The sequence below is a fragment of the Canis aureus genome, chromosome 15, assembly GCF_053574225.1.
Source record: "Canis aureus isolate CA01 chromosome 15, VMU_Caureus_v.1.0, whole genome shotgun sequence".
Taxonomy (NCBI): Eukaryota; Metazoa; Chordata; class Mammalia; order Carnivora; family Canidae; genus Canis; species Canis aureus.
The window spans coordinates 48,399,015-48,469,753 of NC_135625.1; the positions used below are offsets into that span (position 1 = coordinate 48,399,015).

The 70,739-nt window shown below is 55.2% G+C and overlaps 1 long non-coding RNA gene across 1 annotated transcript; it reads right to left on the reverse strand.

Annotated features, from left to right (window-relative positions):
* Nucleotides 1-41,780: 41,780 nt before the first annotated feature.
* On the reverse strand, nt 41,781-48,345 carry LOC144284033 (uncharacterized). The gene is made up of 3 exons (XR_013352509.1): nt 48,008-48,345; nt 47,419-47,608; nt 41,781-42,940 (listed from the first exon to the last, which is right to left on the reverse strand). It is a non-coding gene; the product is annotated as an uncharacterized LOC144284033 (long non-coding RNA).
* Between the last annotated feature and the right edge of the window lie 22,394 nt (nt 48,346-70,739).

Here is a 70,739-nt window from a genome sequence, read left to right on the forward strand (position 1 = left end):
CATCCCCGATCCCGGGATACAGACAGCCCAGAATGAGGCCATGTGTCTAAAACAGCGTCGGATCCAGTCATGTGGTCTTCCTGGCACTTAGGGCTACGTGTTGGGCCGTTCTGGGACACACACTTCAGGCAGGTGGGGCCCTGTCTCCTGCAGCTTCAGCTCCTTCCAGCCAGAGGAGCTGGCACGCAGCAACACCCAGCCAGGGCTCTCGAGCTTTCATCTCAGAGCCCCTTTATAGTCTTAAAAATTACTGAGGGCCCCAAAGAGCTTTCTTTGTTTGGATCATACCCGCTGATATTTATCCTACTAGAAATGGAAACAACTGTGTTTAACATATTTGTTGATTCACTGACAATGACAACAAAAACCCTCTTGATGTTTACTTAAATAATATATTTCATTGAATATTTCCTGTGTATCCCCAAACAAAACAAAATTAGTCAGAAGGGTAGTGTTTTACATTTTTACACACTTTAATGTCTGACTAATGGAAGATAGCTGGGTTCCCATTTCTGCTGTGCAATCCATTACTTTGGTTCAAGTCTATGGAGAAAATTCAACCTTTCACAGGCAGGTGGTTGGAAGAGGGAAGAATGTTTTATTAGTGTGTTTGGGGTTTTTATTTTTGGTCAGATAATTGTGGACATCCTTCCTTAATACTACACCAAAATTCAATGAGTGGTAGTTTCTGACAGGTTAGTTACAGCATGGAATCTGAAACCACATCGATGAACATTTCATACTCCATGACGTCCAAATCTATGGGACCATCTTGAATTTGAGAGGATCTTTTACCCATGAAAGATTTTGTGCCATCGTTCACTGGTCATTTGGAAAATACTCATTCTCTGGGTTAGGCAGTTCTTCTGAATGTTGCCACTTTTTTTTTTTAAGATTTTATTTATTTATTCATGAGAGACAGAGAGAGAGAGAGAGAGAGAGAGAGAGAGAGAGAGAGGCAGAGACACAGGCAGAGGGAGAAGCAGGCTCCATGCAGGGAGCCTGACGTGGGACTGGATCCGGGGACTCCAGGATCACACCCTGGGCTGAAGGCAGGCGCCAAACGGGTGAGCCACCCAGGGATCCCGAATGTTGCCACTCTCCTCACACAATACCACAGAATCCCACCTGTCATTTCACCACTGAGCTCATTGGAGACCTCTTTCTATAAGTCATGGGAAGTTGTCTGGCTTGTGGTATTGGATACAAGTTTTCCAAGATTTTGTCTTTCATTTGAAAACTCAAATCTTATTATTGGCAACCACTCCTGTTTTCTTGGACACGACAGTCTCAGTTCATTTATTTTTGAGAAAATATCTGTCAAATATCTAAGTCTGAATAACCACGGTCTGTCTGTCAGATGCTGTTTCATATAAAATGGAGTTCCACGAAAAGTGGTTCATGTGGCTCACAACTCAGTCAACAAGAGCTCGTCCTCTGGACAGCCACCGCACCGGTGAATGCCAGCCACCCCTGTTTTCACCCAGAATGGGAAAAAAGAGACGTACTCAAGAGCCTAGGTTTAATGAAACCACTTTTTACTGTTTCTTCAAGGACATCCTTCAGTGAAACTGGCTTTTTCTTTTTTCCTTTACAAAACTGAGAGCGCGTGGCCGTGAAAGGCACCGTGCCCATGGGTGCCCTCCAGAGAGGACCCGTCTCCTCTTTGCTGGGTTGCTCGCATGTCTGTGCCCACGTCTGCAGGTGTCGAGGTAGATTGTGGCTCAGTATCAGTGTACAAACAGCCATATGTGGACCTCCCAAAAGGGCCGGGGGTCCCCTGGGGATCTGCAGATCATATTTTGAGACTTGCTGTGCTGTATGTGTATTTGAATGATGAATGAATTCTACTCCAGTCTCCTGAGGGGGATACTTAGAGGTCCATAGTTCCTGACCCAGAGCTTTGGGCATCAGATGTGTTTCAGATCAGAACTTACTTGATTTTGGGGACACCTGGGTGGCTCAGCGGTTGAGCGTCTGCCTTCGGCTCAGGTTGTGATCTCAGGGACCTGGGATTGAGTCACGCATCACGTTCCCTGCAGGGAGCCTGCTTCTCCCTCTACCTGTGTCTCTGCCTCTCTCTGTGTCTCTCATGAATAGATAAATAAAATCTTTAAAAAAAAAAGAAAAAACTTATTTGGTTTTGGAAAGGTAGCACGGTTCATGTACTCTGCGTGGCCGTGGATGCCGACAGCGCCCCATAAGGAAACGTGTTGCTACTTTTGTGGCAAGGGAAAGCCATGTTCTGTGGGATCCAATGAGAAGAAGCCTCACCTCCATTCAGATCAGGTTTTGCCACGAGTGACTCGCAGGTTTGCAAGTGTTTGGATACACCTTGAGACATCTCCCTCGATGTCTACGCCATGAGGGTGCAGCTGCGGAGGGAAGGTTGGCCACTGGCTGGCCTGAGGCCCACTGTGGATGCAGGGGTGGATGCAGGGGTGGAAACAGAAGGCGTGCCCATGCCCAGGGCCCGCCGTGCTGGGGCTGCCCGCACCCCAGGCCCCCACTGCTACGCAGTGGCCCTCCCAACGCCCAGCTAGGGGCCTGGTGGAACCCTGGCAGCAAGGTCAGCTTGAGAGGCATTAAGGGCCCTGACCCCATCTCCTCTGAGCATGTCCTCTGCACCCAGAGCCGCAGCCGCTCAGGTTTGCTGGATTGCTGGGCTCCCCGACTTTTCCCTTTCTGTGTGACTTGTGAGAACCCAAGGTTCACCAGGGCTCTGCTGTACCAAAAATGGTAAAATCTAAGACTGAAAAGGAAGTTTTTGCATTTGGCAAATTTGAGTTCTGGGTGGCTAATATTGCTCAGAAAATGGCTGTTCTTTTCAAATCCTTAAGGAGTATCCATGCTCTCTAACAGCGCTCTGAGGGAAAACGTTACACAGTGAATCGCCCATCTGATCTGAACTCTGACTTCATGTGCTATTAAAATGAGGCTCACTTTTTTTATTGTGGAAAAAATAACAAGACTTACGATCTTGACCTTTTTAAAAGGACATTGAGGAACCAGGCACATTCAAACCGTGTGCAGTCCTCAGCGCCATCATCCCCAGGACCTTTGCATCTCCTCATACTGGAGCCTCATCCCCATGAAACCCCAGCCCCATGACCCAGCCCCAGTGCTCCCACCTGCTCTGTGTCTGTGGGTCTGACAGTTGTGGGCGCCCATGTGGGTGGGGTCCTACAGCATTTCCACACGGCAGCTGGCTTATTCCACTGTGCGCCATGTCATCCAGGTTCACCGGAGCTGTATCTTACAGCAGCACTGCCTTCGTTTCCAAGGTTGTGTGATATCCTACAACGTGACTACACCACGTTTTGCGTCTCTACTCATCCACCAATGGGTACTCAACTTGTCTCCCCCTCCGGGCTCTGTCAGTGATGCTGCGTGGACACAGGTGGGCACCTACCTCCTCCAGACCTTGCCTTCCATTCCCTTGGGTGTGCCCCTAGCAGTAGGGTCACTGGGTCAGGGGGTGCTCTACTTTGAAGTTTTGGGAGGAATTGTCACACTGTTCTCCATGGCAGCTGTCACACCAGCCCTGCACAGGTTCCATTCCTCCTTATCCACGCCAATGCCTGTGATCTCCTGGTGTGAGGGAGAGCTGTGGTCCCAGCCTCAGGTATCCTCTAGGGTAGCCCCAGAGGAGCCGGGTGGCAGCAGGTAGTGTGTCCATCCTCCGTCCACCTCCCTTTGTTGGTGGAAGAGTGTGAAAGGATAGGGTGGGGACATCCCACTTGGGTCTGGAAGTATCGTCCTTGGTGGTGGCAGTGGCTGGGACTCAGAGCAGGCATAAGAGGCAGTTAGAGGAGCTGAGAACATGGCAGGAGGGCACGTGACCAGAGGAGGGGTGACCCCAGTTGAGGTGAATTGGGGATGCAGGGGCACAGGAGGCAGGGGAAGGGTTGGGGGGAGAGCTGGGGGGTGAGCTGGGGGCAGCCTGGGGGTCAATCCCTGTCCTCACCTTCTCCCTGAGTCTCCTGGCCCTGTGTCCCAGCTCACTGGGGCCTCTTACCCCTCACCTGCACCCCTTTTCCTGCTTTCCCCCATCCCTGGCTCATGCTCATGTACACTCACCTTCCTGGAGCCTCTGGAGAGAGGGCATAGGGCACATGAGGCAGAGTCCCCAAAGACAGGGAACACGATGTCTTGTCCCTGGCACATAGAAATAATGACAGGTCACATCTGTTGAATGGTTGCTGTGTCCAGGGCATTGTTCTAGAAACTTCACGCAGAACGATCCATCCAAATGCACAATAGCCCCGTGGGCTCTTGTGCCAGCCAGGGCTCTCCAGTGGATCCAAGGAGTTTGGCTTTATAGAATTGGCTCTGGAGACTGTAGGGTGGCAAATCTAAAACCCTTCTGGCAGGCTAGCCAGTGGAAGCTCAGGCAGGAGCTAATGCTGGTCTTGAGGCAGGATTCCTTTTATAGAAACTTCCATTTTTGATCCCAAGGCCTTCAGTTGATTGAATGAGGTCCGCGTAATTGTGGAGAGGTATCTCCTTTACTTAAAGCTGACCGGTTATAGACAGTAATCACCCTACAAGATACCTCCAGAGTGGCCCCTCAATCAGCATTTCCAGACGGGGTACTGGAACCTCATCAAGTGATCCAGAATCCCAACCATTTAGGCTCAATGTGTGATTGGATCTAGAGGAAGGGAATTGAAGTGCAGGTGCCTGCGCCCTGCCCCAGATCTGCTGAGCCCAACATTCCAGGCAAGAGACCTGGAAACCCTCATTTTGGCCAAACCCCCAACAACGGGAGCTCCCCAGGGTCTGAAGCCTCCAAGAGCAGAGTCAAGGCTCTGGGACATTTCCTCTGTCAAATGCACCTGCTGTCATCAATCACAGACACTTCTCAAGTGGTGACGCTGGGGCTGCTTAGGGTGTGGGCCCTGGGTCAGGAAGACAATAAACACCAGGCGTTGCTGCACTGTCATCCTCCAGGGGTGGCGGGGAACCCTAAGGTCCTTGTGAGATTAGGAAAGCTTGACCCCTGGTCTTTACATGGAAGCAGGACGTGACCAGGCAGCAGGTGTTTGTCACTGCCGCTACCCGACAAGCTGCGACGGGTGATCAGGAGCTGAGGTGATCAGGAGCTGAGGCTTGTTTTTGCAGGGCCCTTGTCACAAGTGCACGTATCCTGGTTGGAGACTGGGTTTGCCTGCCCGGGAACGGTGTCCTAGGGGGATTGCACACTCCTTTCCCTGTCCGGGGGGTCGGGGGAGGAGGCGGTGCGGGGCTGGTAAGGCAGGCTTGCCCTCTTGAAAGCCAGCCAAGTTCTCAGAGACAGATGAGGCAGGGTGAGAGCTCAGGTTGGAGCCGGCTGGCTGATGGACCATTCCATTTGGAATTACTCACTGGCAGGTGTACGCATTTCCTCTTGCCGTTGTAACAAACTGATGTTTAAAAAATAAAATGACTGTGAGCCCTGGGCTTCAGACAACACAGGTTTATTATCCTACAGTTCTGAACATCGGAACCAACGTGGGTCTCACTGGGTTAAAATTGGGGTATCGGCCGGGCTGATCCCGTCGGAGGCTTCAGGGGATAGTCTGTGTCCTGGACTCTTCAGGCTTCCAGCTGCACCTGCACCCTTGGCTCGGGCCCCCTCCGTGCCCAGGGCCAGTGCTTTATCTGACAGCTCCTTCTTCCCGCTTTGACCTCTCGCTTCCCTCTTGTGAAGACCCTTGTGAGGACACTGGACCCGCCCACGGAATCCAGGATGATCTCTCCATGTCAAGGCTGGCGTCACATCTGCTGGGTCCCTTTTGCCGTGTAAGCTCAGCTGGGCAGCTACAACAGGACACCACACATGGGGCAGCGGAAATGACATGGGCAGGCCTCACCCCACCAGAGGCTGGAAGTGCAAGGCGAAGGCACCAGCAGATTTGGTGTCTGGTGGGGACCTACTTCCTGGCTGAGAGAAGGCAGCTTCTCTCTGCATCCTCACATGGCTGGAATGGAGAAGGAGCTCTGTGGCATCTCTCTTCTAAGGGCCCCGAGCCCATCCTGGGGAACCCCCATGAGCTTGTCACCCCACAAAGGCCCCACCTTTGGGACACCATCATACCAACATGCGGGGAGTTCAAACATTCATGCTATACCAGTAACTCATGCCCAGGCTCCGGGCACTGGAACGTGGACATCGCTGAGGGGGGCCGTTGGTCTAACACAGCAGGTCTGCGGCCAGACCGCCACACGGTCCATGGCAACAATGACAAGTTTGTACTGAGAGCCCATCTCTGGACAGAAGGCCGGATTCGCCCCAGATTGGTGTTTCTCACATTGCAGGGATCATCCTGTAGGATCTTGGCCCAGCGACATCTCCTAAGCCAGAAGCTCCACCTCGAGTCTAGGGTGTGACTTGGAAACCTGTGTTTCTAACAAGCCCCTTGGGTCACTTTCACACATGCTAAGATTTGATCATCTCTCTTCTAGACAAAATGGGTCTTTGGTGACTAACAAACTAGAGGGGTATGGGGAGGGTCTCGGCTTTGCCAGTTCCTAGTTTGTTAGTCAACGAGGTGGAGCTTCTGACATGGAAGGGTCATCCTGTGTGGCATGCTGCTCCAACACCTGGCAAGGACTTCGTGAAGGAGACCCCCAGCCCCCTGGCCGCCTCCTATAATTTTGGCCAGCCCCGGGGCAGACACAACACCCCTCTTGCCTACCTGAAGGGATTCGGGAAACAGACGCCGACTATGATTTGTATTCAGAACCCCCTCAAGATTGGGATTCAGAGTTAAAAACCTACCCATTTTTTTCCAGCTGCACTTACAGATATTAAATGTTCTGCACACCAGCCCTTCAAATCTGCCTCCTCGGGGACGGAGGTGCAGCGAACAGGGCACTGGGCTGGAGACGGAAGAGAATTCTAGCTCCGACCATCATTAAGTAGCTGAGCCCCTCTGGGCGAATCCCCATACCTCTGTGGACTTCCGAGATGAAGGTTTGGGAAGAGCCCCTCTGACACTGTGATTCCACCTGGGATGGCTTCCTTCCACAGGTGGCCAGGCAAGGGGATATTTTCCAGGCTAATTGAGCATTGCCCCCAATTCTACCCTATTCAAAAGAGGAAAAAAAAAAAGCCTCTTGATTATTCACGTATGAGAACATGGCTTTAAATAGCACCTCAATCTGCTTCCTCACCCACCGAGCCGGGGTCTCTGTGGAGAAGCAGTTGCCCACGGGAACCTTCTCTCGTCTACATCCAAGAACAGTCTGGCAGGTGGGAGCCACGTCCCCCACCAGGGAGGGGACCTGCTTTCATCCCATTTCCATGTGCTGGTGATTCTCATGCTATGACAATTAAAAAGATGGAGAAACCATTTGCATTTTTCCTGGGTGTTAATGACCTTCCAAACCAATGTTCAATTGTCTGGTTTAAAACAGTGCAGCGCACATTGCATGAATAATTCAACTGACACTCAGTTCTCCCACGCACAGGGTAAAAACCTCATTTGTGACCTAGTTCCTAAAGTTGAATCCGTTCGCGTAATCTCTGCATACACTTGGTTTCCGTTTCTCGAGGTATGTGTTATTTCACTGAGAGATATCACATCCTAAGTAAACTTACTGCCAAGGTTTGGGGACTTAAATTGATGAAACAGAGACCTAATTTATTTTACATCACCTGGAGCCTTAAATTTAATTAATTTTCTGTCTTGGGCACAGACGCACCTACTGGCTCCCTGTGATCTGGCTCAAGTAGGCGTGTAAACACACAGACAAAAGGAGGCCCAGAGAGACCTGGGCCTTCGGGATGACCTCGGGGGAGTGGAGGGTACTGGGGGCCAAGGGCTGTGGACCCTGGGCTGCGGGGTGCCAGAGCTGAGAGAGGATGCTGCAGGCTGGCAGTGCTGTGCAGGATGGGCCGTGGCTCCTGTCAGGGGCTGAGCTTCTTCCCAGGAGCCTCCAGTCTGTACACGGAAGCTAATCCTCACCGAGCACAGGGCTGGGACACTTCCGTTCCATCACACCGGGCCCTTCTGCTACCCAATCGCAGAAACGAAGGCCCCACCCTGAAGGTATTGGAGCTGAATTTCCTGGCTGAGTGTTGGGTGTCTTTATGGTAAAGTGGCGCTGGGTGTTCTTCATCAGCTTACTGTCTGATGGCTGCATTTCGAGAACCACAATCTTGGAGATTTGCAACAATGGAAATGTTCTGGATGCCAGAGTATGGAAGCAAGATGTCTGCAGGAATGTTTTGGATGCTAGGGTCTGGAAGTAAGATGCCAGGGATCTGGAAGCAAGGTGCTGGTGGAATATTCTGGATGCCAGAGGTCTGGAAGCAAGGTGTCTGCAGGAATATTCTGGATGCCGGGTTCTGGAAACAAGATGCCAGGGGTCTGGAAGCAAGGTGACTGTAGGAATGTTCTGGGTGCCAGAGTCTGGAAGCAAGGTGTCTGCAGGATTTTTCTGGGTGCCAGAGTCTGGAAGCAAGGTGTCTGCAGGAATGGTCTTGCCCCCCTCTTGCAGCTTCTGGAGGGTGCAGAGGGTCCTTGGCGCTCCAGGGCTACCAGCTGCCTCCTGCCTCTGCCTCTGTCACCAGCACAGCAACGTGTCTTTTGGAGGATACAGTTCCTCCGGGAACAGCCCTGGAAGCAGCAGAGATACTCATCCACTTAGTCCTTGTAAGGGATGTAGGAGCTTAGAGACGTTTGCTGCACAGGAACTGCTTAGTTGGGTCCTGCAATTATTAGTACCAGGTCTCCGGAGCTGAGAGACCCTGTGGTATCGAATGCTCCCAGGTGTCCTCACCAGTCCCCTGGGCTTTGGGGGCATATTTGATAAATGTCCAACCCAGCATTGGGATTGCTGGAGAGGGAGGGGCTATTTTCAGCAAAGATCCATCTTCTTTTTTTTTTTTAAAGACTTTATTTATTCATTCATGAGAGAGAGAGAGAGAGATATGCAGAGACACGGGCAGAGGGAGAAGCAGGTTCCATGCGAGGAGCCCAATGTGGGACTCCATCCCAGGACCCCAGGATCATGCCATGAGTCATGACACTCAAAGGCAGACACTCAACCACTGAGCCACCCAGGTGTCCCAAGATTCATCATCTTTTTTTTTTTTTTTTTTCCAAGATTCATCATCTTAAGAAAACTTGGTGTATGAATTTGTTCACCCCTGTCTCAAAATCATAGCTAATACTGAACAGGAGCTAGCGTGCCCAGACCTGCTGTCCCTTGGTTGTGCCATGTCATCTCTCAGAAGGACCTGATCTCTCTAACCACCTCCTCCCCCACAAGAGCATGATGCCTTACATGATTCATAATGGCATTTCTAGTCTTCGGACAGTTTGATCAGGTGAGAGTGCTTTTGCCTGCAGGTAATGGGAATCCTAACTCACAATGGCTGAAACCGACCCTTTGTCCCCCACCCATGAAGACGTGGCATAGCTTTGGCAGCCCGACCATGTCCAGGCCACATCCTGTGGTTCCCTTGGCCTATCATCTTCCCTCTGTGACCTCAAGCCGTTGTAGTATCTGAGGTTGAAGCAAAGGAAGGAGGGGACCTCACTGGTGCATTGCCTGGCATGTCCCTCCCCTTTCCACAGGAAATCCATAGCTCTCCTGGAACGCCTGGGGGTTTCCACTGTCTCATCAGCCACACCATGTCACATGGGCACCCTTAGCTGCAAGGGAAGCTGGGAAAGTGAAACATTTTCGTTTTCTAGGCTTTATAATAAAAGCAAGCAAAGGAGGAAGGGGTTGGGTCATCTAACCTCTAATGTCTGCCACGAATAACACCCTGACATTCTATTAACGATTTCTAAGTTGAATTTTACAATGAAGAGCTGAACACCCACCATTGGGATTCTACCATTGATGTCTTACTGAACGTGCTTAGTCATGTCTGTCCTCCTCCAAGTAGGCCTTGTAGGGAAATATCTAGCTAATTCAGAATTAACTCTTCCATCAGCTATTTCTCCAACTACCCTACCTGCTCTGGAGGCCAGGGAGTCCTCGTGATGACAGGTATGGGTCCGTGTGTTAGCCTCCTGGGGTGCTGTGACAAAGCACCACAACAGAAGTGGGTTTCACCATCTGGAGGCCCCAGAACCAAAGGGCTGGTTTCCTCTGGGGTCCCTGTTGGAGAATCTGGTCCAGGCCTCATTTCCAGCTTCTGGAGATTGCCAGCGATGCTTGCCGATCCTGGGCTTGGCCGCATCCCTCTGGTGGGTGTCTCTCCATTGAGAATATTCCGGAGGAGGAGGGCCCCTCACTGTACCCCCAGGAACTTCTCATCAGCTGCTCACCTCAGGCAGACCATGGGAAGCCAGGGGTCAGCTCAGGCTGGGATGCTGGCCATCCCTCCACCTTGGCTGCCCTATTGCCGTGTTGGACATGAATGTCCACAGGCCTCCTGGAGCCTAGAAGCTTCCACCCAACGCCAGATGCACCTGGGCCAGGTTCTTGGGCTTCTCCACACCTATCTTCCTGTTTCTACAGGTGCCTACCTGCACACTTCCTGGGCCCGGAGAGGCCAGGTTCCCATGACCTCAGAAGGGACTTCTCATTGGATCTCCCCAGACATAGTAAGGCTCTTATTTTATTTTATTTTTTATTTATTTTATTTATTTTTTTAATTTTATTTATTTATTCATGAGAGATACAGAGAGAGAGAGAGAGAGAGGCAGAGACACAGGCAGAGGGAGAAGCAGGCTCCATGCAGGAAGCTGGATGTGGGACTCGATCCCCGGTCTCCAGGATCATGCCCTGGGTTGAAGGCAGGTGCTAAACCCCTGAGCCACCCAGGGATCCCCTTAGTCTATTTTTTAAAGATTTTATTTATTTATTCATGAGAGACACAGAGAGAGAGGGAGAGATACAGGCAGAGGGAGAAGCAGGCTCCCTGCAGGGAGCCCGATGTGGGATTCAATCCCAGGACCCCGGGTCACTTCCTGAGCTGAGGCAGATGTTCAACCACTGAGCCACCCAGGCATCCCAACACTTCTATTTTGGTCAGATGTTTTCTCTACCCAGTAGGAGTAACACCGCTTGATCCCAGATGTGGCTCATGATAAGAGAATCATGAGGTGCTGAGTTCAGGGACACCTGAGGGTGAGGGTGACGCTTGTCGTTTCACTGTCCCAAAGTGTCACTGCTGTCCTCATAATATGTTCAGAACGATCCCTGCCTGATGTCGCCTAGCAGCCCCATGTTTCCTCACTCAGCTTAAGTCTGAGGTACAGCCTATAATCATCCCTGTCTTAGGAAAGGGGAGCCCGATGTGCTGACAGGCCAAGTAACTCATTCAGGCACACGCACTTAGGGGTGTTGATTTTACCCCACATGGCTTCTGATCCCAGGGCTCCGAGGCTTGATCACTGATAACAACACCATGCATGTGGTGACCCAGGTGAGAGGGTACACGGCAGGTGCGTTGACATGGGTTTGTGGTGGTATCAGCCTTTGGGTGCAGGGCAGATGGTCTCTGAAGCATGTCACATGTTGGAAAGATTCATCCTCTGGCCACAGGCATCCATGGAGGACGGTGTGATCAGGCCCAGGCCCAGGCAGCTCTTCCTCATCTGGAACCAGAGACTCGGGACAAGGCCACCATCAGGTCTTGTACCCAGTGGCAAGGCTGTCCAGGTAACAGCCTTGTAGTTTTGTACTTTTTGGTTGGTTTAACATCATTGATGGGACAATACCATGCTGGATCTGAATGGACCCCAGGATGGCAGACCGAACCAGAGCCCCCGGATGGCGGGAGAAGGTGTTGGAGATAACTGGGTCTGACCTGCCCACTTTATGTATATGTGCTGCCGAAGCGAGCACCTGCCCACTTTATGAATGAGGACCTGGGGCACAGAGCTGTGAATTGTCTGCCTCTCCTGGCCTTTCTCTCATTTTCCACCACGTGATTAGAAGATTTGAGGAGGATGGGGCTGGACTCCAAGAATACAGGTCTCCGTTCAGAGGCCCTGCCCCATATATGCTGCACACTCAGTGGATCTGGAGCAGCTGTCTGGGGGTGGATGGCCATCTCGAACCCGCACACGCTGAACCCCAGCTCAGAAGCTCCCTCCCAGGAGGAAGTTGAATGGAGTCTGGCCTGTCCACAGCGACCCTCAAGCAGACCAGAGGTCAAGAAGTGTTTCAGGGCCTTTCCAGCAGAGGCCAGGGGGCAGGGGTTGCTGGGGAGCAGGGGTCTAGGGCTCTGCCCTACCTGGGCCGCCCAGCCCTGGGTCCAGGCTGAATTGAGGGCTGTGGCTCCCAACGGAGTGGAGCAAGCGGCTTTAGCATCCAAACGGCTGCCAGAACCGCAACCGAGGGTTGACTGTATCTCACGATGGATGAGCAGCCACAGGAGTCACCAGACGGGCCAATGCACCATCAGAAGGCACAGATGCCCACCTGCTGGGCCAGGGCCCCACGTGCCCCAGGTCTGCTTACCAGGTGCAAACAGATTGAAATGGAAGAGAGCACCCTGGAGGAGACAGAAGCAATGGAGGTGGGACAGGTGGTCACTAGACCCACCCTGGGTGCGCTGCTCTGGCCTGGTCCCTCACCTGTCCTCGCCGGCGGGCACGGTCCCCCACATAGCAAGCAGCATCACGCTCTTCCACCTGTCATCTGCCTTCCAGCTGGTTTGTGGGCTCCCCACTGCCTCCATGTACTTTCCTTTCTAACACACAGCACAGGGACGAAAGTTCCTTGGAGCCACTGACCTGCAGCCACCAAATGGTGGTTTGCCTGGTAACCGACTCCCCTCTTCTGTATGCAGGGACCTCCGACCCCTGACAGCCTGGTGTGAACGCCCATCCCCTCTGCTCTGAAGCTTCAGCCCCGTGGGGTCCCCCTGCCTGGCCTGCCCCCTCCTTGCTCTGCTTCCCCCTCCCTCTGGCCGATCATCTCAGGGGTCACCTCTTTTTTTTTAAGATTTTATTTATTTATTTGACAGAGAGACAGAGCACAAGCCAGGGAAGAGACAGAGGCAGAGGGAGAAGCAGACTCCCCACTGAGGAGGAGCCAACGCCAGGCTCGATCCCAGGACCCTGAGATCATGACCTGAGCTGAAGGCAAGATGCTTAACCCATTGAGCCATCCACGTGCCCTTCCTTCTCCTCCACCTCCTCCTCCTCCTTCTTCTTCCTTTTTATTTTTGCATATTTTTAATTGGAGTTCGATTTGCCAACGTATAGCATGACACCCAGGGCTCATCCCATCAAGTGCCCCCCTCAGTGCCCATCACCCAGTCACCCCATCCCCCCGCCCACCTCCCCTTCCACTACCCCTTGTTCATTTCCCAGAGTTAGGAGTCTCTCATATGCTGTCACCCTCTCTGATATTTCCCAATCATTTTCTCTCCTTTCCCTTTTAATCCCTTTCACTATTTTTCATATTCCCCAAATGAATGAAACCATATAATGTTTGTCCTCCTCCGATTGACTTACTTCACTCAGTCTTCTTCTTCTTTTTTTTAAAGATTTTATTTATTTATTCATGAGAGAGAGAGAGAGAGAGAGAGAGAGAGGCAGAGACACAGGCAGAGGGAGAAGCAGGCTCCATTCTATGCAAGGATCCTGATGCGGGAGTCGATTCCGGGTCTCCAGGACCACACCCTGGGCTGAAGGCGGCGCCAAACCGCTGAGCCACTCGGGCTTCCCCCTTTTTTTTTAAGATTTTATTTTTTAAGTCATCTCTACACCCAACATGGGGCTTGAACTCATAACCTCCAGATCAAGAGTCACTGGCTTCACCAGCTGAGCCAGCTGGGCACCCCATGAGGTCACTTCCTGATCACATCACCTGCTTCTGCAGGTCCCTGCAGACCCCTGTTACAGACAAGGCAAACGCAGAATGAAGAAGTGGGAGGTCTCGGGCTTAGAGCCAGAGCCGAGGTGAGGCTGGAGCTTGGGTCTGCACCAGGCTGGCTCCCATCCCTTGCCTCTACCCCACAGAGTGGGCCAAAGCATCAGGTCCTTGAACTGGTCACCTTCTGGAAGACAGCAAAGTTGCTGTGAGAGTTCAGGAAGGTGGTCACACACCTGAGGAGCACAAGTCGGCTGGGCCCTTCTGCCCCAGAGCTGAAGATCTGACCTCTGTGTCCTCTCTATCCACCCCAAAGCCTCTCAAAGCCTGAACATGGAGCTGACTTCCTTGCACCAAAGAAGAATAAAACTGCTTGAGTTTGTGCCCTTCCCTTCCCACGAGGGTGCCAGTTGATGCTCCAGGGCCCGTGTGGGCAAGACGGCGGCAGGTCTGCTGCAGACATGCGGGCAAGCGATGCTGGTGGTCTCTTCATCAGCTCCAGCTGCTGTGGCGAAATATCACCGGCTGGGTGGCTTGTACACAGCGTTTGTGCCTCTGTTCTGCAATCGGGGTGCCAGCACAGATTCATGGTGGCGACGCTCCTCTGGGTTGCAGATGGCCCACCTCTCGCCGTGTCCTCACATAATGGACGAGGCAGGGCTATTCCCGGGGTCCTGTTCCATGCATGAAGGCTCCACACTGTGGCCTTGTCTCCTCCCAAAGGCCTCACCTGGGATGCCATGATGGTAAGGATTTCAACATATGGACATTGAGTGTTGAGGGGCAGAGCAGATGGATTGAAGGCCGGGGGGAAGAGGGATCAAGAATACCATGGTTTCACCCCAAAAGAATGGGTTGCCAGGGCTATTGGCAGGAGGGTGAGTCTGTTGGATGGGAAGAGAAGATGATGAGCAGAGGGCGGGGTCATGGGGGCTGCCCTGGTCACAAGGAGCGCCGGAGGCTGGGCGCTGCGTCATGGCCCCTTGGTGCTCTTGCTATGCACTGTCGTCAGCGTTGGTCTGGGATGCATGCCCCGGAAAGTGAATAGAGCTGTGCTTGCTTAGTGGGGATGAGGGGCCCGCGTGGCCACACCCATGCAGTGTGCTTGGGGGGTCAGAGGCACTGCTCTGTGCTCTGGGGGTGCTTTCCTGAGGGGCCCTGCATCTGGAATGCACCTTGATATTCCTTGCAGCAGGTGTGAGGCCAGGGGCAGGGTGTCCACACCCACATCCACACGCCTTCTGGGCTGTGCAGCCGGACCCAGGGGAGCGGAGCACTGGCTTTGTGCGTCTCCCTGTAACTAGACCTGCTGTCCGTTCCGAAGATTTCATCTCTAAACCCATGCGTGGCCCATTTTCGGGCAGGGCGGTTGCTGTCTCTACAGCTAATTCTCCCAAACCTCTCCTGTGTCTTCTGCTGGCCCCTCAGCCTTCCCCTCCTGCCTAGGAGCCAAGGAGAGCAGCTTTGATAAATCTATCAGCTCTAACAGCTGGGATTCAGGCCACTTCTCAGATGAGTGGCAAATCTGTCATAAAGTCCTTAGTGCTGAGCCCCTGTGAATTTAAGGGTAAGCCCTGGATACTTATTAAACTGGAGGCCTTACAGAAAAAGGTATCTTTTTTTTTTTAAATGCAATAAAGTTCTTTTAAAAATATCTCCTGTCCCGGTTTGCTGAGTTTCTAGAGACCCAGCTAAGGCACCCTGAGACTGTCAGTCCCACCCTTGGCTGCCATCTCCCTGCCCATGGAGGCTTAACTGCTGAGAGCATCTAGTCTCTCAGAAATGTGCCTTGCACTTTTTGTTGATTTATTTTGCTTGTGTGGAGCTTGGAGCTTTGTGTGTGTGTGTGTGTGTGTGTGTGTGTGTGCACGAGTGCATGTGTGTGTGCATGGGTACACGTGTGTACATGGGTACATGGGTGTGCATGGATGTGCATGGGTGTGCACGGTTGCATTGAGTGTGTGCCATTATTGCCTGTGTGGGTGGGTGTGCATGTGTGTGAGTATGTGTTGAGCACACACCCATGAGCACGGGAGCAAGGCTGTCTGGTCACTGGGCACAGCTCCACTTATGCAGGCAGGACGAGCACTAAAGGTATCGAGAGGAACGTGGCCATGTGGGAACAGACGCAACCAGCTGGTCCCGCTGCACACAGAGCCCGTGACCAGCCTTCCACTGTGATCAGCAGGGATTCCACATGTGGGACCTGGAGCCCTATCTCAGTCTGGGTTCCGCTTGTGATGCCCCAGGGTACTAGTGGAGGGGCAGCCACAACCCTCATCAGACCTCCCTCACCTGCCCCACCAGGCAGGGGCGAGGAGAGATCTGAGACGATCTGATTGGTGACTCAGGGTTTTGGAGGCTAAGTGCTCCCTTCTCTTCGGTGGACGGACTGGAGCATCAGTGAGTCTCCAGGCAACTGAAATGTCCTCCCCACCTCCCCACCTCCCCGCCCCACCTCCACCCCCATTCAGAGGGAAATCCAAACCAAGATAAGTCAAAGGACTTGCCCAGGCAACTCAGAGGCAGAGTTTGGAGAGGAACAAAGCCTCCAGCCCTTAGTCATCTGTTTGTTTAAAATATTTTACTTATTTATTCATGAGAAACACACAGAGAGAGGCAGAGGCACAGGCAGAGGGAGAAGCAGGCTCCATGCAGGGAGCCCGATGTGGGACTCGATCCCAGGACCCCAGGGTCACGACCTGCGCCAAAGGCAAGTGCTAAACCTCTGAGCCACCCAGGTGCCCTGAGATTTTCCTCAATACGAGTTTACAAATGAAACGAGAATAGTGTCCACATCTGGTGAGAATATGGGGGCTGGATTCCCTCAGATGGCATGGTACCCATGACTCATAGTTTTGAGAGAGCCATCTAGCAATTTTAACAACATAGGTAAAAACACAGGTTTGCTTCAAGACAGACTCCCACTAGAGGCAGCGTGTCCTGTAGAAGGACAGGTGTTGGTGCCTGAGGCCACGGGAGGGCTAGACGGTGGCCTGGGCGAAGATGGGAGGGTTGTGTTTTGTGCGGCTCAGTCAGATGGTGCGCCTTGATGCCAATACTGTGTCTGCAGACCTATAGTTAGAGTCCTGACCCTCAGCACCTCGGAATGGGACTGCATGGGGAAGTAGGGCCTTTAAAGACATAAGTAAGCCATGGTGAGGTCTTTAAGGTGGACCCTAATCCCCAGATTTGTGTCTTCATGCAAAGAGATCAGGACACAGACCCGCAGGAAGGAAGACCAGGTGAGAACCCACAGGGAAGATGGCCATCCACTGGGCAGGGAGCGTGGCCCGGGAAAAACCAGCCCTGCGCACACCTGGCTCTCGGACTCCTGGCCTCCAGGACATGGGCAAGCACATGTCTGCAGTTCATGTCTTCCAAGCCCTGGGACTCTGTCACAGCAGTTGCAGCGAATGGATACACTCACCCCCGTTTTTATAGAAATAAATAGCAGCAAAAATCCCCCTCACATGTGTGCAGACATTCGAGTGTGCTGGTGGAAGCATGTGGTGGGTTCAGATCACACTCCTAGCATCTCCTGCTGGGCAGAGGTGGGGGCTTGCAGGTAAGAGCATCCACTTACTCTATATCTTGTGCCTTGCCTCACACCAAGCACAGAAAAGGGGCAGCAATTGTCTGAATGTCACAAGGAAAGAGAATGAGAGAGAGACACAAGTGAAAGAAAAAGATGCTGGACCATGTATTAGGAGACTGGGTTCAACGGGGGTTGTAAAAGTCCAGAAATTTCCAGAAATTCTACGTAAAACTGCCTTCAAAAAAAAAAAAAACAGTAAGTATAGGAAGTGGAAATTTAGGAAAGAAGTTGAATGTTCTACCTCTGTAGCTGAGGTTTCTTTCAGATATAAAGCGAGTCTATGCCCGTTGTCTAGGACCAGGACTCTGCACTATTTGTGTTTTCCCCACAGAATTATCATATTTTGTCTTTCAATAGAAAAGGACATTTTCTGGTACTTCCCCAGAGCATCTCAAGGTCACAGACCTTAGGGGGATGGAGCTCTAGCCTCAGACCCAGGGACGGATCTTATTCCCCCCGAGGCCCCGTGCACCAACTGAGCTTGGAAGCCTGTCGCCCCCTCTCCTGCAGGAATGATCCTCACACCATGCTCCGGCCTCATCCAGAAGCGGCCCCCAGGCCGAGGAGGGCTCACTTGCTCCCTTCCTGGGGCGGGAGGGAGGGGCATCACAGGAACCAGAAGTGGTCCGGAACTGTTCTGCGAGGTGATCTCCAACCCCCGCCTCCCCTCTTTGCTCATGCACCATAATAAGATGCCGTGATTTTCATTACAGCGTCCTCCCAGGGCATAATTTTTTGACATCGTTCTAGGAGAATAAAGACCCAGACACAACACAGAACCACCACGTGCTAAACAATAAAATCAAAATTTTATAATTCCAAATATTTCAGTGTCTTTAGAAACACAAAAAATTTTAAGTGGGCGAGGGGTAGAGTGGGGAGAAGATGCAATAGTTTCATTTATATCTAAACATTTATATCTGGTTTTAGACTCAACTTCGCCCATGGTTGGTTGGTTACACTTCAGCAGCAATTAGGCAATTAATTTGGTCTCAGTGTTTCTATTTCGAAGTCAGGGATGGATTACTACCTGTGGTTGCCATGAAAAAGAGATACCAGGAGAATGCCGGTTATTCTTACTCAGTGTGATCAATCGCTAGGGCAGATTTTTACCCGCCTATGTCCCTGATGTACTTGCCGTGCCCTGATAGAGGTCCCCAGGAAACACTTGTACGAATGAGTGAATGAATGAGTGAGTGGGCAAATGAGGACACCAACAAGACTGAGTTCTCTAAAAGGTATACAATGGCATGTTGTTTATCCATGCACCTGCCCACTAGTGAGGGGAGACTCCGCACCCCTAGCACCTACCACAGGGCTGGCACATGGGGGGCACTCACTAAATACCCGCTGAATGGGTGGACATCATGAATATAAGTTGTGATTCTTGACCTCAGCCAGCTCCTACTCCAGGTGGGTGTCCCTGATGTCCGGAAGAAGACACAGAGGTACAAGCACACTAGGGCCACACCTGGGGCTTCCTTAAAAAAAAAAAAAAAAGCTTTTTTTTTTTTGTTATTTGTTAGTTTATTGATTTACTTGTTTTGTTATTGAAGCCTAGTTGACACACAATGTGACATTAGTTGTAGGTGTGCAATGCAGTGACTGGACAAGTCTATATACAACATGCCCTGCTCACCCCATGGTAGCTCCCATCTGTCACCACACAACACGCTGTTCCGACACCATTGACAGTATTCCCTTATGCTATGCCTTTCATCCCCCTGACCCATTTGTCCATGACTAGAAGCCTGTCCCTCCCACAACCCTTCGCCCACTTTGCCCATTTCTTCCACCCCCTTCTCTTTGGCACTCATTACTGTCTTCTCTGTATTTATAGGTCTGTCTCTACTTCGTATTTGTGCATTTGTTCGATTTTTTTTAGGTTCATATATAAGTAAAATCATGTGGTATTTCTTTCTCTGTCTGACTAATGGCACTTGACATAATAGCCTCTGGGTTCATCTGCGTGACTGCAAATGAAGAAACCTCAGTTCACCTGGGTGGCTCAGCGGTTAAGCGTCTGCCTTTGGCTCAGGGTGTGATCCCAGGGTCCTGGGATCGAGTCCTGCATCGGGCTCCCCTCAGGGAGCCTGCTTCTCCCTCTGCCTGTGTCTCTGCGCCTCTCTCTCTGTATCTCTCATGAATAAAGTATTTTTTAAAAAATGAAGAAATCTCACTCTTTTTATGGTTGAGTAGTAGTCCATCGTGGATATGAGCCACACATCTTCTTTATCCATTTAATTATCGATAGGCCCTTGGGCTGCTTCTGTATCTTGGCTACTGTAAATGATGCTGCAGAAACGGGGGGCGGGGGTACCCGGGCTCCTCTCTTATAACCCCACCCAGAGAAGAGGCTTCTTTGGGAGGCGGATAAGCTCCTGAGCACCCATGGCCCCTCACCCTCTGGGACTTTGCATGGGGACCACCCTTTGCCCCCCAGTGCCCTGTCTCACTTTCTCTGACTTGACTCAGATGCCACTCCTCTGGTGCCAGTGGCACAGGGCCAGCCCTCATAGCACGTTCATGCACAGGATGGAGCCTATTTCTTCTGAGCCGGGACCCTCCGCAGACCGGGGCCTCTTCTCCGGACAAGGTATGGGTGCAGTGAGGACTGAATCTAGCACGGACGCCTGGCTCTCTGCTGGCAGCTGCTGATCTGGGGCACGCACTCTGCCCCACTGCACCTCTGTCTCCCCAGGGCCATGTGATGAGCTATTCAGAGTCCACGGAGAGGATGCACAGAGAGCTTGCAGGTGTAAATGCCTCCATCTGCCTTTGCTCGATGCCCTATGCTGTGCCAGGAAGTGCTCACATCCACGCACTGGCAATGCCCTGCTCTGGCAGCTTTTCAAACCCTGGCTGGGGCCTCAGTGTGTCTGCTTCTCGCCCTACTCCTGTGGCGCGGATGACAGTCATTAACCAATGTGATGGGTGAGGAGGGTCCAGAAGGGACAAGCGACTTGGCCACGCTCCACAACTTGGTGGTGGCAGATCGAATTTGGACCCAAAGCTCCACATCCTCCTTTGGGCGCCTTTGCTTTCTGTATGGATCCCTCGCAGTGCTCATCTGCATCCTTGTAGCAATGCTCATGACAAGGACGATGATGACGGTGGCCAACTTGTATTGAGCCCTTGTAGTTACACCTGGTACTCACGGGTTCCATTTCCTCTGGCGGGCAGCCTGGTGGGATGGTACCCTTACCACCCCCGAGTCACAGACGGGCCAACTGAGTTTCAGCGGGATTGAGCGGCTCCCTGTGTCACACTGTCTGCACGAGGCAGGGCCAGCCCTGGCAGCTCCGTGCTGTGGCAGCGTGGTTTAGATGGGCAAGGTGATCCTGGGAACCAATGGCTGGGTTTTAGGGCCCTCATTGAATACTGTCTGTTACAGGCAAGGGACCAAAGCACCCCAACATCTCCAGCGTGGTCCCTGTGGTGGGGCAGCACTGAGCGCTCTCAGCAGCAACGGGCAGACCCCACTTTGGGGTGGAATGCTGTGTAGGCTCTCTGAAGTCCTCCTTCACTGGCCTCTGGGGAATGACAAGGTCATCCAAGGAGCTGTGGGGATCAGGGTCACCGCAGAGCCCAGGGGGGATGAACAGCACAATGGGTGGCCTGAATCAGTGTTGGTGGAGGGCAAGTGCAGATCCAGGATGCCAGGCTGACCTCGTGCTCATGATTGAAGAAGCTGAGAGCTCATGAGGACTCCAGGCTGGAGACACGGGAGATGACTGGGGTGCGGGGCCTCTGGGTTCTCCATGATTTGGAGATGAGCCCCCCTCCGAGATGTCCATGGTCAGATCCCCAATATCTGCGGATATGGTACCTTATGGGGCAAAGGGGACTTTGCAGATGTGATTAGAATCTTGGATGGGAGAGTGCCCCCTGTCATCCAGGTGGGCCCCAGGTGGTCCTAAAAGGTATGGCGGCTGCCCCAGCTATAGTCAGAGGAGACGTGACCATGGAAGAATGTCTGATGGATGCAATGGTGCTGGCTTTGAAGAACGAGGGAGGGCCAGCAGAGTGCAGGGTACCTCTAGGAGCCAGAGAAGGGAAGGAAATGGGTTATCCCCTGGAGCTTCCAGGAGGAACCAGCCCTGCGAACACTTGGCTTTAGCCCAGCGAGACCCATGTCCACCTTCTCACCCACAGACTATGAGACAACAAATCTGTGTGGTTTCAAGCCACTGCAAGAAACTAGCATAATAAAGAACAGAACCCAAGGCCCAGAACTGGTCCCTGGGTTCCTACCCCCCCAGGCAGCCAGAGTCTGGAGAACGTTTGCATTACTGTTCGCCCTGAGTACAGAGGAGGGGAGTCAGTGAGGAAGTTGATCTCTCCTAAGGTGGTGTAACTTAGGACAGTTACTAGCCTTCCTCCAGAACAGAAGAGCACAGGTGGGCAGACAATCCCTCTGGTCTCTCCAGCCCATAGTTCCTGGAGTCGGCCCATGGAGAGATGCCCTCCGAGCCACTTCCTTTGTACACACAGCTCTGTGACTCCCTGGCTGTGGGGACTGGGGGGCTGGGGGGCCAGGGGCCAGGGGGCTAGGGGGCTGGGGTGGGGAACCTCTGTGCTCTGTGACTCCTGCCCCGTACCAACCTCACAAGGAGGAAGGAAGCCCAAGCACAGGCCAAGTGCCCCTGCTGGGGTCCCTGGGGCGCCCAGAGGGTGGTGTGTGGAATCCAGATGTCAGAGCCATGTCTCTGTGTCTAGATAAGACTGACGAGAGGTAGGTGAGGGACATCTGAGAATGTGGCCAAACCAAATGAGCCTGAGGTGCCTCAGCTGGTTCCGAGATTTGGAGAGATTTGGGGCACCAGAGACCAGCAGAGCAGAGCAAATCTCAGTGGCTGTGAGAACCCACGTAGCTCTCAGTTTCTCCAAAAGACCAGCTCCCAGGAACACTGGCTAATAGGGTGCTACGGAGGGGGGGATGCTTGTTGGAGGAGGCTGCTTGCAGACAAGGAGTCACCCACACGCACGCGCGCACACACACACACACTTACACACACAGACACGCTCACGCGTTCCCCCATCCAGAAACCCTGAGCTGCCAAGACCGTCGCACAGGAGCTACAGCCCCAAGGCTGCAAGTAGCAGAGTCCACCTGGGTTTCTTTCCTCATCTTTTCAAACTAAGCACCTGCAGCTCTCAGGAGCCTGATTCCGCTTGGAATTTGCACTCGCTGAGCGCAGCACAGTCAGGTCAGGCTCCGGGTGAGGCAGCCAGCCAGGCTCTCCCAGAGGATGGACAAGGCACAATAACCCAAGCAAAAACCCCACATGGACTCCTGTGGGGTGGCCACGTAACCCCCATGCACACAGGTGTGGTTGTTCTCTGCCATCCTCAGGCTGCCTCTGCGCTGACCACAGACCATTTGCGGGTGAGGCTGTCCTCATACTCAGGTAGGCAGGGCCGGGGGAAGGGGGTCCTTCCCCCATCCCAAATACCTTCCTATCACTGTGCCTTTGGGCATAGATTTTTCCCTGTTCAAGGCTCCTTCCTTTACTCTGCGGAGCTTGAGCAGATCAACAGCATCCACACAAGATGTTGACGGGTGCAGGGCCCTGAGGAGAGCGGGTCCATGCAGGGAGTGCGGGGGTGAGGCTGGAAGAGGCAGGAGAGACCCTGAGAGGAGAGGGACGTGAACCCGGCTATGGCCAGACTGACCGCCTCCTCCCCGCCTCCCTGGTGGTGAGCAGGGTCCCCATGTGGGCTGCAGGGCCAGAGCTCTTCAGAAAAGGAGACGTTGTGGCAACATGTTACTATGTGGGTGCTTACAGTTAGAAAATTCCTTTAAAAACTGAAGAATCGGGTTCCTGGGTGGCTCAGTTGGTGAAGCGTCTGCCTTCGACTCAGGGATCCCAACAAAATCTTTTAAAAATGAAGAATTATCCCTGTAACAAAAAGTGCTTCAAGTTACAGATTCTTGTTGCAGACCGCTTGGGTTTTAATTAGCCTCTTCCACTTATTAGCTGTGTGACCTTGAGTGAGGAACTTCACCTCTCTGAGCCTCACTTCCTTGTCCTTCAAATGGGGATAATAAAAGATCTCCTCTGATTATTTCTTCTATTTGTGCAATTGGGGTGGGGTGGGGGGCAGGAACCCACAGCTCTGAGCAGCTCAGCACCTGCCGAGGACCGGGAAGCACTGGTGGTGTCTGATGACACATGAGTGGATGAAGGATGGGGGAGGGGACACACAGGGACACCGGTGCATGATGACTCCTCGCAGGACGCAGCCCGCCTGGGTGCTGAGGGGGACATGCACTCAGTTGCCCAGGTACATGTGCACCTACCTCTACCTGAGCAATCCCACTGGGTGCACCAATTGACCCTCAATGGATGGGATACTGCCCCCTTCCCCACCTCTCCTGCTCCCAGCTGTGGCTCTGGTCACCTCCTCCTGGATGGCCTCTAGGCCTGTCTGCTCAGCTGCCCCATGGAAGAAGGAGCCGCCTTCTCGGAACTGCACTGGGGAGGTTGGGAGAGGCTCAGGGTGCAGGGGCTCCCAGGGAAGAGTGTACAGGGGTGATGCATTGCCCCTGCCCAGTGATCCTGTACCCCCCAGCTCCTCCCTGCCGCCCCGGCCTCGGATCCGCCACGGGCCCTGCAGCAGGGATCGCCGGGACTGTATGAAGTTATGTGCTTGAGGAGCTGACAGCAGCCTCGGGGCTCGACTTTTGATCCGCCTGTATGCTGACATCTTCAAAACAGAACAGGTTTCCAATCTCCTGTTCCCTTAGTTGGCGGTGGCAGCTCTCCTGCAGGGGTGTGGCCGGGCCACAAACGCTGGGATGTAGGCACATGAAGAAGCGGGTTGGCCACTGAGGGTCATATCCCAGCGGCTCTCCGCCAGAAATGGAGGCTTGGGGTGGGGGGCGGCCTCCGCTCTGCTCTCGGCCTCTGTGTCCCTTTGATTCTCCTTCCCCAAGGTCCCTTTCTGGATGCCAGCCACTTGGGCTTGGGAAGGGGGTGCCTGGTGGGCACGAGAGCAGGTCGAGGGCTCCTTCAGGACCCGCTCAGACGAGCCTCCAGGGGCGGCCTCTGGGCAGGTGGAGGCCGGAGCGGGCGGGGGCCCCGGACCTCAGGGCATCACTGTGTCCTTGAAAGTACAGAGGGCAAGGACGGCATCCAAGGGGCGGGAGACACTCTGTTGCACGTGGTGGTGGTGGGAGCGAGGAGTAAAGATGGATGGGGCTGGAGGGCCGCTGGGATTTCTAGAACAGGGTGTCACAGGGCTGGCTGCCCCCACGTGTGGATGGCCGTCCTCTCCCCAGGTCCTCACCAGTCATCCCCCTGTGTGTCTGTGTCCTGACTCCCTCTTATAAGGACACCTGTCAGACTGAACCAGGACCCACTATCCCGATCTCACTTTACCTTTACCGCATCTTCAAAAACCCTGACTCCATATACAGTCACGTTCTGAGGTCCTGGGGTTAGGGTTCAACAGATGGATTTGGGGAGGGAGATACAATTCAGCCCCTAACATCCTTCTTATGTACCTCTTCCAACCCACCAAGTCTATGAGATCCTGTCCACAGCATCGGGCAGGCGACACAGAGATGACTGCCGCTCACCCTTTCTCTTTTGGGTACTTCCGGCTGTTCCACGGTAGCCTGGGTGTCCCGAGCCCGGACAGGAAGCCTGGGGGATCGGGAGCCGGGTGGTAAACTGGCTTTTGCAGCTGCAGGAGCAAGAAGTCTGCTCAGAAGAGGAGGCATCTGTTGGGGACCTCGAGGTGAGCAGGGTTGTGCAGGGAGGGGTAAAGGGGAGGATATTTTGATTGAAGGCTATTTCTTGAGCCAAGATGCATGGCCTGAAGAAGTTCTGGGGTCCGGGGAGCTGGGGGCAAGGGGGCGGGGGGGGTGCTCTGATGGCTGTGGGCAGCAGCAGACCAGGGCAGTGTTCCCTAGGCCAGGGGGTGCAAGCAGAGTTGTTTCTGACTTAGCTGGCCACCATGCTGGGGCCCCCGTAGCAGATCTGGGGAGAAGGAAGCCCGAGCAGCCCCTGCCTCAGTGGCCAGTGCATAGTTCTCCAGCAACACTGGTCAGCAGGGCCTGGGGTGCAGGCTGCTGCCCCTCCCGAGGGAGGTGCCCCAGCTGAAGCTGCCGGCCCTGAGCCCAGTGTCCGTCCTGGGGCAAAAGGAGCATGGGACCCGGGGCTGGAGCCTGTGGCCGGACAACACAACCATCACTCTCCGTTTAAAAAATGTTGTTCTTCTGAGGAGAAGAATGAAGAATCAAGCTACGGTGTTTGGACTTTATTCCTCAGGCAACGTGGAGGCGGAAGGCGGTAGCAGTTGAAGGTTTCGGATCAGGAGTTACATGAACATCTGGGGGTGTGATTCTGTTGGGACTTTGGAGGCTAAATTGGACACTCGAAGGAGGGAAACTGAGGCAGAAAAATCCAATTGCAGATTTTTATTATTTCTCTCAAGTTCAGTTGCCCCCGTGTCTTCCCAGAGCCTCCCCTTTGGTTTCAGGGCTGTTTTTGACTCACAGGTGGATACCTTCCCTCCTCAAAGCTGTCCTGGCCATCCTGTGAGGCCTGGGGGTGAGGAGGGGTCCTTGGCCCACAGGTGGGAGGGCGAGGCTTCTACCCCTGACTTGGACTGCATCTAAGACCTCACGTGCTTCCTCCAGCTGCGGGGAGAGTGGCACCTGCCGTAGACTTCTGCAGTCATGCAAAGAATTTCTGAATGCGGGAGGCTACTCCAGGCTGGATTAAAAACCCACTTTCATGCCAGCTGGGTTTCTGGCAGACCTGCCACAAGCTGGCACCTGGCAGTGTTACTAAGCTGGCGGAGTCAGAGAACTTTGATTTTTCACAGCTCACACAGTGGAGCCTCCAGCATTTTACAGATGTTCCCGTGTGACTTGCATTTTTGCAAGGGGCTTCTGTGGAAAGCCACATTAGATCACCTCAAGGGCGATCAGGGGCGAACGGTGCTGTTGGAAGCTCTAGGAGTATCGGTAGTGAGGGCCACCAGCCCCCTCCGGAGCTCTGCACTCAAGTCCAGCTGAGTCTGCTCACCCCATACATCAGGCAGTCGTGTCTGTGCTGATTCGTATGCACAAAGCAGACTTAAGGGAGGTGGGGGGCCAAGGACGACCCCCGGGGCCCAGCATGCAGAGCCACAAGACAGAGGGGCTGGACCCATGTAAACTCTGGGGCACAGTGCTGCCCCTGGGGACCACCTGTGGGGCACCTCCCCCGTGATGGACACATGTCATCAGGGAGTCTTACTCATACATTCATTGATCTCCTTAATGCGGGGAGTTACAGTGCACTTTGCAAATATTCATCCTTTCCCTCTCAGGGCAACTTTCCGAGGTCAGGGCTGCCATTAGCCCCCACACATGAGGACACAAGTAATGAGGGGCAGAAGCAGGACTGAGCCCCCGGCAAGCTGGCTCTAACCACTTGGCTAACCTTCGCTAAGCCAGATGCTGCACAAAGCTGTCAGGATACAGAGGAGAAGCCCTGCAGCCCTCAGTGTGCAGAAAGGGAGCGACTCGGGCCTTGCCGAAGGCAGGAGGTGGCCAGTGTGGGAGAAGCCTTCAGAGCTCTCACCTTGGATGTGCCTCCCCCCACCTCCACCTCTGCGGGGAGCTGCCCAGGCTACTGCTCTGAGGGAAATTGTCAGAGGTTAGTGGAAAATCGGGACTTCTTCCCTGGTGCAAAGACAATCGAGCACAGAGAGTTAAATCAAGAAAGGAGGAAGAATTATGTGTATCTCTTGTGGAAAACTCTAGGGTCCTCAGGCACCACCTGCAAGGAGCCAACAGGCTCCAGAGACGTGCTGGGGTCCGGGGGCAGGGCGAGCGAGGCAGACGCAGACACAGGGCCAGGCAGCAGGAGGGGCTGTTGCAGAGGCACAGTCCACCATCCCAGGAGGGTGGCCAGGGCTTGGGGCAGAGCAACTGCCAGGGGTTTGGTGAGCAGAGCACTGCAGGGAGAGTCTGGAGCCTTAAGCTGCGGCCCCAGCCCCAGCCATGGGACACTCGATGGGCCCCCTTCTGCCTCTGGGCCTGAAGGGGTTGGACCATCTGCTCCTGGCAGTTCCCGGAGCTGTCACACTTTGTGGTTCCATCTCCTGGGGCGTGTGTGAGCATGAGGTCTGCCCGTCCTGCCCTCTGGATGGCTCCATGGTCTCCTGCCTTCCCTACGGCTCCGTGTGAACTGTTCGCAGGGCTGTGGTACCGAGGCACCACGCACCAGGTGGCTTAAAACGGCGGACATTAATTCCCTCATGTCTGGAGGTCAAAAGCCCAAGACCAAGGTCCGCAGGGCTGGTTCCTTTTGGGGCTGTGAGGGAGCGTCTTTCCTGGCCTCTCCTCAGCTCTGCCGTGGCCAGCAGGGGCACTCCGGGGCCCAAAAGCACCACTGTGGCCTCTGCCTCATGCTCAGGGCTCTGCCCAGATTCCCCTCTTTTTAACAGGGTTAAAAGATCCTAACACCCTAGGACGGCTTCTGAACTAATTCTATTTGCAAGGGCCCCGTTGTGACTGAACGGCGAGTTCCGAGGCTCTGGTGGGGAGGACCGCAGCAGGTTTTTGCAGGATACGACTGAACTCACAATACTCCGGTTTCTCAAATTTAAAGCACGGAAACCGTTATCTGCCTCATAGGCTTTTGGAGAGAATTAAATGGTTAATGCACATGACGTCCTTTGCACCTGGGCCTGGCACATACTAAGTGCTAAATAAACAGTACCTGTTAGTGTGGTCCCCTTGTGAAACGCTTTATGATTCTGCTCTGAATTAACTAGAGGTCAGAGTGAGGCGAGGGGCCCGTATCTGGCCATGGAGGTCAGTGTGGCTGGCTTAAATCTGGACTCAGGCCTGGCCGGTGTCCATTCTCATTTCCAAGGTGGCTTGGCGACTGCTCGGGGACGTATGTGGCGGGGAGACAGCTCTCTGCAGGGATGTGTCTGCCAGTTTGCTTGGGGGTCACCCCGATTGGTGCCCGCCTATTGGTTTCCCAGCATTTCCGTGGTAGAAATGCTCCCACCATGGCCAAAGTCAAGGCTCAAAACTGAAGACTCTCCGCAAGGAGTCACCGAGCGATGTCAACAGAAGACCCCTAATGACTGCCCATCCGCAGGGAGCATTCCCACCCCCCCCCCATTATCTGGATCCCAGCTTCATGCCCAGTGACCAGCCCACTGTGTTGTGCACCGGGGGTCTACCCTCCACACCCACCCACGTCTTCAGCTTGTGTATGCAGCCTGAGGGTGGTTGGCATAAGGAAGTTGCCCAGGTGACCCTGAACCCCATCGCCCCACCTCCTCCCCCTCAGGTGAAACCCATTCTTGCAGGTACGGGGCTGCCGGTGACAGGTGTGTGGCACTGTGGGAACACAGGAAGAAGACATAGCAATGGATAACACAAGGTCATGCCAGGAAAACTAGGCTTCTGCTCAGTGGCACCCCAGCTACATGTGGGGGACCCTGGCTAAGCGCCGAAATGTGGGTCTCAGGTCGTGAAATGGGAAGAGCCCAGAAGAGCAGGGAAGGAGACACTATGGGGCGTGGGCGACTAGGGCCGGATTCAGGAAGGGAACGGAGACTCAGGGACGGTTGTTCTCCATCCTTGAGATACCAGACCTCCTTTAAACATGTTCCGCAAGCTGGTTTCCAGGGTCAAAGCAGGCGATCTGGGCCGCCTGGGTGGTGCACGCGGTTGAGCGTCGGACTCAATTTCGGCTCAGGTCATGATCTCAAGGGCGTGAGATCAAGCCCTGCGTTGGGCTTTTTTCCTCCAATGCTCATGGGGGCATCTGCTTGAGACCTCATTCTCTCTCTCTCTCCCCCCCGCCCCTCCCCACTCTCTCTCTTTTTCTTTAAGATTTTATTTATTTATTCATGAGAGACACAGAGAGAGAGGCAGAGACACAGGCAGAGGGAGAAGCAGGCTCCATGCAGGGAGCCTGATGCAGGACTCGATCCCAGGACTCCAGGATCACGCTCTGGGCCGAAGACAGATGCTCAACCACTGAGCCACCCAGGTACCCCTCATTCTCTTTTTCTCTGAAATAAATAAATGAATCTTTAAAAAAAAGAAAGAAATAGTCTGTCTAACCGAGAGACTGCATCGTTTCAGCAGACGTTACTTCTCCCGTTTGCAGCAGCAGCACCAGTCCAGGCTCTGGGCGGGCCGAGAAGACCCGTGTCACTGCAGTGAGCTGACATCGAGTTAGCCCACGGCTGTGTGGGGCAGGGGAGCGAATGTGTGCGGATGGGCCTGCGAGGAGGAGTGCCCTGCTGACCGGCAGATCCTGACAGAGGCCGTGCTTGGTGCCCTTGGCATCCAGTAGACAGAGGACAGTGGCCCCAGGGGGGCTGCAAGGGGACTCATTCCCCGCATCACTTGTTCTGGACTCACTGGGGTCTGAGGAGGCAGATGTTGAGTTCTCCAAACTCCAAGGGCTGGACTTGGAGGCGGAAGCCTGTGGTGGTTTCATCGCTTGCTCGCTCGCCCCGCGGTCTTGGGCAGAGCGCTGCGTTTGTCCAAGCCTCAGGCGCCACATTGTAAAATAGGTAAGTGACAGCTGACCCGCGGCCCCCAGGGCTGCTGTGAGGAGAGTCCTTGGGAAGCACTGCAGTTGTGTGGAGGCGCTGGCCCCAGGTGTCTCCCGGTCCCCAGGCACCGTCACTGTCCCCTGCTCATGCCCGTACTATGGTGTCCCTGTGACCTCACCGCCCCCTCCACACCACACTCCTCTGGCTTTTTTCCATAGTTGCTCCATTGGGCTGTCTGCACCTCCTCCCGGGCAAGCATTCTTGGCTGAGTTACCTTCCTAAAGCAAGATGCTGATGGCATCATTTCCCTCATCATCAGAAACCTCCCTGGTGTCCTCTTGCTCATGGGATAAGACCCCAGCCCGGGCGTCTCGTCCACAAACGAGCTCTGAGCTCGTCCTCCGCCAAGCCCTGCCCACCCTCTGACCCCCAGCAGCTCCGTGAACGCGGCAGGGTGGTCTATCCTGGGCCTCTGTGCTGTGACTGCTATTAGTCCTTCTGACCAAACGCCCTTCCTCACCTTAGCCATCTCTCCAAGCTCTAGCTCACCCCCACCACCTGGCCTAGCGGGGCGGCTCCTCCACACACACACCCCCAACCCCACCTCAGGCACCGCATCCTCTCCAGCCTTGTGACCGGCTCATCCTCACACCTGTGTGGGCTGCGGGGTCTTCGGGGGCAGCGCTATGCATGGCTCCTCTCCACACTGCCGGCAGCACTTGGCGCTCACACGTAGTAGGTGCTCAGCAAATGGGCTGCGCCGTGAGAGAGCCTGAGCTGAAACGTGACACAGAAATGACCCAGGGCAGGCAATAGGTACCTGCTACTTTGTGAGCACCTGAGATCCATCTCCTGGTCTGACAATCTCAGCCCCACCATGTTTACCCGTATTTTATGGAGAAGGTAATGAAGGTTCCCGAGAGTGAGTTGCCTGACTCACAGTGAGGAAGTGGCAGGATTGAAACTCAGTTTGTTGACTCCAAGACTCAGGAATGTTCATGTCTCCTGGGCTGATGCGCCGTGCCCTGGGCTCTCTTAGAAAATTGCTGATTCCCTTTATAGGCAGATTACTTGGCTCCAAGAAAATTTAAGGATGAGGTACATAAGAACTCCCAACCACAGCTCGATGCCCCGGCCCCTGTGCAATGGGGTGCAGTGGGGCATCAGAAGGGACAGGCCAGAGGTCTGTTTCTCCCCTAGCTCTGCACCTGACTCACGGTGGTAGAAGGAGGAGGCTATGACATTATGACAATGTCCTGCTGGCCTTTGGGTACCCGGGTGGCCTGCGGCTATGCATAAACACAGGGAAGCTAACGTCACCCTTACCTAATGCTCTTCCATGGGGTAAGACGTATATTAAAAGTCTAGCTGAGTGGGGAAGGCTTCCAGGAGGTTCTCATCAGCTCATGCCAGCCCTGAGGCAGCAAGGGACCCTCCGTGGTTGCCCCTGGCCTCTGTCTGACCAGGGAGTCCCCAGGGCGCCCCTTGCCACTTGGTGCCCGCCAGCCCTATGGTGTGCCATCGTGGGAACACACAGAAGCAGGGATCTTCTAGTTATTTTCATCAAGCTAAAATCAAACACTAAATTCAGAGCAGCAGTGGGGGGAACAAAGTGGTCCAATGCAGCATTTGGGGAGGAAGGGGAGCTGGAGGGAGTCTCCGCGTCCTTGGGCGAGGCTGCTGCATGCTCTCCTCTTCGTCCACACCTATGGATGAGTGCTCTCCTGAGCTTCCCGAGGGGGGAGTGGCCAGCACTCATGCCCCTGACAGGAGCCCAGACACTGTCTGTGGAAAACAGCCCTTGCAGAGGATCAAGCCTGCTCCTGGAACCTGCCCGAACCTCCCCGACAGGCGGTGCCATTCCCAGCATGTGGGCAGGAAAGCCTGTGCCATCGTTTCTGGAAGGACCATCTCGGGCGCCTGTGTCCCCAGCGGCCTGCACCCAGGCTCACAGTCTCAGCTGCCTGGCTGCCGGCTCCTTCTTGGGGCTTCGCAACCCCTGCAGGGTCTCCCTGAGTCCTCTCTGTGGTCCTGGAGCAGCAGAGTGCTGGCAGGTGGAAGGCCGGGCTCCACGGAGGGGAAGGAGGACCAGATGGCCCTGCCTCCTGGTGCCTGGGACCTCTGCCCTTCCTGCAGAAACCACCAGGGATCCCTCCGGGGGTGGTGACCTGGAGACCACCTGGGCAGAGCAGGGGTCCAACGTGGGCCAGGACCAGGGCCTCTCAGGATGTGCAGGCTGGGAGGCAGGATTAATAATGCATCGGAGGCAGCACTGTGCCTTTCAGGGAGTGAGTCAGGAAAAGGCACTTCAAGCCCCGTCTGTACAGAAATCGCGTCTCCCTCGTTGTTTCCAATCGTTCCCGAGCGGGGCACCAGCTCCCCCATCACTGGTGAGATCCCTCCTGGGCGACTGCGGGGCTTCTCAGCAGAGCAATTACTTTGGTATCTAAGGAAGTGTGGTCTGTGCTTTTGGGCAATGGGCACAAAATGGAGATCGCAAGAAAGCCTCATTCATTCAAAATCCAATTTTAAATGATTTCTTTCCCTGGCATTCAAAGCCCGGCCTGATTCCTGCAGCACCACCGAGCTGTGTGTTCACACTTCCTACGGAAAACACGGGCCGGCGTTTACCACCTCCCCCCGCCCCCATCCTGCAAGCAGTGGAGCCCGGTTCCCTCCTCCGTATTCTTTGAGTGTGTTTATTCTTTGAACACATTTGCAGGTTTATGCTTCTTCCCGGTGGTCAGAACAGAAGCCGCCCCCCCCCACACCTGACAGCACCGTATAGCGTCCTGTTCCTGACTCTGAGGACGAACTGTAAGCCACGTCCAGCACTCTGTCTCTGCTCTTCTGTTGCCCGTGGGAACCCCCAGGCGCTCCGGCCTAATCTTCCCTCTGGGGGGCGGGGGGCACCCTGCAGCACCATAGAGAGGGCATCCCCCCACCACACCCCAGAGATGGGTTCCGGTGGCCCTGCTACAGCCACTAGCCAGGGATAGGTTTGGGGTGGGGCCTCCAGGGCTCCTTAGATCTCAACCCGTGAGCCAATGTCTGGGTCCGACGTGAAAGCCCCAACCTTCTTCAATCACCTCCACCTGACCCCGGGTCTGACACTTGGGTCTCCAGACGACCTGCTCCCCTGCACCGCCTCCCTCCTGCCAGGGCCAGCAAGTGTGTGATGGCAGGCTGCAGGCATGCGGGGCTCTGCGGCTGCACTGGCGGGCCTCCGTCTGCAGCGTTAGAACTCGTGGCCCGGAGGGAGGATGCATTATTAATCCTGCCTCCCAGGCTGCGCATCCTGAGAGGCCCTGGCCTACGTTGTAGACCCCGGCAGTCCAGGGCCCACGGCGGAGGCCAGACTGCAAGCAGCAGGTGGGGGGGGGTGATCCCTGGGCCCAGCTGCTGGGGTCCCCACGTGCCCCTCCCACACGGCACCGACATGGGGTCACACTCCTGTTCTCAGGAAATCGGAAAATACATTGCTTTATGCTTTTCCCTCCGCGGTATTTTTCAAGAGGTGTCCGACTGTGAGTCCTGATGTTGCCTGATTTCCCACTCATGCACCTGCGATTTGTGACATTGCTCTCACTGTTCTCCAGAAATAAGGTGGAATAATGTCTCCTTTGAGTGTCACTGCCATTTACGCCCATTCATCGATTAGGCTCCCTGCCCACACCCCCCTCCCTCGCTGTCCTTGGTGCTCTGCGCGAGAGGTGTGCTGTGTCTGCCCATCCCTCGGGCTCCGCACGACCGCGTGGGGTGTGAAGCTGGTTGGCGCTGAGGCCTGTGAGCACCTGGGGCCCCAGGCCTTCAGCCATGGCATTTCTGTGGAGGTTCCCCCTCCCATTTCCATAGCGAGAATGCGACAGAGGGCTTCCCAGAGGGCAGCTGGGGTGGCTACACGAGTCACTAGTTGCTCACGTGGGACGATCCCAGGATACTCGTGCTGCCCTCTCCTCAAGCATCTGGCACCTCTACTGTGAGTGCAGCAACCCCTCTGGGTGCTGAAGAAGAGGGGAGCCTGGTGCTTCACCCCAGCCCTTCCAGAAGCAGCGTGGGGCAGTCGGGGGGAGCCAATGCAGTTCCAGGCGAAAGGCCCCCGAAGGCTGGGCCCCCACATCCTGCATGGCGGGCCTGTGATGGGGGCGATGAGGGCAGTGACCTGCCCAGTGGAAGCCCAAGGGCACGGTGTAGGTGGACAGAGGCTGTCCCCGCCCCCCCCCCCCCCCCCCCCCGCCGGCCTGGGCAGGAGCTCCTGCTCACTGGTTTTATCGGAAGAAGTCATGGAAGGGCCATTCATGCAGGGCGGCCATGTGCATGGCCAGAGTGGCCTCCAGGACTTAACTGCCATCTATGAATCTACACATCGGGGACCCAGGACTGGTGAGGTGCAGGGGCTTCCCCATCATGGGACAGGGGACCTGGTCCTCAGCCTCAGGGGCCCTGCCCCTCCCCACGGGCTCTGGGCCCTGGAGGACCGACCCACACCCACCCAGCAGGCTCCCATGGCCTTTGGCTCTAGCTGGGTTTGGGTGGCAGGGGGACCAGCCGTCAATCTGTGGTGGGGTGAGTGGGGTGTGCATCGCCCCTCCTTGCCCATCCTCTGTCCTGTACGTACAGGTGCCCGCCCCCTTGCCATGGGGTGGGAACTGCTTGCTGCCCCACCCGCGTGGCCACACTTCCACCCACAGCCGCTAGCCACCTCTCTCCCCTTGGGAACTCGGCTGACTCTTCTTACAAGGTGATGATGAACTAAGGTCGTTCGCGGGCAGCTCACTGTGTTTAGGGTGAAGCCCCAGCTCGTTCACTGGGCCTCCTCCTGCTTCTCCAGCCCTCATGGCCCACCAGCCCCTTGGCCTTAACCCTGAAGGGTGTTCTGGAGGAGGCGCCCACAGTCCAGGCCCTGTCTGCTCCCGCCCATCCCACTGCTCCTCTGCTGAACAGCTCCTGTCCCCTGGGTCACCAGGCAGCTCCTTCAGGGGCCAGAGTCTCAGCTCCCTGGCCTTCTGGCCCGATCCTTCCCTGATCTTGGACCAGGCAGATGTGTGTGGAGCATCCAGGCTCCCGGTAGGTCTGAGGTCCACACTCTTGGAAGCAGGCCCCTCGGGCCCCACACATGCCCGGCAGCCTCACCCTCCTGCTTCTGGAGACCCCGTTGCAGAGGGGACCGGCTTGTGTACTAAGAAGAAAGGGTGTCACGGAGGCCCCCACGCCGGGGACTGCACCCAGGTGGGAGGCTGGCACAGCCTAGGCATGGAGCATTGGCATCAAGACCCCGGATCTAAATTCTGGCTCCGTGCCTTACTGGCTGGTGACCTACAACCAATGATCTGACCTCTTGGGCCTCAGTTTCCTTGCTGTGAAACGGGGAAAGAGTTACCCCGTAGTGCAGTAAGGGCACCCTGCAGGCACTGCCCACCCCCACCGGGCCCTACCCTGCCCAATGAGGAGGCCATGTGGTCTCAGGTCCCAGGGTGCAGCTCACTGCCTGTCATCCCAACCCCAGGCCAGTTCCTCATCATCCGGGTTAATGCCTCCTCTAACCACAGGAGGAAGGGGGTGCCGCAGCTCCTGCAAAGTGGTGCAGGCAATCTGTAACCAGGAAACGAGGGGAGCTGTACACCATGGGGGGTGATCTTCCACCAAGATGGGAGCAACCAAGTGCCTGGTTCGGGGGAACCACCCAGACAGCTGCACAGGGGACCATGTGACAGATGAGGGCACAGGCTGGGAGGGAGGGGCATGGAGGGGGCCTGGCTGCGTCCCATGAGGGCAAGCTGGACTGTCCAGAGCAGAGGGATGGGGCACACACACAGAGAGGAGCAGTTCCCCTGGTCAAGGCCAGTCTTCTTCTGCAAGCCCTCGGAGGAGGCCTGACTCCCTGAGCTCGTCCTGCAGCAGCGTTGACCACAGGACTCCCAGCCAAGTGCAGGCCCTAGTCTTCTCTGTTTCTCCCAAGTTGCTTTTGTTTTCCTAAGGAGATTGCCAAATTTGGGGGCAGGATCATTAGCACAATCGGATGGGTTGGTAAAATCAGTAAGAGTGGGAGAGACAGGGGATTCCCTGGGTGGCTCAGCAGTTTAGCGCCTGCCATTGGCCCAGAGTGTGATCCTAGAGTCCCGGGATCAAGTCCTGCTTCTGGCTCTCTTGCATGGAGCCTACTCCTCCCTCTGCCTCTGTCTCTGTCTCTGTCTCTCTGTTTATCATGAATAAATAAATAAAATCTTAAAAAAAAGAGTGGGAGAGACAGATAGGAAATATCAGTCCCAGGTATCTGGTAACTCACTGGACCACTGAGAACTCCAGTTTCTTCTTTGACGGACCATGGGGTTTGGTTGGAGGAGAATCTGATTTTTCATCCAGGGGCAATGAGGGGCACACCCCTGGTGCTGGGGTGTTTGTACCCCCTCTTGACCAGAGTTTTCCCTCACGAGGGCTAGTCATCCTTTTCTATGTGGTCCTGTCTCTTGGACAGGCTCCCCCATCACCCCTCATCCAGCAGCCACATGTCCCAGGATCCTCAGACCAAAGGCCTCCCTGGACCACAGTGGCACCCCAAGAAGGAGGCACTATTCCTCCCCCTGTACTCAGGTATGGGGGCTGCACCGTGAGCAGAGGAGTAGGCAGCAAGCAGACCACCTCCAGTACAGTGATCCCATAGGACTCACTCTCACCAAGGGACAGCCCCCGCTTTCCAATGAAATATAAAATATTTCGAGCTAAATGGAACTTAAAATAAGCTAATTTAAAACACCCTTCAACAAAGCAGAACACTTAACAGGCTTGGACAGACTAACGTTCAAGGGGTCTGACCCCTGGCTGCTTCTCTCTTTTCCGTGCCCGGATGAAAGGCTGTGTCCCCATCTAGGCAACCAGAACCTGCTAGCCCAGGTTGACTCTTTTTGTGACTACACCCTGGCAGGCGGCTCACTTGAATGACAAACAAATGCCTTTGTATACTGCTGCACACTTTTCAAGGGGCCTTCTGGTGGCCCGGTGTGGACAGTCTCAACAGCCCCATGGAGCTGGCGTCTGGAGGCCTCCTTCTACAGATGAGAGGACAGCCTGACTTAGAGATGGTGTTGACAGGGATGAATTGCCCCAAGCCTTGCACACCTAGGTATTGGCACAGTCAGGACTCCAACCAGATGCCCCTTGCCCAGTCCTGGATGGATGCAGCACCCTGAATTCTGCGGGATGGCCCCTGTGGCAATGGTGTTGGATGTGCCTTGATCTGCACTACATGCAGACTGCCCCCCAGATGACCTACGGAGCACTGTTGCGGAGAGTGGAGGGTGGGCAGAGGTTCACAGACAGTCGGGCTGAGCCATCCAGTGAGGTAAAAGCCGGCCTTGGATGGTGACAGTCCCTCATCCCTGCCAGCAGCACTGACCCTTCCATAGACAAGGCCTTGACGTTACCTACCCCCTCAGACATCTGTCTCTTCCTCCGGAGAGTGGGGTGATGAAAGTGCTACCCTCATGGGGCCGTCATGAGGATGAGCTGAGCGAACATGTGATGTGCATAGAAGCATATCTGGCCCACAGTACCTACTGCCCAAGGGCTTCAATGACGATGGCATTGCATCATTTCTTCAGACAGGCATTCGCTCTGCATCTATGCTGTGCCCATCCCAGCCTCATCATTCCTACGATTAAATTGGTGCAGGGACTCCTGGATATCTCAGCAGTTTAGTGCCACCTTAAGCCCAGGGTGTGATCCTGGAGTCCTGGGATTGAGTCCCACGTCAGGCTCCCTGCATGGAGCCTGCTTCTCCCTCTGCCTGTGTCTCTGCCTGTCTTTCTCTGTGTCTCTCATGAATAAATAAATAAAATCTTAAAAAAAAAAACAAATAAATTGGTGCAAATGTTGAGGAAACCATGGGCATTGTGTTGGCAGGGAAGGAGAGGCACAACCTATCTGGGAGGCCAAGACACCCGATCTGAGGTTGGAGCATCATCACAGCCTGAGGCATCAGCCTGTGGTTTGGGGCTCTCTCACAGGGTAACCCCAGCCACTGGCCCCACTGATCATCCATGGGGGCCACAGGGGTGCAGTGCCCCACAGAGATGCCTCAGCCAGCTGGTGTACCTGCTTCCCATCTGTGACTCCATACCTCCCGTGGCAGGTTGTGAACCTCAGCGCTCACAGGCTGGAATCCCAAGTTTTCTGGGTTGGGAGGGGTCACTCGTCCAAGTTTTACTCGGAGTATCTTCCTCCTCTTTCTCCTGTACACGAAGCTGAGGTAGAAAAAGATATTCGGGTCGATGCTACCATAAATCGTGTCTTCTTGGAACACAACTTCCAGGTGCAGGCGTTTAAATCAGCACAGTGTTTCCTTTATCCCCAACAAGGGAGAGGTGGCCAGATATGCCTTCAGTTGCATTAATTAAGTGCCTACTGCACCCAGGCCTGTGAAAGTCCCTGTCAGCCTAGGGATACAGAAACAGAGGCATAATAACATCAGGATTTTATATCTGCAAGGACAGCACAGTGCAATCCGTGTTGCGACAGGCCTCGGCCCTGGGGGGTATGGGACTCCAGAGGAGGAACACCTTTTCTAGCCTGGAATTAGGGAGAGGTTGGGGGAACAGTGTGGGGAAAGCCATCCTGGGAGAGGAGGCTTTGCTTTATAATAGATTCTGAGAACTGAAGACCAGCAAGGGCTCAGGGATTTTTTTTTTTTTTTTTATGATAGTCACACACAGAGAGAGAGAGAGAGAGAGGCAGAGACATAGGCAGAGGGAGAAGCAGGCTCCATGCACCAGGAGCCCGACGTGGGATTCAATCCCGGGTCTCCAGGATCGCGCCCTGGGCCAAAGGCAGGCGCAAAACCGCTGCGCCACCCAGGGATCCCAGGATTTTTGATATTTAAAAAAATAGGAACAAGAATAGGGACTCTGGAAGAAGTGGGGGAAGGAAGCCACAGGTGGCTCTTCTCGGCCTGGTCCCCAGGTGCCCGGGCCCCCCAGGGCTGCTCCTGTCCCTGCAGCTTTGAGGGAGTCAGGCACTGGGTCCTCCTAGCAAGAACTACCCAGGAGGAGCAGGTTTCAGGTGGCAGAGACTCAAAGCTAAGCCAGAGGCGGGTCTGCACCTTGATGCTGGTTAGAACCTCCCAAACAGCTTCAGAATGTCCCCCGGTGGCTCTCATGGGCAGCCAGGGCTGAGGGCCGCTAAGCTTGGTTCAGGAACTGTATAGCCTGGATCTCATCTGATCTGCAGCCCTGCTGGCTGCCTGGGGTGGAGGATGGGTTTCCCCATTTTGCAGAGGAGGAAGCAGATTTTCGGAGGCCGAGTCGGGTGCCAAACATCGTAGATGTGGCTCGGGGGGCATGGAGGCGAGTTTGCAAGCATGGCACCTGCTCCTTCACTGGCCCAAGGTCCTGCCATGTGCTGATCCATCACAGCCAGAGTCTCAGTGGAGCTGCTGCCAAGCGCATGGTTTTTGGGTGCCCCGGAACCCCTGACTTTGGAGGTGCCACAGAACCCCACGTCTCCTGGGGATGTGTTGCTTTGTCACAAACCCCTCAGGGGAACTACAAATGCCAGCCACCATGCTTAGTCCAGGCTCCATGTGGACGCTAGCTCAGAGCAAATGAGAGATGGAGTGAGCCTAAGAGGGGCAAGGACCCCGAGAGCATCCCTGGGCTCCACAGGGATCTGCTGGGGAAGAAAGAGAGCTGGAGGACATCCCCACCTGGCTCCTCAGGAGCAGAGAGAGGACATGCCTGACTCCCTGGGCGGTGTTGCCACAGCTTCTGCTGTCCCGTCGGCCTCATGGGCTGCTGAGACCCATGGTCATCGCTCAGGGTCCCCCGAAGCCATCTTAAAGCCTGAGTGGAGCAAAGGCTGGAGCACGTACGAAGGGACAACCATGCAAGGAGGCCATGTGACCACGCTGGCAGACCTTGGAATGCTGCATCCATGAGCCAAGGAGAGTGGAGAGTCAGTGGCTACCACCAGAAGCTAGGAAGAGGCAAGAAAGGCCCTGCCCACACCTCCAGATGTTACTGGAAGATTTCAGACTTCCAGCCTCCAGGATTGGAGGATCATAAATTTCTATTGTCCTAAGCCCCTCGGTTTGCCAGACCTTGTGATGGGGCCCCAGGACCCCGAGGACACAGACAGGGTGGTGAAGTGACCATTGGAGAGTGCGCTGAGTGGCAGGGCAGGGCGCCAGAGGTGGGGGAAGCCTGTCCAGGCCATGTCTTCAGGCAACCTCATGGCCTGCAGACACTCCAGGGCCTGTCTGGGATGCGCCTGGGATGTGTACCACCCAGGGCCGAGGCCTGTCGCAACACTGACAGGGACTTTCATAGGCCCCCCAAGCCCCGCCCGGCCAGTCCCAGCATCACGCCTGCCTCTTCAGGGTCTGGGGCCACCTGGCTGCTTGGGGCAGGCATCCATCCTCCAAGGCCTGGCTGCAGGGGTGTGTGGGAGGGTATCTCTAGCTCTCCACCTCTCCCACCCCCCTCTAGCCACCTCCTGGCTGTGCACAAACTCAGTTCCATGGTGGAAGAGGGATGAAGAAGACCAAATCCCCAAGGACACTGGCCTCTGAAGGCCAGAGGGTGCTTCCCGCAGCTCCCTGAGGCTCTCGGCAGGCTCCCTGGGCACACTCCAAGCCCCCCTCCCCATCTCCCACCCCGTGCCCCCTGCCCCACCCGCACACTCAGCCAGGCCGCCCTTGACCATGAACCCAGCCGCCAGGGCTCTCAGCAACCAGGAACTTGCTTCCCCCTAGGCTGGTGGGTGGAGCGGGGCACCGGGGCACCGGGGGAGGGAGGCTGGGGGGCTCCAGGCAGGGCCGGGGGTGGGCCACAGAGGGCCATCCCAGCCCCTGGAGCCGCCCCACGGGGCCCAGCCGAGGGGGAGAAATACCCCCGACACTTACCAGCATGGAGCCCGCGTGCCAGCCTTCTCAGCAGTCTTCCCGGAGCCAAGAAGGCCTGTCCTCCTGGAGCTCCGAGCTGGTCTCCCGCCCACCCCTTGCACACCCCTGCACTCATGCACAGTCACACGCTGGTGCACACCCACACGCATGTACGTACAGGCTCATGCACGCTCACGCACATCCACAGGCTTGCACGCATTCACACGCCCCTGCTATGGGGCCCAGTGGGCCAGGGCCTGGGAGGTGAGGAGGGAGGGTGTGCAGGTCCTGGCGGGGCCCCTCAGAGAGCAGGGCCAGGGACTCCCGCTGGAGGTGCCTCAAGCCGGGGAGCCCTGGGCGCCCTGAGGCATGGGGTGGGAGCAGAGGGGACCCCCCTCCCACTGGGGTGGGCGGCGGCACTGGACACCAGGCTTTGCCCAGATCCCCTTCCAGGCGGAAGATGGAAGTTGGCTTTTGTCTGACCTGGTCAGACAGAGCCGTTTTGTGGGATAAAGGCTTAACGCTGGGTGAACACGCAGAAAAAGCTCGGTGCTGGCCCTCTGACAATCCCATTGTCTGGGGTCTGAGCCCAGCGGTTGGGGCTGAAAGCGCCAAGTTCATGACATTTCAAAGAGAAATGATACTGGGGCGGAGGGAAGGGGGGAGGGAAGGGTGTGCAGGAGACACAGAATCTTCAAACACCCAGCGACAGCACTGGACACGGTGCTCCTGGGCTGCTCCTCACCCCCCGCTCAGACTGGCTCCCTTTCTCAGGCAGTGGGATAGGGGAGCCAGGCACAGGTCAGGGTCACCAGAAGCTGCTGTCTGCAAGGTGAAGGTGTAAAAAGAAGGCCAAATAAGCCGTGTGGAAGCTTCCAGGACCGTTAGTGCTGGGGAGCCTCGGTCAGCGCAGGCTCTCATTGTCCTCACCACCCCGGCAAATGAGAATTTGCCAAAAGGACTTTAGGTGAAAAAGGAGTTTATTTTTTAAAAGAGCTACCGTGCTATTGTTTTCTTTCATTTTTATTATTGTTATTACCAGATCCTTTCTTAAAAAATTTTTTTCTTTGCCAGGGAGGTTCCATTTTTATGTTTCATTTGTTTCACGTGCCTCTGCAAAGGCAAATAATTCGGGAGAGAAAGCGGAGTCAGGAAATTGAATGTGTTTTGTCTCCAGCCAAGTTTCCCTTGAGTGATTTCGTTTGCTTTCTGCCTGGCAGAGAAGGCTCTGTGCTCTCGGACCTCCAGCCTGCTGGGCCAGGCAGGCAGCCCGCCATCCTCCGCCCCGCCTCAGGTGGCTGGGGGTCGGGGTGGGGAGCTCGCACCCCTCAGCCCATTGGCCAGGTAAACCATCCTCCAGAAGAACAAAAAAACGTGGCCTTGCGGAATCATTCTCCTGCAGGAGAAAATAGGATTAGGCCAAAGTATCAGCAAGGTAAGTCGGATTAACAGCAAGGTTCAATACATTTTGGCATTCTTGTGCAATTTTTAATTGTACAAAGGTATATGTTTCCCTTGCCTGGTTTTATTTAAAGAGGCTGTTTGTTTGTGCCCACGAGGTAAACGATGAGCGATAAGGCTCTGTGTGGAATTGGAAACGGATAACCTTGCAAAATGACATTTCGCCCTGCAACGTGTGACACGCACGGGCAGATAAAGGCAGCTGTCTACACCCGTTCTTTGTTAACGCCTCTTGCCCCCTGGCGTCGCTTTCATGGAAGGACACCCCTCGCGCTGCTGCAGAGGTGTCTGCCAACGGGCTCCTTCCCCACAGGCAACCACAGAGGTGACTGTGCGCCGATTCATTTTTTAAATACCCAGAGTGGGTGTTTAAAAGCACACCAACAGGCACTGCAGAATTTGATGCCAAAGCCCGTTGTTGATACTATTGAGAAAAAAAGAAAGCCTAGCTCTTTATTGCATTTTGCCACATGCAGAGGAAGGCTAGATTTGCTAATCAGGCTCTTGTCTTAGCAGGATTTCTTTGGGCCGAGGCAAGGGAACAATTATAATCGTTTAAGTTTGCAAATCATTTAGCAATGAACTTGCGGAGGGAGGTGCGGAGGGCTGCGGGTCCCCAAGGTAGCCAAAGCCAGCTCCCGAACCAGTGGGAAGTCATCGAATCCGACGGTCGGTGGCATCGCGGATGGTCCTTTTCAGGATCACTGCAGACAGAGAGCCAGAGGGGACAGAATCAGTCCAAAAGGTTTTTGAGGTTCTGGCTGAGAGAGAAATGCGCGTTTGCGGAAGCTTGGGGCCAAAGGAAAAGAAAGTTATGCTTGATCAAAGTTGCCTCTGTGGGTGGGGGTTGCTGGGAGGGAGGTGGGCGGTGGGATTCGCCTTCCGCTACGGACCTCCCGGGGCCCGCCGGTCGGCGCGGTTCTGCACCGGCAGTTTCTATGGCTGGAGACAGGTGTCCCCAGAAGAACCGAGCAGGGTCAGAAGTCTGGGAAAGTTGTGGCAGATGTTTGTGTGCTTCGGCCAGCTCGGGAGGCAGACTGCTTTCCTCCCGTGGCGGGAATGGAGAGAGAAGCTGGTTTCCTGTGAGCAGCTGGCCCTGCCTAGGCTGTTTCACTGCTGTCCCAGAGAGCTCCCTGCAGCCACCGGGGAGGTGCCAGCGGGCACTTCCGCAGCTATCTTGGGGGGCCGGGGTGCGTTTAGGTGAATTCCGGAAGTCTGTCATTCCATTTTGATCAACCTGGTGAAGGAGGACCCAGGGATCTGTTTACTTTTTAGATGTTTGCCGTTTCCCAGATTTAACGTAGATACGGGTGTCTCTGCAAGCGGCGAGGGAGCCTCCTGCAAGGCAGAGGAGTCCATGATTTCACGGCTCAGCTCGGTTTGCAAATTCATGCCCGAGTGCCTCTTTAAAAACTGATTGATGATCCCACTTATTGCTAAGGCTGCAGGGCTCCAGGACCCATTATTCTCTCTCAGGTGGGGTAAGACCCAACACCTCTTCGGTCTAAACCGTGTTCTGGTTACTCAGCACACACGTTTAAAGGTCTTCATTTCCACAAGACAGCTGACAGTTCTAAAGGCCTCAGGAATCTGACCCATTCTGCCTCCTCTTCTCTCCATCTTTATTTTTTTAAAGATTTTTTTTTATTTGACAGAGAGAAAGAGAACACAAGCAGGAGGAGCAAGCAGCCGGCAGAGGGAGAGGGAGAAGCAGACTCCCCGCTGAGCAGGGGGCCTGATGCAGGACTCGATCCCAGGACACCCCCTCCCCCTGCCCTGCCACCCATCATGATCTGAGCCGAAGGCACCACTGAGCCCCCCAGGTTCCCCTCCTCTTCTCCCCATCTTTAAGCTATAACATTTGTGGGAGTGTTCCTTCACTGGAGTCTGTATCTCTGCACGGATTCGTTTTCCCAGGTGTCTGACCTCAGTACCTGAGGCCTGGCTGCAGACGCTGTGTGATGGGAAGAAGTGAGTCCAGCCCACCTGCACCCCACCCTTTGTCTCTGGCTTGTTTCTGAAGGAACTCCGAGCTCAGTGGGACACAGAGGGGTCCCTAGCCTGGGGCAGGTTGACCAAATGTCAGCATGGGAGACAAGGACAGAAGAGCCCTTGTGGGGAAAGGGAGTTCCATCAAATGGGTACAAAATATCAACCTGTACATTGACTCCCACACCTTTGTCTGGGCTTGATGTTGACCTCTGCTGACTTCCCTGGGCTTGTTCGTAATCAGCAAAGGTATTGATTAGAGGGATACTGCCTTTATGGCTATCCATAACATGTTTTGTTTAGCTAGAATTTAAAAGTAATGGTGAACCATCATCCCAGGTGAAAGAGTATATACCCTGAAACCCTCGGAACAGAAACAGAAAAGGGATGTGGGGGCAACACTCTTCTTTACTCTTTGGAGGAGGGGGCCGAGGGGAGGAGGCAGTTGTGTTTCCTAAATCCAGGGACCGCTGGAGAAACCCAGAGGCCGAGCCTTTTCCTGCAGGCCTGCACTCCTGCCTCCCTATCTCCAATCCACAGGCACCGCAAATAATCACCAACACAGAGACAAGGGGGCCCTTGGCCACCTGCATTTGTGCCTTTGTCAGCCTTGGGACCCGGGGAATGGCGGCTTCCAGCTCATAGGGTGGTGGACCCAAGCTCAAAAGATCCAGGGTTGGGGGAGTCTGGATATGAGCTGGAGCCGGACCTCCAGCTTCACCATGGCCAGGAAGTGCAAGCTGCTTTGGGGTGCCCAGCAAGCTGATTACTGGGTGCTGGGGTTCCTGGCCCAGGCAGCCTTCTCCCACAAAGGCCCCACCTGGGGCTACCCCAAGTCTGAGCCCTGAGTCAGGCCTGAGCCTGAGCTCCTGACTGTAGGGTTGCTAGGCTTTTGTTTTTTTCTCAGGAGAGGGGGTTTGGAGGTGCGGAGTGCGCTGGGAAAGCACAGAGGAACTATTATGGTGTCCCCCCCCCCCCCCCCCCCCCCCCCCGCCCCCCAGAGCCAAGGAGGCCAGCTAGGCTAGGGACGCCCTGCCAGGTGTGTGCTGGGACAAAAAGCCACAGTCGCGGTGGTAGGTGTTTGGGGTGGTGCCCAAGTTAGAAACCTCCTTCCTTTGTGGACTTGAAGGAGGGGCAGGGAGCACACAAGAGGCCTTCCAGTGAGCCATGAAGTCCCAGTTCCTGCTCCCCACTGCTAGCCTGGGTAGGGGAAATGAGATAAACCCAGCACAATCACAGAACCCTCTCTTGGGGGGGCCCAAACAGAAAGGGAGAAGTGGAGATGGGGAAAGAGCAAGTTCATTCCTCAAAGGGCTTTATTATAAAAGTCGCTCTGGAAGAGAACAAAGCGGGAACTGTTAATGTTTGTAAGTGTGCCTATTTCTTTAATATTTGTCTTCTCTAAATATAGCATCTAATAAAAGATATCTTAAAACCCCTGAATTGAGCCGAGTCCAAAAGCTGTCTCTTGGCCAAGTTCACACACATCAGCTCCCTCCCTGGGCATCCTCACACATTTTATTTATCCTTCAGTTTATTCAAACTTATTTTTGAACCACACGAATGCAGTTTTATTTGGCTAGTAAAGATTGTGTTTAACTCATTGAGTATGCATTGTAAAAGTTTTGCAGTCAAATGCCAACCCGAATTCCAAATTGGGAAGTTAAATATTTGTTTTTAATTTTCTGGCTTAAAAATGTTAACTAACAGAAATGATTCTTTCTGCTCTAATGTGCTTGCATAAATGGGGTTGTTATTGGAATCTTCCCCTAAAACAACATTTGCTTCCTGTCCTGACACATTGTGTTTGGAAACTCGACTCTTAGGAGCAATTTTAATATGTATAAATAAAAAGCAAGTGCTTGACCTTATAGTGTTTTGGTACAGAGGCTTATAGGAGGCAGGAAAATGAGAACACAGCATTTGTATTATTATTTGAGAAGCTTGATTAAAGACAAGTTTAAGTAAAAAAATGTATTTTGTGGGAAATTATAGAAGAGCTTGCTTTACAAAAAAAATATAGGCACCAAAGACCCCTTAATGTTTGTCCTTTTAATATTATAATTGAAGATTGAGTAAATAACTTAAAATCTGGAATTTTGTAAAAAAAAAAAATCCAGGATTTAATCTGCCAAATATGTCAGCTGTGTTGCATTATCTTGCATTTACCGGTTCATATGTGTCACTTTCTTAAATTAAGCAAATTGCCCTTTTTTTCACTGAGTGCCACTAAAGGACAGAAAAGACAAATAGGTTTGGAGCTGACCTCACACATGTAACCCGCACGCCCTTGTGGGGAGTGAAGCTGCAGCAAACTGTGCCTTCTCTGGGGAGGTGTATTTCCAGGTAAACCAAACTGCAAACAGTTTAAAACCCTCTGCTTAAAATAGACTCTCAGATGATGGTGAAAATGAACCATCTGACTAGAAACCAAGACGGGATCCATTATAGAGATCACAGTATTCCAACAGCCCCTCACATTTGACTTTTTAAAAAACCATGTTTTGGGGGGATGAAGTCTGAAACCTGGGGTGGGGGGCACCTAGAAACACGTAACAACCCCAACAAGCAGATTGTGGCTGTGTCTGAACTGCAAGCCACTTCCTCCCTCTCCGCTTTATCGTCTAAAATCTAGAGGAAGCAGAGATGCCCCCTCCTACCTGCGGCTGGGTCTCCACGGGCCACCAGCCCCAGAGTAAAACGGAACCTCACTTCCGCGTCTGTGCACCGCACACCAGAGACCCTCTCTTCTCCTCCACTCGGCATGAAGTAAGTGCCCACTGCACCCCCCTCCCCGACTCAACCGTCTCACATCTCTTTCCAGCCAGGTAGGGCTTGTGCAGACGGAGACCACTCTCCACCGGCATTAGGGTATCCCCAGGGCTCCTGCTGGAGACACGTGTGCAGGGGGTGACCACGTGTACCCAGAGCGACGTAGGTGTCAGTGGGTCAAACACAACCATTCCATATCCCCTGGCAGTTTGAACTCCACCAACCTTCCTCCTCCTCCTCCTTCCGGGGAGAACCTTGGGAAGAAAAGGAAAGAGAGGCATAGCTTTCTGGTGTCTGAGGTGGGCAGGGATGGAGGAGCTTCTAGGAGGCGTTATTTCCCTTCCCCAGACTCAGGGATTCATCCGGTCACCAGGTAATTCGCTGGCCCCCTCATCTACAGCCAACCCCATTTGAAATCTACCTGGAGAAACTCTGGGGAGGTGTGCTCCGTCTCCTTGGCCCCTCTGAGCTCCAGGACCACCTTGGGGAAGCCCTCACTGCCACCCAGCCACAGCCGAGGCAGGCCTTCCTCCCTGGGCATCCCGGCTCCTGCATCAGTTTGACTCTCCTCCCCAGATCCGCCTGCCGCCGCCCACTCCTGTCCTGTGGTCCTGCGGGAAGAAGGGACAGGGAGGTGTTTCCTTTCTAATTGTACTTAATGCTTCTTCTAAAACACAGCGGGAGGAGAGACGGCGGTCTAACTCCTCTTGCCACCCTGCGGCCATCTCCTTAGCTAGGAGAGCCCCTGGATTTTAAGAAGCGACCTCCCCCGCCCTCCGCCTTCCGCCCCCATCCCCCGACAGTCTGCAGTGAGGGCGGCCAGCGCGTGGATGCCCCGTGCGTGGGCGCGCGGCGGGCGCAGGGACGCGTGTGCGCCCGGGCTCCGGAGCGGGCCGTTCTGCACCGCGCAGGCCTGCGGGAGGGAGGAGGGAGGCGGAGGGAGGGGAGGCCGGGCCTGGCCACGGACCCGAGACAATCGAGCTTCCTTCCGGGCGCCTGCACTTGCTCACCTTCCCTAGGTGACCTTCAGGCCCGCGGCGGCCGGGCGGGAGCGGGGCTGACTGGGCTCGTCCTCGGTGCCGGCCGCGCTCGCGGTGCGAAGGGATCCCTCAGTGGACGCTCTCGACCCAGCGCGCCGGCGGCCGCTCCCCATTCACATGTCCCCGCGTAATGAATTCGTCCATTTAGAAACATTACAAGGAATATTGGAGATTGACTGCCAGAGGAAGTGACACTTGACCCTGGCATCCCGCGCCCGGGAGGGGACAGCCGCGGGCTTCACAATAGGAGTCGCCGGGCAGCGCCTCCGGTGGTGACCGCCCCTGCCCTCCCGCCTCCGCGGGGCCCCTACCCCGCCGGGGACCCTTCCCGGCCCGGGGCCCCATCCCCGCCGGGGCGCCTTCCCTCCCGGGGCCCCTTCCTCGCGCCTCCCGCCTCCCGCCTCCCGCCTCGCCCCTCCCGCCTCGCCCTCCCGCCTCGCGCCGCCTTCCCTGCTCTACATCTCCTCGCAGCCGCGTTTCAATCAAACTCACTGGGATGGCACCGAGCAGGCGCCGGGGACAAGGAATACGGCGCGGGCAACAACGCGCGAACAGGCCCCCACCCCGGGGTCCCTGCGCTCCAGCGCCCCCACCCGCACGCGCTCCGCTGGCGGGGACCCCACCCGGCCGGCCGCACCGGGAAGGGCGGGCGCCCGCGGGCTCGCTCCCCTCGGGGATCGCGGGCTGGGAGGTCGGGAGGGGCTGGAAGGGACCTGCCCAGAACCGCCGCGCCCCGCTCGCCGTCCGCGGCCCCGCGCACACCGGAGACCCCCTCTTCCCCTCCACTCGGCCAGGAGGCAGGACGCAGGACGCAGGAGGCAGGAGGCGGCCGTGGAGACGGACCTGGGCGCGTCGCGCGCTCGCGCCTCGGCGCCCGGGACGCCCTGGTCCAGGAGGCGAGCCGGGGAGGGAGGCTCGGGGCCCGCGGGCTGACGACTTGGGGGCGCGGAGAGTTCACAACCACAACCCGGGGGCCCACGCGGGTTCTTAATTTCGAAGTCGGGGCGGGCGGTGCGGCTGCGGGCCTGGGGCGCTCGGAGCGGGCTGGGCGCGGCGGCTCCGGACCCGCCCAGGCTGCTCGGCCTGCAGGTCCGGCTGCGCCTTTTGTTCTGGCCGGTGGCTGTAATTTCACATAAAATGCCTATTAGAATCACGGCGGCGGCAACACGACTGTCTCCTTGTTTTGCCACCAACTAACAGGATTAGCCAACAAGAGCGAGATTTAAAATTAACCATAAAGATTACAAATTGCAATTCATTTAGCTGCCCATTTACGACATTAAAACACATAAATAAATGAATGCACATTCAGAGGGTTGACGAGCCCAGGAGAAGCCGCGTGGCTGAACTCCGGCCTCCAGACCCAAGAGCTGGAGCCTTGATGCCAGGAGGGAACCCACGGTCCGGATTCGCACTGTCCTCCCAGGGACCAGAAAGGGACCTTGCAGGTCTTCCTGAGGACTTGGGACGACGACCCCAGAGCCTGCTGGGCCGGAGCCCCTAGGAGCTACTCGCTGGAAGAGGGCTGTGTGGGGGAACAGGGCAGCACGGAGGGGAGAGCGCAGAGCGGGAACCAAGCCTCTCTGGGGAAAGCCACCGAAAATCCGCAAAAGTGATTTGAAAAAATCCCGGGTTAGGGCGATTCCTGTCCTGGTGCCTGGAGCCTGAGGACTGAGAAGGGGCGGGTTAGTGCCCTTTGTGGAGGGGACAATCTGGAGCCAAAATCCTTCACTCCAGTCCTTGCACTCTGGACCTCCTTTAGGGAGCAGGCCCGCCCTCTGGCCTGGGGTGAGGAGTGGGGGGGGGGTGGGGCATGTGGGGACCCTACGGCCTTTACAACCCAGTTTCTGCTTTCGGTGAAGTTATTCCCGCTACAGGTGCCTCAAATCCTAGAGCTTTGTCTAAGCAGCAGACGCAGAGGGAGACCTGATTTCTGGGGTCCCCATGGGTGGAGGTGGGTCAGCACAGGAGAGGGCACCCGGCAGAGTCCTCTATGCTTCCCCTTGGCCAAGCGGCGCTCAGAGGGGACGCTGACCAAGGCTTCGTTCCCACAAAGCTGGTTTTTGTTTAGTTCCGGAGATTTCGTTCCTAGACCAGATGGTTTTTGGTAAGGGACACAAGCCCCCCTGGTCTCCGCTCAGACACTGAGCTTTCCTGGGGAGGTGGCTTTGCCCCCAGTGCGAGCAGTCAGCAGGGGGCGCGCTCAGCCGCCTCGGTCGCACTCACCTCCAGCCCCGGTGAGCCCCGTGGGCTGTGGTAGGTGGGGAGCTGCCCGCTTTGCTCCCAGGGCAGGGGGTACCCCTCAAGTCGGCCTGCTCCCCGACCACTTGGGCACCTGCCGGTAAGCGCTCCCCCTGATCCGGGAGTGCGGTCCGGCGCGGTGTGGAGGGCGGGCGCCGGAGGGCTAAGGCAGAGCCGTCAGAGCCCGGAGCCCGGGTCGACCCGGGCAGGCAGGTCTGGAGCTGGGGACGCCCGCAGTGTGGCCTTGGCCCCAGCACTCTATCCCAGGGGCGGAAGAAAGAGTGAGACGCGCACCCTAGTTCTTTCTGGATGGACAGTCTCCCTAAACTCTTGGCCAAGTCTAGAGGCAAGTGTGCCTTCTCACCAGGATATTCTCTGGAACAAGTCTGTTTCCACCAGAGCAGAGGCCTCCGCCGATAAGGTGGGAGTAAGGACGGTGGGGGAAGGGAGGAGGGAGGTGAGCTCTTGGGTCTGCTTAGGAGACCCTTCCTGGCACTGACACCATAGTCACACGCAGTGTGATTTCTCTCCCCATCCTAAACCTGCTCCAGGGCTGGGTGGGGCCCACAGAGAAGGCTCCTCCCACTTGGAAAAGCCGGGATGCAGGGGAGCAGACTTCCAGAAGCTCCGCGGAATCGTGGGCCCCTTGACATCACGGTGAGCAAGGCCCTGGCGCTTTTAAGGGCTCCCAGGATAGGGTGGGCAGGGAGTCCAGGTTGCGCCAGCCCCCGCCCCACCCCATGCGGGAGAGCCCCACCATCCAGGCCCCCAGCTGCTCCCGCCAGGACCACCTTCAGGCCCCAAGAGAGAGGGGCGCGCCCAGCCCAAGCCCCGCCCTGCACTATCAGCTCGCCCTGGAAAAGGGAGTGAGCCGGTCAAGAAATTGTTTTCCTGTTCCCTGGCTGGCTTTATCCCCCTAGTACACGGAGCCAGAGACACAAAAGGGAGTTTGTTCTTGAACTCCGCCAACAACCGGGCCAGATCCAGATCGTGTTTCCTTTTCCTCCGCTCGAGCTCACGGTGGTCCAGTTCCCGGGTGCAGGGAGTGGGAGGCGCCTTTGTTCCGCTGACAAAGACCGGAAATCCAGCCAGGGATTGTCGCAGGTTGGAGGGGTCTCCACATCCTTGGGCAGGTTTCAGGGCCGCTGGGCTAAACCCTCGCGCACAGCTTAGGGGCACCCCCTCCGATCCTGATCCTTTTCTCTTGGGGGCCCTAAACCATTCCCTTGAGCCCGCCAGAATCCACACTGAATCTCAGCAAAAAATACCCAGCTGTGTGCACAACAGGGCCTTCGACAAGAGTTGAGACGTCTGGGAATAATTCCTGTGGCCACAGAACAAGTCGGCTTCCCAGCCACCAGGAGGAGGCTGTGGCCAGGGATGGGACAACCCAGGCCTCCTTTATAACAGGCGGGCCAGGTGGCTTCTCAGCACTCTGCCTGGATTATTTTATTTAATCTTTTCCAGAGACTCAGTGAGATAGGTACATTTATCATCTCCAGGGTACCTCTTGGGAAATTGAGGCACAAAGAGATGAAACTAGTTTCTCAAGAGCACACAACTAGTAAGTGGTCAGAATTTGACCGAGATCTGCCCTTAGAACTGCTATACCCTGGGTTGCCAGGGCTCCATGATGGAGCATCTGCCTTTGGCTCAGGTCGTGATCCTGGGGTCCTGGAATCGAGTCCCGCATCACGGGCTCCCTGCAGGGAGCCTACTTCTCCCCCTGCCTGTGTCCCTGCCTCTCTCCCTCTCTGTGTCTCATGAATAAATAAAATCTTAAAAAAAAAGAACTGCTACACCCCGTGGACCCCATTTGTGCACCCACCCAGCATACCCCTGAAAGGAGCGTGCTCTGCACGTGGGGACTCAGATTACTGGCCTGTAAAATGAAGATGATTAGCCGACCCTACTTACTTCATCCTGGAGTGAAGCTTAGACTAAAGGGATGAGCAAACACTCTGAAAATCATAAATATGTTAACATTCGAGTTTTGCTCTCAGTGGGATGGAAAGGAGTGTGTCTTGTCTCCTGGTGGTCTGAGTGGCCGAGTGCGTGCCGGACTTCTCCTGAAGCATTTGCTGTGTCCCTCAGGACAGAGGAGCCACTGTCCAGTAAGATAGCGCTGTGTACTTGGATGAGTTTCAACCTGCCGAGGCAATGGGGGGATATGTTTCAAGGTTCCACAATTAGTGGATGAGTCATGGAGCTAAAATGACCACAAGGTGATGAGGTCGAGTCCTGGGAAAGAAGCAATGCTGGAATCAGATCCTGGCTATCAGCAGTCCACAGATCTCAGGAAGCACCTGTGATGGGCCAAGTATTGCATTCGGTGCACGGAGGGCGATGCACACTTGTTGGTGAGTAGCCCCCCGAAGCTTGCCCCGAGGTCTGTGTTCTTTACTCAGGGAAGGGGGCCCTCCAGCATAGCATCCTAGTTATGGCCTGAATAAACGAGGCACCAACAGGCCTGTCTAGAACCTTCCACACTATGCCAAAAACCTGCCTGGCTCATGATCCATGTTTACTTCCTGTTGACGGCTTCCCTGAGCCTCACACCTGGACTCACTGTCTCACATGTGAGGACAGCTCAGGGTCCACGTGTGCTGAGCTGGGCTGCAGCATGCCTCATGCCTGTGAATGAGTGACCGGTAAGGAATGGAGGCTCCAGGAGGTGTACACAGATACAAGTGCACAAGACAATCATGTCGTAGGACATTCTGTGGAAGGTCCTTATTACACTCTCAGAGGTCTGAGCATATAGCACTGCCTCATGCAGCCTCTGTGGTTCTCCCCACCCCTGAACCTGCTCTCCTGACCCCTCCAGACCAAATCCTCTGGCTGACAGAGACCTGCTCTGGCCTGGGAAATGAACCCTCCTCCCACCACTTCCAGTACGGGGCTGTGTCATCTTTGCAGGTGAAAAGCCTTGAGAGGGCAGATGGAAGACATAGGCACCAGAGCAGAGATGGAGGCAGTTTTCCCAGGGCCTTGCTTTGGGTCAGGAGCCACCTGTACACACATCTCCAGATTGGGAAGTGAGATCTTGTGAGATGAAACGGTGAACCATCCGGAGGTCAAGCATGGGCCTGGAAGAGGGGAGCCCTGTCAGCTCATAACGACTTAGGGAGCCTTCCCTGTGCTCTGGTCCTTGTGCCTCCCACTTTATGGACGCAGCCTCACAATGAGCCTGGGAGATGGGCTCCATCCTCATTCTTCCCATTTTAGAGATGAGAAAGCTGAGGCACCATGAGCTTTGGTGTGTCACCTCTAGGTAAGTGATGGAGACTTGGTTTGTCTCCAGATGGTCTGGCCCTGTACCCGCAGGGGTACAGCATCGCCCCTCACACAGAGATACCCATGCTGCAGAGATGCTGCACCATCCGCTGTCATTAGATGAGGAGAGACAGGGAAGGAGGCAGGGAAAGGAAAGTCCAGCCACCCACCTGGCTGCAGGGACCCAGCCTTTAATCCTCAGAGCCTCCTGGTCCCAGCCCTGAGGGTGGACTTGATGAAGGATGCCTCGAATCTTCCCAAATCAAAGGACGCAGCTGGCCGCACATGCCTCTTGTCCAATAGCCCCTGCTGGGAGAGATTCCAGATGCTGACCCTGGCTCCACTCCCCCTTGTCCTGAGCTTTGATCTAATGAGTTTTAATCCCCGCTGGCGACCTGGCCTCTGTCCATCTGCTTCTGTCCAGCATCCGGACAGCAGCGCCAGCCTCTTTGGGATTCTTTGGCCTAAACACCTGTTCCCATTGGCGATTCTTTTCCCCCAAACCTCCTGTCTTCCCACGGGGGTGGCGTAAACACAGCTGGAGTGAAGCTGTCACTGTGCCCCTCAGCAAACCATCAAGAAAACGTCAAGCAGATTTAATACACTGCAACGAAAAGTCAGGAAGCGTGTTTAATAACATATGAGATGATTCCCTACAAAGGGGACAATATAGTTTTAAAAGTGGAGATGCTTTCTCATTAGACATTGAGAAAACTTAGCTCCCTAAGAAAACACTGTGTTTTGCTATAGCTCATTCCAAGACTTTGCAGCCCCAACAAACACCAACCAGGGATGTCCTAGGATCCTGCCTGGGGCAGGTGGCACCCAACAGACCTGGTCTAGTACCTAGGCCCTCTTCTCCTCTTGCACACGGTGCCACCCTCTCTGGGCAGGAACAGTCCTCAAGGAGTTGCCGTGATGGCCCTTGGGGGAACCTAAGTCTGGTGCGTAGGATTCCATGCCTATCACGTCCATTTTCCCTGTGGGCTCAGTGATGCCTGGGCACCTGCAGATCTGGATGGCGGGGTGGAGTCAAGGAAGGAGAAGTGACCCGCAGAAGCTGGGCATTAGAGAAGGGGCTGTGAAGAGGAGACATAAACAGACTGCATTTGGGAGAAGCTCCTTCCTGCCCAAGTAGGGCCATCTGTTCTGGCCGAGAACCCGAGAATCCATGTGGGTGTACCTGTGTCATGCACCAAGCTTCATTTTTCATTCCAGGACCCTGTGATGTCAGGATGCTCTGACCATCCTTGAGCCTCTGCTGGAAGCATGTCGCGTCTGGGCTTTTATGTCATGTGTGCTAGGCAAAGGGCCCACCCCTACCCCTGGCGACCAGGCCCCAAGGGTCCCTACCTAATCCACCTGGCTTGAAACTGTACCCCAGTCGCCTCTGAAGCAAAAATGCCCCGACATTGGGGTTCCGGGATTCAAAGCTCCCGGGACTGCAGGGACGGGACAATCGGAGTTTGGGGAAATCACCTGCTTCCAGTGAATTTTCTTTACCTAAAACCACAGGTGTGGATGCACCCTTGTTTCCACTAGAGCGTCTCATGGCTGAGAATCAGGTGGCTCTGGGTTTTACCTTCATGAGCCTTTCTGCAGACCCTCCAAGGATGTGAGTAGTGAGTCTGTCCCCAAGCACTTGGAGAAAATGGGAAGTAGCCTGCAAAGACCTAGGAAGGGGTTGGGGGGGGGGGTAGAAAGGGGGCGTGTGGTGGTGCCCCTCTCTCCTGGGCCTCTGTCCCCTCACGCTGAAGCTCTGCGGGCACAGGCTGGGAGGCGCAGGTCCTTCCGGGTGACACTGTCCTGTCCTGTAGCCCAGGAAGGGGACGCCAGGCAGCTTCACCAGGTGTCCCGTGGCCAGTTCTGACCCAGCGGGGCTCAAACATGTGCAGGTGTGGAGGTGCTGGTGGAGACGGCCCCTGGCCTCTCCCTCCGCTCTCAGCTCATTTGTTCTCTCTGTGCAGCAAACCCACGCTGAGCGTGATCTGAGTCCCACGCGAAGACTGGCAACCTGTCAGAGGTGAGTGACCACGGGAGGGACAGGAGGCCAGCGGGTCTAAGAACAGGTGGTCTGGGCGTGCCCAGGAGGGGAGATAACTCATGATGGGTAGTGGGGGCACCATGCTGAGCTGGCCCCCCAGGGGCCCGAGAAGCCTGGCATACTGTTGCCCTGTGGTGGTCAGCTTTGTGACCCTGGGCAAGCCAGTGACCGCTTCTGCCACAGTTCCCGGGGTGCAGGGGGTGCCTTCTGCCTCCCTTGAGCCATGCACTGAGAATTTGGGGCTGGACAGACATGCAGGCATTACCACTCACATTAGCATTTCACTTCCCAGATGAGGTGCCGGGAAGTGACGGCCCCTCTCAGAGCCGGTGTGTTCCTGGCTCCTGCGGGCTCTGGCTCAGAGGACACAGCCTGGCACTGCGTCCCACGTGGGGGTTTCTAACCTGTCCCTCCTCTAGGGGAGGCGGAGTGGACTGCGGGTGGGAGATGGGAGCCTGAACAGAGCTCATTCGTGCTGGGGTGACAGTGCCCGCCTCCTGTCATGTCCTTCCCAGACCCTGAGAATGCAGCCCTATTTGCAGATGTCATTAGTCGGATTAAGGTGAGGACCCCCCGGAGCAGAGCGGGCCCTCTATGCATCAACTGGTGTCCTCACGGAAGAGAGGAGGACACAGAGACACCAGAGAGTAAGGCCTCACGTGGATGAAGGCAGAGACGGGGCCGAGTGTCCACAAGCCTGGTGCCTCAGGTGCTGCCAGCAGCGCCAGGACCCCAAGATCAGGGGCCCCCTGCCCTGCAAGGCCCCAGGGAGCCCGGCCTTGCCCACACCCCAATCTAGGCCTCCAGGCTCCAGACAGGGACAGAACACACCTCCACTGTTCAAGCCCTTGGTCTGTGGGACTTTGTGCACAGACGGCGCCGAGTGCAGGGCTGTGGTGCAGCAAGGTTACTCCCAGGCCGGAGTTGGGGGGAGGGTGCGGTGCAGTGCAATTGCTGATGCCATGTCTCCCTGCCCATCGGCCTGGGGAAGGGTGCTCACAAGGCTCCCAAGGTGCGAGGGTGGGATGTGAGCGTGCTGCAGATGCCCTCTCCCCACCCTCCCTCAGGCCCCAGCACCCACCTGACCTCTCCCTCAGAATTCTCAGGGCAGCTGTGTGGGCTGGGCAGGGGTGAAGTCCGGGGAGCAGATGCTGGCCCAGCCGGCAAAAAAGATGTTTCTTAAGCTCACAGGACCCCGAGGGGGTGGCCACATGGCCCGGAAGGCCTCAGGGGAGTGCCGCCCCCAAGCCCCCAACATCAGCAGGCAGAGGGCAGGCGTGATGGAGAGCTCAGGGCTGTCCCAGGGGAAGGCAGGACAGGCCAACAGTTTAGGTTGACTGGTTTGAGGAATCCCAGAGTGTCTAAGCTGTGGGGTGGATCTGAGTTGCCCAGCACGTCCTCTCACACTGGGGTGATTAAAACTGCTGCTGCTGCTGCCCCGGGGATTCACAGGCCAGTTGGGGGTCGGTGGCTCTAGATTGTTTGGTTTGCATATCAGAGGCTGCTCGGCTGGCCCTCCTAGAGACTGCCACCCCGGAGGGGCAGTCTCTCCCCAGCCAGAGACAGCATCATACTGTACAGCACACCAGATGTACTCTATGCACACTCAGTTCTTGAATTGAATGTCTGTCTTAACTCTTGACAAGACCTGCGTTTGAGCAGGGACGACGTGGGCTCGCCTGCGGCCACCTGTGTCACCCCACCTGCCAGGTGTGCTCGGTGCTTGTGGAGCACTGCCCCCCAGAGGCCCTGAAGAGCGGCTCTGAGGGGCACCTGAGGTCAGATGGGGGTAAGGCAGGAGAGGAGTGTGAGCTCTGTCGGCAGCTTTTGCTTTATTTGCAAAGCGTCGCTTTCGGATGAGTGTCACTGCATCACAGGAGTGCTGTGTGCCCACTGTCCAGAGACCACAGGGGTCCTTGCATGTCACCCGGCACCCGAGGACATGACATTGCTGCCCATCTGCCGTTGCCTGCTGCCCAGTCCTCCCCCTGTGCTCTGTGGATGTTTGCTCAGAGCAGGAAAGAGCTGGGGCCCATGACCTTGAAGGGGAAACACGGCTTTGCAACGTGCCAGGCTCCCTTCCGGGGGGCACGCGGGGTCTGGCCACACATCTGCCTTGAAATCCGTGGATGAAGGGAGTTGCTGTCCGTGCAGTGACAGCTCAGCCTTGAGGCCGGGAGAAGAGGAGCCTGCATGCTGCGTCCCAGCCATGGTCCCTGGGTGGCCCTGCTGCCGTGGGCGGCAAAAGTGATGGGGCCAGAGACTAGGGACTGGGGAAGGGGGTGGGGAGGGTGCAGAGCGGTGCCTCTCACCCCGGGCCCAGCTTCCTGGTCCTCATTCTGCACGATTGTCTATTCTCCTCTCCTCTTCCATTCAGGAGGCAGAGCTGTGTGCGGGATGTGCGGGGCCGACAGTAGGAGGGCCATTGGAGCCAGTCCATGCCGGGGTCCCCCTGTCCCTAATTACCTTCGAAGTGACGTGCCTCCTGGGAGCACCAGCGACCTGCCCGCCTGGTCCTGGCCTCCAAGTCAACGTTTCTCAAACAGTGTTCCTGGGAACGTTAGTTTCTCTGGGTGTTGGCCATGCAGAACAGAAGGGGTTTCCCTGGGAGGAAGAGTGGGGCATACAAGGTTAAGATACGTGTGTAAGCATATTAAAGGCTCTGAGAACTCCTGCAGTCATCAATCTGTGTGTGTCACTTAACCAGGGGTCTTCACTGGAGTCTTTCCCCCACGGCTCCTCGGGATCACTCAGCGTCTGCCGTTCTGGAACACTCAAGAGGGTCTTGTTTTACAGCATTGAAGGGAGATGGTCTGGGAGCAGGTCAACAGCACACATGGTTTCCATTTCTGTGACCTAATAACCAAGCAGAGTTGGCCCACAGACAGGTTTGAAAGCTGTTACCTGGGCCAGCTCCTGGGGAAGATGAGGCCATTTGTTGTCAGGGCCTTTGGTCTCCCTGTCTCGTCCACATCCTCCCTGTCAGGGACCCCTCTCCTTGACCTCCTTGCTCACGTTTGCTATGTTCTGATTCTGCCCATCTTTCCTCTCCTTGAGATTTTCCTTCATGACGAGGTTAGAGAGCTTGTTTATACTAATGTGTAAATGGCTTGCCAGCTGATATCACTTAAATTTGGCATGGGCAGGAAGCTTTGTGTCCACTGCCCACATGCCTGGGTGTTTCCCTTCCAGCCGAGGACCACTGCCTGTCCCCACTTGCTGTGAGTTGAGAGTGTCCTCTTTAATTACAGAATTTCAAAGTTGGTTAGAGTTGGTCTCTTCTGATGACAGCATTTGTTCATTCAACAACTATTAGTAGCACCTGCTATGAAGTGACCAGGTCCTACTCTAAACGCAGGATGTACACTGGTGGGTGAGAAGGCTAAGGCCCCGGGGGCTCAGCTTCCAGTGGAGAAGAGGGAGAAAGCCAAGGTAAGGAGCTGAGGACACTTAATTCTAACAGAGAGTCTCTGGAGGCTGAGTGAGGAGCGACCATCAGGAGAGCATCAGCTGTCAGTGTGCGAAGGCAGGGAGAGGGGGTTCTGGATGCGTGGGTCCAGGTGGGCAAGTGTGTTCTGCGAAGGGCCCATGCTTAAATGCAGAGAAAGTGGCTTTGGGACCACGTGTGTCTCTGCATGTTCTTCTCTAGATGCGAGAGAACCGCAGCTGGGTCACCTTAGGTCCGGATCCACGACGGCCTTGTGCCCACCAGAGGGCACTGCTTTTAGGGAAATTGTTTTTCTTCAAAACAAGACAAAGTAGGGGCACCTGGGTGGCTCAGTGGTTGAACATCTAGCTTCGGCTCAGGTCGAAGTAAATAACAACTTAAAAAAAAAAAAAGCAAGACAAAGTAAAAATGTCAAAAGCATCCGTGTAAGTCTAGGGTTTGGAGGAGGCAGGTGCCCGAGGTTATGAAGGTGAGCGGTCTGCGTGCTCTAGGCCAGCCGCTGGCTCTCGGGTTTGGCCGGACACCAGCCCGGTGTGGCCGTGACCGCGTGCTGTAGGTGTGGTTGACGCTTCACCAGTAGCCTCCGAAGAAGCAAACCACCCTCCAGAATGCGGGTGGGCCTCAGCCCATCGGTCGAAGGCCGTAAGAACAAAGACCGAGCTTTCCTGGGAAGGATTCTGCCTCAAGACTGACACGGAGGCCCCGCGCGAGTCTCCAAGGCTGCCGCCGCCCTTCAGAACTCCCCTGTCACCAGCTCCTACCTGAACTTCCAGGCCACTACGACTTTCAGACTCGCCAGTCCCCAAGGACAGAGAGAGAGAGAGAGAGAGAGAGAGAGAGGCAGAGACACCGGCAGAGGGAGAAGCAGGCTCCATGCAGGGAGCCCGATGTGGGACTCAATCCCCGGATCCCAGGATCACACCCTGAGCCCAGGACAGATGCTGGGCCACCCAGGAGTACCAACTGACCCAACTTCTTTTTTTAAAAAAATACTTTATTTATTCATGAGAGACACAGAGAGAGAGGGGCAGAGACACCGGCAGAGGGAGAAGCAGGCGCCACGCAGGGAGCCCGACGCGGGACTCCATCCCGGGTCTCCAGCATCACGCCCTGGTCTGAAGGCGGCGCTAAACCACTGCGCCACCCGGGCTGCCTCTGACCCAACTTCTTTTTTTTTCTTTTAATAGATATTCTTTTTTTTAATATAAGTTTATTTTTTACTGGTGTTCAATTTGCCAACATATAGAATAACACCCAGTGCTCATCCCGTCAAGTGCCCCCCTCAGTGCCCGTCACCCAGTCACCCCACCCCCCGCCCTCCTCCCCTTCCACCACCCCTAGTTCGTTTCCCAGAGTTAGGAGTCTTTTCATGTTCTGTATCCCTTTCTGATATTTCCCACTCATTTTTTCTCCTTTCCCCTTTATTCCCTTCCATCATTTTTTATATTCCCCAAATGAATGAGACCATATAATGTTTGTCTGACCCAACTTCTTAAATAAATCTCCCTCTGTCTCTCTCTCCTCCCTCCCCACATACTTTCTTGGTTCTGTTTCTCTGGAGAATCCAAAGGCAACAGCTCAGAAACAAGCTATTAATCCGGCGCCTCCTGGTAAACCATCTTGAGCCGCTGGGCCTTCCCCGGGAGAGACGAAAGACAGGACTTCCCTGGGAGGCCATGGGGCCGGGCAGCCGCCACATAAACCAGGACCTCTGTGAACCTCCACAGCCACACTGAAGACCTTCCCTCTGTTCCTGTCTTTCCTGCCCCAACCCCCAGGGCCAAGGTGGTGTGGCAGCCAAGAAGCATAGCCACCTGCCACAGGCATTGGTGGGGGGCAGGGGGTGGATGGGACTCCCATGTGTCACCTGCAGGTCCCCTCCCCTTCCTAGGCTGTCCCACGGCCTAGTTGGCAGCCCTCTGACCCCAGCCCTGACCCCATCATTTGGTATCTGGAGGTCCTGAAGGCTTTCCCTTCCCAAATCCCAAGTCTGAGCACAGATTAGCCTCAGTCAGCTCTTCTTCCCTGGGCCCTGTGCTGTAGGATCAAACAAGAAGGTCTACAGATATTCCTGTCATGCGGGGTAGAGACAGGAACTGTCCCTCTGGATGCAGGAAGAGACATGATCCCCAGTCTCCTCTCACTCGGGCGAGGTCAGGAAGCCAAGTGTGGGACAGAGGCTAGTAAGTGGGAGGGACCATCTCCCATGGCTGCTGCTGGCCCCCTAGTCCCATAGGACGAAGGAGGCCCCTGTGGACATGCAGGGCAGCATGTAGGAGGTGCCTGGACACGGGGCAGCTTCGAGCGGTGGGGGGCAGAGCCACCGGGACCCAGGCACCACTGGTCTCCACTCTTGTTTGAGACACAGATGCATCTCCAACGAAGCCTTTCTACATTCTGGAGAACTCTTTTTGGGGACCCTGGTCCAACTGCGCATCGGCTCACATCCCCGGCACCAGCTCACACCTCCTGAGGGACTCTGTTGGCCAGTGGGGAGTAAAATGGGGTCTGGGGCAGCAGGCATTTGAAGGGGAGGGTGATGGTGCGGGAAAAGCCCTGCCAAGAAAGGAAGGTTGAGGGGGGCCTATCTCAGGGGCCACACACTCCTGGAACCCACTGGGTCTCTGTGGCTGTGGACGGTAGGCCCTGCCTTCTCAGTAGCTCAGAGGAAGCTGGGGCTGCTCTAGGGCCTCCACGTGGGGATCTCCTGTGATTCTTGCCTCTCTGTACCATTGGGCTTCTGGGTGGCAGCACAGGTTCAAGTGGAGACTTCGGGGTGTGTGTGAGCATGTGTGCGCACGTGTGAGCCCTGACTGGGGAGACTGTCTAATTCAGCGAGAGGACGGATCGGTCCAATGGGCACAGGAGAAGTCAGACCTTTCTGGAATCTAAGTCACCTTGCTAGTCTGTCAAATGGTGTTCGTTTATGCAGACGGAGCTAGGCTGGATGATGGGGATGGAGGTCCAGGGACCAGGAGGGACAGGAGAAACCTGCCACATGGAAGACACTTGTGCTTGGCTCTCCTCGCAGCCGAGCAGTGGTAAGTGCCTTGTGGAATTATTACATACAGGGAATGAATTTTAAAAATTCATGCTTCCCTATGTTCTTCTCTTCATCACACGGTTCTTTAAAAATATCACCCTCAAACAGCGATCTTAAATATTTAACAGGATCATTCTTGATTAAAATCTAATAAAAGGTGGGGGTCACCTTCTGCATAAAACACATGCATACAACCCAAGGTGGGTAAACTCCAGGAACTGTTCTTGTGCCTCCGAGTGGGGTCCTTGTTCGGTTCGGGTTCTCTGAGGGTCCTGCCCCTGCGTCCATCCCCAGAGTCCCAGACACCTGCTATTTCCTCTCACCTGGGAGGTCCACTTCCAACTCCAAGGATGGGGATCCAGTTCCCTGGGCCCCACGGTCTTTATCCTGTCTCCCCCGGGACCAGCTCATGAGGTCACATTTTACCAACGGGTTTGGTTTGGATGAGGGGTGTAACCCCTTGTTCCCAAAGGGTTTATTTTGCTAAGCCCTGTGCAGGCCCAGCACCGAACCAGCCAAGCAGGAGCTCAGCAGGGGCATCCTGGGGGTGAGCGTGCTGCGTGCGGTGTGCCGTGTGGCTCCTGGTCATTTCTGAAGGTGAGGACTCATTTACACCTGAACATCATCTGCGCATCTCAGGGCAAGCTTGCATTTGCTCCAGAGAAAACCCTTCTTCAGGTGGCGGTGGCGGCAGCAGCGGTGGCGCTCTTTGGCAACAGACTCTGCATCAGAGGCAGAGAAAGCACGTTGGATCCCACGATGTCCAGGGGGCGATGTGCACTCCTGTGTTGATGGTGGAGTGTTTCGTGGGTTACAAATAAAAAGCCACAGCCCCCGCCCCAGCCCACCCACCACCACCAGCGGAGCTTCCTTCCTCCCCTAGGGCACCCCTGTTCTCCTGGCAAGTTGGAGGCACCCCTCAAGAGGCTCCCTCCATGGATCAGGCCCACTGACGCCTTGCGCTCACCGGGGTCTGGCCTGCGCAGTGAGCTCCCCCTGTGGGCTAATCATGACTTCCCCCCAAACAACCTGGCCCAGAAGCTTCTCAGGTCACCCTGCCAGCCCACGTTTCCTCACATGGTTCCTCCTGGCTGCAACGGGGTGGCTGGGAAGTGAGGTCTTCCACAGGGTGTCCTGGGTGCAGCCCAGGTGTTCTGGAAGGTTCTAAAAGGAAGAGAAGCTTGTAGGGGCAAAGAGTGAGCCCTGCCATAGCCGCTGAGGCACTGAGCAGTTACAGGAGCGGAGCAGGTACAGAGAAGAGCTGCCTGTCCACTGGTCACATGTGAGGGGACACCTGTGCCCTCAGGTTACTGCCCAGCATGGAGCTTCCCTTGGATCCCCGGGCCGGAGTCAGGAAGTAGGAGAGATGACTCTTACCTTGCAGTCGGGGTGTGGGGGCGAGGTCCCCACAACAGACTGTCCCCGGGCCCCCTGGCCACCCCACCTGTGTCTCAGGCCCTAGGACTCTACCCCCCACCCCGGGCCTTCCACACACCTGCACATTCCCGATGAGGTGGAGGAGTGAAGGGCCAGCGTGAGCGCCTGGCTGCCCAGCTTGGGTAGGGCTGCCAGACCATGAACTAGGAGCTCAAACAGGAGAAATGCATGGATCTGGACCTCAGATCCAGGTGTGGCCACGCCTGGCTCCCTACAGGCACCAGGGAAGGATGTGCTCACGGCCTTCTTCCTGGAGTCTGGTGGTCCCTGGGCTTGAGGCCGCAGAACTCCAGCCTGTACCCAGCGTCCCTCACCCCTGAACCTGCACCTGTCGGCCTCTGCACTCCCCTTTCTATGGGGACACCAGTCACCTGGATTAGAGCCATCTGGTCCAGTGTGACCAGTCTTCACCTAACTGGTCACACCAGCAGTGGCTTTGTTTCCAAATATGGTCACATTCGGACTTACTGGGGGTTTGGACTTCAACGATCTTTTTTTGAGAGGGGCATAATTCCGGCTATAAGAAGGGTTCTGTCCAACTGATGGGGAGGTGGGGGGAGGCAAGCAGGAGGGAAACCCACGGGAGGGGGTTAACTGTGTTTCAAGGCTTTACCTCTTCACAGACTGGGGACAGACATGCCACTTTATCTTCCCTCCTATCTTCCATCTGTGTCAGTGAGGCAAGCAGAGGATGAGGCATAAACCCACAAGGACAGGAGAGCATATGGCAGCAAGGGCCACCGTTGGCCTTGGAGGTGGGTACCCTGGAGCCAGGGGTGGGTGTGAGGGAGTGGAGACACTCAGACCAGCACTCAGCCCAGGTGGGGTGGGCAGGGTAGGCGGGCCACCAAGGATGGGGGACCCGCCGGGAGGGAGATGACCCTGTGCTGGCTGGGGGCATATTATAGTCCTGTCAGGGACCATGCAGGCGAACGAGTGATGGCTTCACGTGGAAGGTAAGTTCATGGGGACAGGTGATGAGCGACAGCAGGAACAGTAAAAAAGCTGCACAAGAAAATAAACACCTTACCATGTAAGGGGGGTAAACTACAAATAGTATTTATGCCATCAGATTATTGCAAGGGTTCAATATTAGTTTAAGTGAATTATGCTTGGAGGAAGGGGCAGAAAAAGTGTGTGTGGGGGTGTGTGTGTGGGGGGGCGTATGAGAGATTGAGACCCCTAACCTCCGTGGGAGGCACCAGCCAGGCAGCCCCTTGCAGGTTTCATCCACATGAGGAAGATTCTAGAAACAACATCTAGAAGGCATGTGAATGGCTGCCCAAGGGGTGGGAGCAGAGTGCAGGGCTGCTCCTCTGCATTATAAATCGGCTGAACCGTGTTACATTTTAAACGTAATATGTCGCTAAACTAAAAGAGGGGCAACCTCCTGGAGTCCTTTGTCAGAGCCCGTGGGAGTGGGGGTGGGGGTGGCTTGCTGGGAGCCCTGAGGACGTGTACACAGATGTGGCGGGCTGGCACAGGCTCTGGTCTCAATGGGTGCCAGCTGGGCCCAATGCCCTCCTTGTGGTCGGGGCTGTGGGGCGTCCCTGTCCCAGGCGCCCATGCCGGAGACCCTGGCCAGATGCTTGGCCTGGCTCACATTGCGACCCCAGGGTGACGCACGGGGGCAGGAAGGCAGGGTCGTTGGCTGGCGGGGCTGGAAGGGCACATGTTCGGGCTGAGGAGGTGCCCTGAAAGCGCGCCCCCGGATCATCTTTCCCCGGGTCTGCGTCTGATCTGTATTTGGCCACAGATGGGTGTGTGTGTGTGTGTGTGTGTGTGTGTGTGTGTGTGTGTGTCGGGGGCTCTGGGCCTGGAGGGGCTGTCCACGCAGCTGCCTCTGGCCAGGAGCCCAGCCTGGACCCTCAGGACCTACATCTGGAGCGACGGCATCTCTGGTACCTGGCTCCACCTGCGGTGAGGGATGCGGGGGAACCGCGGGGCCTGCCCAGGGTGCTGTGGCTTGCAGAGACCTCAGGTGGCCCTCCGTGGCCCTGGGGCTCTGGGAGCGGCATTCGGGGACCCTTGTTCCTTCGGTCAGAGAGGTCTGTCTGTTCTCAGCAGTGTCCAGGGCCCTCAAACAGCCGAGAGCCGCTGTCCTGAGTGTGGCTGGGCCTGCAGGCTCTCCAGCGCTCGGATCTGTCCTTGGCCACGAAGGGCAGCGCTGAGCAGTGACGTGCCGGCCTCTTACCTGGAGGGGCAGAGCCGGTGTCACTGTGTCCCTCGGGCGCTGATGGGCCCCTCCCGGCTGCTTGTGTGCAGAAAGAATTCCCAGCCTTTCCTCTGTGATGCTCCCTTTACTAACAGGACTCCCAGCTGTTTGCTCCCAGGAATGAGGAAAAAAACAAAACAAAACTGTGTTTTTCTTCATTAATGTGCCTGCTACCCAAGCGACTCATTTGAAAATTCATTTTGGCAGGGCCTGCAGCATCTGTTACCATTTTGCCTACCCCAAGGGCACAGGTGCTTACCTGCCGGCCTCAGACGGCCCTACGCCAGCAGCCTCCCGCAGCCTTGCTCCCTTCCCGGGTTTCGACAGCAGGCAGGGGCAGCTGGGAACCATCGGGTCCGTTTCCCCACCAGGTCGGGTCTGGCAGCCAGAGCCTGTCCCCCACGCCCCCGGCCCCGCACAGGAGGCAGGTGTGCATACCTGGCCACAGCCCTGCGGCCCCTTCGTCACGGCTGAGCCCTGACGATGCCCACTGCGTGGAGCCCTCCGAGTGGGGCCCCTCGGTGCAGGGCGGAGGCTAGGATCCATTTCCTCCTGGGACACTGCCGGGAGGCGGGGGGAGTTGGTGCTCTCCTCGCAGGGGTCCTTGGAGATCCGCGGCAGGAGAGGTAGGTTATAAAACGGGTATGAGTGGCTAGTCAACAACCACCAGACTGTAAGGTGCCTGGGGAAGGGGTCTGGGTCGACCTGGAGGCTGCTTCTCCTGCATCATGAATTTGACCTTCTGGGTGTTGACATTTTGGCCACATGCGCGCTGCCCTTCCCAAACTGTCATTTTCAGCCCCAACTCCCAGTCCCCCGGAACCTCAGTGAATAAGCTGCCTAAAACCCTGTCTGGTTTTTCTGCCTAAGAGAGAGAATGGATCACCCACAGCAATATTCCCACCAGGACCGGCCACATCAGAAACACTTCTCGCCGCCTCCCCGTCCCCTCACCCGTGTCTGCGAGGGTGAGGGCGAGGAGGACGCAGGTGCAGCAGCAGCCACCAGGGGGCGCGGGCGCCGCTCGGAGAAGGTGACAAAGCACCAGGGGGGGAAGGACACCCAGCCCCAGGGCCTCCCTCTCTCCCAGCTCCGGGGGACTGAGCGCTGCAGGGGAGCCTGTGTCCCTGGAAGGGGAGGGCGGGGGTCACTGCGGCTCGTGCCAGGACGGGCGGCGGACGGGAGTGACGCACAGTTTGGAGGACAGAAGCAGCCTCTGTCCTCAAGCAGGAAAGCCTCCCCGCGCAGAACACGGTGGCCACAAGCCCAAATCTGGGGGGAAATGAGGGGTGGCTCCTGGGGACCTTGTGAAGGTGTCAGAGACAAGGGAGGGGTGCTTCCCTGACGGGGTCCCCATGGCAGCCAGAAGTGGTTTCCAGAAGGCTGAGGTGGGATTCCCAGGGTGGGTCCCAAATCCTCTGCGATGGAGCAGGAAATGCTCCTGTGGGGTGGATCTTTCTGGAACACTGGGTCTGCTGAATCTTTGGTCAAGCAGGCTCCCCTTGCCTTCCCCAGGTGTGTGGGGTGAGGAGCAGGCAGGTGAGGCCCAGGCCTCAGCTTAGGCTTAGCGCCCTGAGCCTGTGGAGTCTACCGTGCATGCATGAGAGAGGCCGGCACTCTGCCCTCCAGTCCCTGCCATGTCTGTGTCTGAGGACATTTTTGGGAGGGGGAGAGAAGGTGCTACTGGCGTTTAGTGGGGTGGGGCTGCTGTGCCCTGTTTCCTCACCTTGCAGTGGGAATAATCCCTACTCCTTGGTTAGTAGGGTGAGCTGAGAGGGTCAGGACCCAGGGCTAGAACTGCGGCCTCACTCATGAAGCCTCAATGAAGGGCTGCTCACCAGCACCTTCCAGCCACAGGAACACCTGCAGGAACACCTGGGTGCTCCGGGCGTGCAGCAGAGGTCATGCAGCACAGCGTGTGGCCTGAGGTCCTGCGCTTCAGAGCCCTTGGGAGAAGGGGTAGTGGGAAAGCCATTAGGTGCCACGTGCTGCTGGATTCCAGGCTCTTGGACCAGATCTGTTGTCGTTAGTCTGTTTCCATCATTTTATCTTGGACAATAAGCCTTAATCCAACAGAAACATCCGATTGATTGCTTCCTCCGCTGGTATGTCCATTGGTTCAGCAAGCATTTACTGATTTCTACGCTACATAATATAATAACATATTGAATTCACATGGCTGAAGGGTCCATCTGGTGATTTTTCTTAAAACTAACCACAGTCTTCTCCAGAGGACAATGGAAAATGTTCATCTCCAGAGACAGGCAGCTTCATTCAAAATCTATTCTGGGTTATCTTTACTGTATGTGGCCTTTGCAAAAAAGACTTAGGAACAGAGAGAGCCCTACGAAACAAGGGTGCTACACCAGAAGCATTATATCCCTCTAGCCCAGATACTGCAGAGTGAAGGGGGCCATGGCTAAGGGTGCTCACAGGTATGAGCTGCACAGAAAAAACAAAGATGTACCTTTCCTGATACACAAATAGACCCTAGAAGTGAGAAAATAGTAACAATGAAAAAAACAAACCACCTTGTAGAAAAACAGGCTAAGAAACCGATTGGCAAACTCACAAATGGTGAGAAATACAAATGGTGAATAAATGCAGTAGAAGCCACCAGCCTTACTAGTGATCAGAGAAGCACTAGATGAAAAGGATAAACCACTTCCACCTGTAGATTGGCAAATGTGTCAAGGCCTGGGTGTGAGCCTCTCAGCAACGAGCATAGGAATAGTCACAGCCCAACTGAAATGAACTTCACGGCACCAATCAAAAGGTTAGATATGCATATGCCATAAATCTACAAGTTTTACTTTTGGAGCTCTGGCAGTGGAAATAGGCAGGGTCACTAGAATGAATGGACAGGTATGTCTGTCTGACCCTGGGTCACGGTGGTGAAAAGTTGGAGATGTTCTCCAACATGTATCTCCATGGGGCAAAACTTAAAGAGCTGACAATCACGCCTTTTTTTTTCTTAAGAATTTATTATTTATTACTTATTTATGTATAAAGATTTATGTATTTATTTTAGAAAGAGAGAGCACAAAGCTGCAGGTCAAGTGCTCTTGAGAAGACATTTGCAAATTATGTATCTGATAAGGGGATAATAATATATAATGAACTTCCTCAATTGAATAACAAAAATGAACCCAATTGAAGAATGGGCAAAGAGGGGCTCCTGGGTGGCTCAGTGGTGGAGTGTCTGCCTTTGGCTCAGGTTGTGATCCCGGGGTCCTGGGATCGAGTCCCACACTGGGCTCCCTGCACGGAGCCTGCTTCTCCTTCTGCCTGTGTCTCTGCCTCTCTCATGAATAAATAAATAAACAAATAAAATCTTAGAATTGGCAAAGGAATCACGTACACATTTCTCCGAAGATGGTAGAGAAATGGGCACAGGCATATGAGAGATGTTTAACATCATTAAAACCAGAGAAATGGAAATCAAAAATGCAGTGGCATATCACTTCACATCTATTTAGGATGGCTTCCATCAAAAGAACACACAGAAAAGAACAAGTGTTGGCAAGGATGCGAGAAGTTGGAACCCTTGTGCCGTGTTGGTAGGATTGTAACATGATGCGGCTGCTTTGGAAAACAGTGTGGAGGCATCTAAAAAACATAAAAAGTAGAACCTGGGATCCAGCAATCCCACTTCTGGGTATATAATTAAAAGGATTGAAAGCACACAACAAGCACATGAGAAAATGCTCTGTATCACCTGCCATCAGGGAAATACAAATCAAAAGCACAATGAGATACCACCTCACACCAGTGAGAATGGGGAAAATTAACAAAGCAGGAAACCACAAATGTCGGAGAGGATGTGGAGAAAGGGGAACCCTCTTGCACTGTTGGTGGGAATGTGAACTGGTGCAGCCACTCTGGAAAACTGTGTGGAGGTTCCTCAAAGAGTTAAAAATACACCTGCCCTACGACCCAGCAATTGCACTGCTGGGGATTTACCCGAAAGATACAGATGCAGTGAAACACCGGGACACCTGCACCCCGATGTTTCTAGCAGCAATGTCCACAATAGCCAAACTGTGGAAGGAGCCTCGGTGTCCATCGAAAGATGATGGATAAAGAAGCTGTGGTCTATGTATACAATGGAATATTACTCTGCCCTTAGAAACCATTTGCTTCAACATGGATGGAACTGGAGGGTATTATGCTGAGTGAAATAAGTCAATCAAAGAAGGACAAACATTTTATGGTCTCATTCATTTGGGGAATATAAATAACAGTGAAAGGGAATAAAGGGGAAAGGAGGAAAAATAAGTGGGAAATATCAGAAAGGGAGACAGAACATGGAAGACTCCTAACTCTGGGAAACGAACTAGGGGTGGTGGAAGGGGAGGTGGGCGGGGGGTGGGGGTGACTGGGTGGCAGGCACTGAGGTGGGCACTTGACGGGATGAGCACTGGGTGTTATTCTTCTGTATGTTGGCAAATTGAACACCAATAAAAAATAAATTTATTTAAAAAAAAAGAATTGAAAGCACGGTCTCAACGAGATGCTTATACACCATGCCCATGGCAGCATTATTCTTGATAGCCAAGAGTTGGAAGCAACCCAAATGTCCACTGATAGTCAAATGGATACACAAAACATGGTCTACACAAACTGTAGAATGTTATTCAGCCTTAAAAAGGAGGGGAATCCTGACACCTGCTGTGACATGGGTGAACCTTGAGGACATTATGGTGAGTGAAACGAGCCAGTCACAAAAGGACAAATACTGCGTGATTTCCCTTATATGCGGACCCTAGAGTAGTCAGATGGCTGGTGCCAGGGGCTGCGGGAGGGGTATGAGAGTTTGTGTTTAATGGGGACAGAGTTACGGTTGAGAAGATGGAAAAGTTCTGGAGATGGACAGTAGTAATGATTGTGCAACAGTGTGGAAATCCTTAACACTACTGAGCTGTACACTTAACAGTGGTTAAGATGGTAAAGTTAGGACAGGTGGTTTTTACCACCATAAAAATTAAAGCATAGTTT